The 60948-nt window shown below is 44.0% G+C and overlaps 1 protein-coding gene across 1 annotated transcript; it reads right to left on the bottom strand.

Moving 5' to 3' along the window:
* Positions 1–8217: 8217 nt before the first annotated feature.
* LOC137533562 (Fc receptor-like protein 5) lies at positions 8218–37891 on the bottom strand. The gene is made up of 10 exons (XM_068254928.1): positions 37857–37891; positions 34109–34135; positions 33276–33334; positions 31139–31261; positions 28721–28978; positions 26941–27201; positions 24666–24947; positions 21321–21602; positions 16469–16747; positions 8218–8375 (listed from the first exon to the last, which is right to left on the bottom strand). Exons 1-10 carry the CDS (start codon positions 37889–37891, stop codon positions 8218–8220), a joined length of 1764 nt encoding a protein of 587 aa, XP_068111029.1.
* Positions 37892–60948: the final 23057 nt, after the last annotated feature.

Raw genomic sequence — 60948 nt, 5'->3', positions numbered from 1 at the left:
CCGCCCGTCGCCATGGTGACAGGGGAAGCCCTGCAGGAAATCCCATTCTTTGAACGGGATTTCCTGATCGAAGCAGGTGGGGGGATGCCGCTGCACAGCGGCTATCATGTAGCGAGCCCTAGGCTAGCTACATGATTTAAAAAAAAATAAATAAAAAAAAACTGCTGCGCTGCCCCCTGGCGGATTTTAATAGACCGCCAGGAGGGTTAAGTGTCAATGATTCTTTATACAAACAAGGAGCTCTTTACAGAGATTTTTTTATGAATTCCTTTGTATTTCTGTCAATAAAGATTTTTGATATTTTTGTACCACAAGACCTTGTGAATCACTATTTCTTCTATAGTATGGTCCTTTGTACAAGTATAAAGAGTTTATCGTGGGTGAAGTGGATCACCCCAAAAAGGACTTAAAGGCTTTTTTATCTTTTGCCTGTATAAAAAAAGTACACTCCCAATTTAGTTAGTGTTGCCTTTAGTAGAAAAAATTAACTAGAAAATCCAGTGTGCAAACATTTATTATCATGCAACTCTTGGTGGTCATCCTTTTATTCCTAACACATTAATCACTTAAGAACAATCTTCATGCAAATCAAAAGGAAGGGGAAATGGTAGTAGGCATGTGGGAAGTAGGGGCCAAGGGAATCTGCTGCACCATCAGCTCCATCAGATTCAAGCCATAATAGGGCTTCACATCATGCAACAAAAGGCAACACATTCCTGTTAGTGGTGTTGGTCATATTGTGCAAATGCCGAGCACTGAAGATGTAGTCGAGCGTGTTACTCAGCTAGCGTCCACTCAAACCACTTCCTCCACTTTGTGGTAAATGAAGAACAGACACTCTCTTTCTTCTGTACCAAATCACCCAGACACTCTGAGGCATAAGAAGTCTGTAGCAGGGCCGTTTTTTGCACCGTGCGGGACGGGCGACCGCACTGAGCGCAGCCTGGGAGGTGGAGGAAGGGGGGCGCATGCAGGAGGAGAGATGCTGAGACGGTGATGCGCGTTGCAGGCAAACAAAAGTACGCCAGCGCGATCACCGTCCTTCCAGTTCCCACACTCCTCCTGGGCGTCCTGCGGCTTTCTACCTCCGTTGTGACGTCAAGTACATCACATGATGATGACGCTTGATGTCTGCGTTCAGTCTGAACGCGGCGCCGATGACTCCTCCTAGGTCGCTCCTGGCTCTCTTCCCGCTGCACGCCTGTCAGTCTGTGTTCCCCTGCCAGGCGACCCCTGCGTGTGCTTTCCCCCCTGGATGGGCGCTTCTTCGGCTGGTGGTCACAGTAAGTAGAATGCTCTCTACTTGTGACCTGCCGGCTGTCACCGAGCTCAGGCTGTCCTGACTGGCTCTGTCCTTTGATTCGCCCGGGGGGAGAGGAGAGGGAGGGGGTCAGGTGGCAGGGGGTGTCTAGGGTGGCTGCCACACGTACTTTTTTTTGGGGGTGTGGGGGTCTCTCTGGCTGAGGGGGTGTTGGAGGATCTGTGCCACTTGGGGGGGGGGGGGGGGGCTCTCTAGCTATGGGAGGCATGTTGGCCTATCAGTGCCTTTGTAACCTGCACTACCACCCGAGACCCCTCAGCCAACAACCCCCCTCCCCCCCTATAGCTAGAGAGCCCCCCCCCCCCCCCTTCAAGTGACACTTGCAGGTCCTCCAACACCCCTTCAGCCAGAGAGCCCCACTAGGTGCAGGTCACAATGGCACTGTGACTGGCAGGCCCCCAAGCCAGAGTTGAAATACCATACACCACCTATACTGGGAAGGGGGGGGGGGGGGTGATGGGGTTCTCTGGCTGAGAGGTTTCTGAGGCAATGGAGCAATTTTGTGGTACTTGGATTCAAAATGGGGGGAGGGAGCAATACAAAAGGGTCATTATTTTACAGGAGCTGTAATTTTTGTAAATGGGTGCAAAGGAAACATCAGGCATTTAAAAAAATAGATCTATTTATCTGGTGCTTCCTCCAGCCCCTGGCGGCCTATGTTTCCCTCGCCGCAGCTCTGCTCCCAGCCAGTGTCCTGGGGTTCCCCCCCCCCCTTTCAGCATCGGTGACGCCTGCACAAGTGCGCAGCTCCAAAAGTATGCACTTGCGCAGAATGCTCCCAGCTATGGGAGCATGACCGCGAGCAATGTGGACGCTTGCATGCACTGAAGCCGCCAACATTGTCAGGTCGGTGGCTGCTACGGAGGGGACATCGGGAGTGGAGCTGTGGCGAGGGACACATAGGCTGCCGGGGACTGGAGGAAGCCCCAGCTAAGTAATATTTTTTTATTTTTTATCGCCTGATGTTTACTTTTGAGGATACATGAGGTGAAAAAAAAAATTTAACGTTTTGGCATGGGCACATATAGGGGCAGAGTCATTGTTAACGCGTGAGTTAAATATTCTTACATGCGCCAGTGAAGTTGCGTCACGTGACCTATTCATCCCTCGGGTATTTATATAGCAGTGACATCTTCTGCAGCACTGTACAGAGTACATAGTTATGTCACTGACTGTCCTCAGAGGAGCTCCCACTCTAATCCTACCATAGTCATAGTCTAATGTCCTACCATATTATTATTATGTATTTATATAGCACTGACATCTTCTGCAGCACATTACAGAGTACATAGTCATGTCACTGACTGTCCTCAGAGGAGCTCACACTCTAATCCTACCATAGTCATAGTCTAATGTCCTACCATATTATTATTATGTATTTATATAGCACTGACATCTCCTGCAGCACATTACAGAGTACATAGTCATGCCACTGACTGTCCTCAGAGGAGCTCACAATCTAACCTCTGCCATAGTTTTGTCTATGTATGTATCGTGAACTGTTTGTATTGTAGTATGGGGACAATTTTAGGAGGAAGCCAATTAACTTATCTGTATGTTTTTGAGATATGGGTGGAAACTGTAGTGCCCAGAGGAAACCCACCCAGACACAGGGAGAATATACAAACTCTGTACAAATAAGGCCCTATCTGAGATTTGAACCAGGGACCCAGTGCTGCAAGGCGAGAGAGCTAACCACAATGCCACCGTGATGCCCCCGGTAGTACTCTACTCTGCAAATGCACTCCCCGCAGAATTGATGTGCACATTGATTAATGTCTTTCACCTGTAAACCTGGTTCAGATTGTACATGAAGAATCCTCATTCTCCTGCAGAGTACCTGCACATCACTCTTACATGTACTCACAGTTACATTGCCTAGGGCCTGATCCATGTTCAGATTGTGCATGAAGAATGTGTAATAGCGGAAGAATCTCCTCATTCTCCTGCAGAGTACCTGCACATCATTCTTACATGTACCCACAGTCACATTGCCTAGGGCCTGATCCATGTTCAGATTGTGAATGAAGAATGTATAATAGAGGGGGGGGGGGGGGCGCATTTTTTGAAACTCGCCCTGGGAGAAATTTAACCTAGAAACTGCACTGGTCTGTAGAACTGTTTTTGCACACTGTGTTAGAGAAGGAGGGCAGACCAAGGAAGGAAGTGCTAAGCGGGTCAGTGAGCACGATATGCCCTCCAGACACTGTATGAAAAGAAAGACAGCAGGCATGTAATAGATAGGTTCTACTTCTTGACACTTCCGGTGAGACAGGAGGACTTGGTAGATGAGAAGTGCATGACCCAACATGTGCTGGTGAATGAAGCAGAGCTCTGAGCAGACACATGATGGGAGAAAAGTTTGGTAGAGGGAGCAGGTTCCTAAAATCTACTGGGCCCAGTGCAGGAGCCATAAGTGAACATCTCCACTTTTGGAGGAAGCAGGTCAATACATAGCTAATACAGTCTCCTAAACGGAGACAAGTTTTTGGTAGACTCAGAAATGATGATGATTATTATTTATTGTACAGTAATCATTTTGTGTGATATTATATAAAGTATGAAACAAACATAAGTGCTTAGTACACTGGTGATCAACATATAAATTTGACAGTGATGTATACAGACAATGCCCAACAAGAGATACAGCAATTACAAGATAAAATAGGGCAGATTCATAAAACAGTGGTAACATTTACACGAAAACACATACATTTTAGGAACTTATGCAAACTACTGTAGGGATCTAGCATTGCACAACCGGTGTTACCTGCACAATGTGCATGCTGCTTTGAGTTTAAAGTGTAAGGATTCCTCCTGTGGTGTGTTCTGCCCATTGCGGTGGAGCCGCAAATGGACAGTTCTGGATTGTCAGCCTGCATTCGGTTGTGCATTCGCAATGAGTCACATTGTCATTTGCAATTGCTCTGCAGTTCTGGGCAGCTCAGGATGCTGTCATCATTCCACCACTGGTTTACTACAGCTGAGCTGCGGCCAGATAGCCCTGGATTTCCTGGAGGCATGTTGTTACATAATACTGCATGTTTTTCCTATGAGAGTCCTTTGCATTCACAACCAGCTAGCAAATGGTAATCAAGCCAGCTCAGGATTGAATGATTACCATTCAGCTGTGTGGAGATTTGCATGCTTGCATCCATTGGTCAATGCCGGCATAAAAGTCTGCCTCCCCTTTTAGACCTCGCCCATCATAGCGTTCAGCTCTCTGAGTAGTCGTTGGGTCTATGCTGTGAAGTTATTGTAAATGTATAATGCCTTGCTAGGTATTGTCATGTCTGCTGGATGTATGCTGACCTGCGGGGGCTCAGTGAAATTCTTCTGATCATCATAGTTAGATTCTGCCAGCACCACGTTGGTGACTGGTAGTATTCCTTCTAGTCTTGTTCTTGAGGACGAACTATAGCAGTGGTTGCCATTAGTTCGCTCCTACCTGTTAGTCTTGTCTCAGTGTGAATGTCGCCGTCGCTGAAACAGCGACTAGATTGGCTGAGCATTTCATCTGTCTGTCTGTTGTCCATCTTGTTAATTACCATTACTTGTGCTTAGCTAGTTCTTGATAAATATATATGCAGACTTGCTAATATATATTTATGCATTAGTTGAGTCATTTGTTATTTTCTTTATTCGAGATACAGAGATTTTTCAGTTACTGTGTTAGCTAGTCAGTTTAGCACGTTTTGGTAGGTTGTGCTTATCGTGATCACCCGTGCTTAGCTAGCATAGTTGTGTTGCTATTAGTTACGTTCTTTCCTGTAGTCTTGCCTGTGTGGATGCTTGCTGGTGACTTTTGTTAGCCTGCATGCTCTGCTTCTGTGGACGTGACTGTGAGCTGCGGTTGCTACTTGTTACACTCCAATCTATAGTCCTGTCTTGTATCTGTTTGAATGCTTGCTATCGCAAGAGTAGCGCAACATCGCAATGTGCTGCCATTGCGTCTTATTTGTAGCGATATCGGAAGCCCAGAGCTGCAGTTGCTCTGGGCAGCCTGGGTAGCCTCTTCCATTATCCAGCTCTTAGCCTTGTTGTGCTGGGTGGTCAGAAAGTATGACCCCCCAGCATTACCTAAAGTTATTCTAAGGGAAATCATACAGGCTGTTGCAATTACATGTGTGCCATTACAAGTGCTACATCAATACAAATATCTCTTTAAAGAGTGATTATTTGACTAATAGCATAAATTCAATAAATGAACTATGCATTTACACAAAGCACATTCACCTGTTAAAAGCAGAGAAGGTTAATTTGTGTTTGTTTGTTTTTTAATACTCCTCCAACATGGTGTTCTACTATCTCTTTAAAGAGACTCTGAAGCGTTATTAAAAATTGCTTTTTTACCCTATATTCAACATGGGCATGTTTTCCCCTGCTAAAATGCCGCTACCCTGTGGCAGAGCGAGGGGTCTTTACCCCCCAAATCCCCCGCCTGCAAAATCCACGACCAACCTGGTCGTAGATTTTGCTGCTCATGGAGGCAAAGCTAATGGCTGTAGCTCTGCCTCCATGCGCGTCTATCAGCCGGCGAATCTCCGCCACTCCCCGCCCCTCTCAGTGAAGGAAGAATGAGAGGGGCGGGGAGAGGCGGCAATCAGCGCTGATAGACGCGCTGAGAGGCAGGGCTGAAGCTATTAGCCCTGCCTCAACAGGAAGCGCTCCCCGGGCACTACAAAGGGGATTTGGGGGGTAAAGACCCCTTGTTCTGCCACGGGAGAGCGGTGTTTTAGCCGGGCCAAACATGCCCCTGTTGAATACAAGGTAAAAAGCCATTTTTAAAGTCGCTGCAGAGTTTCTTTAACTTCTTGCAGACCACAGCCTATGGCCCCTTTAAAGAAACACTAAAGTCTCAGAAAATACAGCTTTTTATTGCAAAAACGGGTTCAACATTATTGCCCTAACTAAAACGCTGCATACCTGCGGCTGAAATCTAACTAAATCCCTCCAAACTCCCCTTGCAAAATCCACGACTGTCTTGCTGCCCTGTGCACTTCTGTGGGAGGCAGAGCTTTCAGCTGCAGCTCTGCCTCCATGTGCGTCTATCAGCGCGTATCTCCACCTCTTCCCCGCCCTTCTCAGTGAAGGAAGACTGAGAGGGGCGGGCGGAGGCGGAGATACGCGCTAATAGACGCATGTAGAGTCAAAGTTGCAGCTGAAGGCTCTGCCTCTCATGGAAGCCCTCCCGCAGTGTGCCCCGGGGAGTTTTGGGTGATTTAGTTAGATTTCAGCCATGGGGATGCAGTGTTTTAGTTAGGGCAATGATGTTGAACAGCTTTTTGCAATAAAAAGCTGTATTTTCAGAGACTTAGAGTCTCTTTAAGGACCAGATGTTTTTTGTTTTTTTTTTTCACTTTTTTGGCTTTTTAGTTACACCACTGAACTTCTTAGAATATGTGGGGTTGATAATGCTTTCTAAAATCACTAAAGTACGTGTCCTATTAAAAGTTATATAAATAGTATTGTTTATTCAGTCGATTGCCAGCCAAAACGTTGTCACACAGAAAACTGAGCTGCCAGCGACTAGGGTCTGCCACAAGCTATCAATTTATTACAGTAGAGTTACCAATGATAGCAATTGGTTGCAGCAATTAGTTGCTTTGATTAGAGACTAGTTGCTGGAAACAGCTGATAGTGACTCAGTCACTAGAGCCCTGCAGGGAAACAGCAGGGGTGCTACCAGCTATGGCAGCAGCCCAAATTAAAGTATAAACAGTAGCACTAGCAGTAAAATACTATTAGATTCATCATCCAACAAAAAAAAGATGTAATTATATTTAGCCATTTTTCATTTTAGCTGCTCACCAAAAGAGCTATAATGTGTGGTTCTGTATGACTGTCATGGGGAGTGTAAGCTCTTTTGGTTCATGTGAGGCCAGTTTTACACCTGGCCCTTGCACTTGTGGTGCGATGCTCTGCCCCCATCGCATAGCACTGCAGCGAACAAAACCTACAATCGTATGAACCTGCTGCAGAGTGTGCCGACAGGGTTATATGTATGTCGCTGCCCATACCCCTCCCCCCAGCACGCCCCTTGCACAGCCCCCACACGCCCTTCACCGCATGTTGCTGCCCCTCGCCCAGTGGCGTATTCCCTCCTGGACATAAAGTATGTCACTGGGATTCCTGGTTTCCCCATGGTATTTTTGTTGTTCCGCACATGCACCACACTGCCAGATTATTTACAATTTCTGTGTCAACCATTGACTTACATGCAATCCATGGCCGCAGAAGTCAGACGGCGGGTCAGCGGGCGAATCAGGCACTTTGGCGCAACACAACGGGGTAAGTGTGTTAGGCCCCATAGGACTTTCATTGCTTTTGTGTTACCCTGCATGCAGTGCCACAATGCAAAGTGAAAAAGGGGTTTTAAAGAAAAAATAGATTTCACGGGACCCCTCGTGTTGTAGAAGACATTTCTTCATTCAGCATTTTCTTGGTTCAGAGACCCATGTAAACAACCTTGTAAATGTCCTTTTTGTTATGTTAAATACTGTAAAATGTGCTTTATACGTGAAAAAAATTGTTGCGACAGCCTGTAGAAATTGTTTAGAAGAAAGAAGAAAGTTTTCCAATCGTTACCCACTGATTAAATAAGACATTTGCCACATACAGTTCATGTTAGATTCCTCAAGGTAAAACACAACAGTGATGGTTAAGGAGAGATGGTCCATGAGATGTGAATAGTTCCAGCTCACAGCTCACATAAAAATATAATGCAAATTGCATGCAGCTTGGTTTTGATCCCATCAAATGCACTTCCAGTATGATTAAGATCTTGTTGACTGTCTTCAGCTATTATACTAAAATTCCATTCCAAGGCAATCTGTAATGCTTGTTGGGAAACCGTAACATTGCAGGCACATTCTCAAAATGCAGAGGGGGCAAGCTCAGTCGTGACACAACATCATTGTTGTATGCTGGCGCAGCCGCGGAGTCCTTCCCCTCTTAGTGCCACAGTACAATAAAAGGATAATATTAATTAACACGATTCCAGACACGGAAAGTCGTATAAAATTAAGCAAGGAAAAATCCAAATATTTTGCATCTGAAAAATAAGAAAATTATAAAAAGCATTAGAAAATATTGCGGTTTATCTGTATATTGAAGCATTAAAGCCCAACTCAATCAAAAATATTCTAGGTTGGTATAGTGTGGAATTAGAAGCTCTTTTACATTTTTGCCTGTGCTTCCATTTTGGAAGATGTCCCTTACTTTCTTCCATCACATCATCTATGGACTTTTATGACTTTAAAGCGGTTTAACACCCAGCATTACAACTTTGCTTTAAAAGATTGCTTACAGCTTACAAACTATTATGCCAGATTTTTTTTTTTTGAGAACCCGAGGTGGGTTTGAAGAATATTATCTGCATACAGAGGCTGGATCTGCCTGTACAGCCCAGCCTCTGTTGCTAAAATGTCATGTTTAACCCATTCAGTGAATTTCTGCTTAAAGAGAACCCGAGGTGTGTTTAAAGAATGTTATTTGCATACAGAGGCTGGATCTGCCTATACAGCCCAGCCTCTGTTGCTATCCCAAACCCCCCTAAGGTCCCCCTGCACTCTGCAATCCCTCATAAATCACAGCCACACTGCTGACAAACAGCTTGTCAGAGCTGGCTGTGTTTATCTCTATAGTGTCAGTCTGCTGCTCTCCCCGCCTCCTGCAGAACTCCAGTCCCCGCCTGCATCCCTTCCCTCCCTGCTGATTGGAGGGAAGGGACGGGGGCAGGGACCGGAGCTATGCAGGAGGCGGGAGAGCAGCTGAGACTGACACTACAGATGTAAACACAGCCTCATAACATGGCTGTGATTTATGAGGGATTGCAGAGTGCAGGGGGACCTTAGTGGGGTTTGGGATAGCAACAGAGGCTGGGCTGTATAGGCAGATCCAGCCTCTGTATGCAGATAACATTCTTTAAACACACCTTGGGTTCTCTTTAAGCAGAAATTCACTGAATGGGTTAAACATGACATTTTAGTGTTGGATTTAACTAGGAATCCGCATCCGTTCTTATCTGTAGTTACAAATGTATCTTTATTTGGAATACAAATAGACCTTTGAAAAGCCTGCGGGGGAAGCCCTCTTTGTTCTCTCAGAGCAGTGTTTGTTTGTTACATTGTAGGTAGATACATTTGTAACTAAACAAGCAAGCACGGAGGAGGATTTCTAGCTAAATGCAGCACTAAAATGTCATGTTTAATCCATTCAGTGAATTTCTGCTAAAAAAAAAAATCTGGCATAATAGTTTATAAGCTGTAAGCAATCTTTTAAAGCAAAGTTGAAATGCTGGGTGTTAGACCACTTTAAAAAGAACGCAAGTGAGCATGAAGAGGAGATGAAGGGGTTTACTCACAAAATTCAATTTCAGGAACTTGAAGCAACCGCAGGCAACCATGAAAAATAAAATAGTTAAAAAATGTTTAAAATACTGTATAAGGCAAGTGTTGACTTATCTTCATAAAGTAGATTGATCGATTTTCAGACTGTTGTTTAACCACTTGAGGACCGTAGGCTTTACCCCCCCTTAAGGACCAGACCCTTTTTTTCCATTCAGACCACTGCAGCTTTCACGGTTTATTGCTCGCTTATACAACCTACCACCTAAATGAATTTTGGCTCCTTTTCTTGTCACTAATAAAGTTTTCTTTTGGTGCTATTTGATTGCTGCTGCGATTTTTACTTTTTATTATATTCATCAAAAAAGACATGAATTTTGTCAAAAAATGATTTTTTTAACTTTCTGTGCTGACATTTTTCAAATAAAGTAAAATTTCTGTATACATGCAGCACGAAAAATGTGGACAAACATGTTTTTAATAAAAAAAACCCCATTCAGCCTATATTGATTGGTTTGGGTAAAAGTTATAGCGTTTACAAACTATGGTGCAAAAAGTGATTTTTCCCATTTTGAAGCATCTATGACTTTTCTGACCACCTGTCATGTTTCATGAGGGGCTAGAATTCCAGGATAGTATAAATACCCCCCAAATGACCCCATTTTGGAAAGAAGACATCCCAAAGTATTCACTGAGAGGCATGGTGAGTTCATAGTAGATTTTATTTTTTGTCACAATTTAGCGGAAAATGACACTTGGTGACAAAAAAGAAAAAAAAAAGTTTCCATTTCTGCTAACTTGCGACAAAAAAAAAAAATGAAATCTGCCACGGACTCACTATGCTCCTCTCTGAATACCTTGAAGTGTCTACTTTCCAAAATGGGGTAATTTGTGGGGTGTGTTTACTGTCCTGGCATTTTGGGGGGTGCCTAATTGTAAGCACCCCAGTAAAGCCTAAAGGTGCTCATTGGACTTTGGGCCCCTTAGCGCAGTTAGGCTGCAAAAAAGTGCCACACATGTGGTATTGCCGTACTCGGGAGAAGTAGTATAATGTGTTTTGGGGTGTATTTTTACACATACCCATGCTGGGTGGGAGAAATATCTCTGTAAATGACAATTGTTTGATTTTTTTTTACACACACTTGTCCATTTACAGAGATATTTCTTTCACTCAGCATGGGTATGTGTAAAAATACACCCTAAAACACATTATAATACTTCTCATGAGTACGGCGATACCACATGTGTGAAACTCTTTTGCACCCTAACTGCGGCGTGCAGTTTTGCACCCTAACTTCCGGAAGTGACGTCAGCCGCTAGAGGGAGAAGTCTCCGATGGAACGCACGGAAGCAGGTATGTATCTGCCCGCCGCTCGCTGCCCACCACAGCCCCACAGACACTTACGAGCTGGAGGGGAGCGCAGAGGGGAGAGCCCCGAGGTGAGGGAGAGGGGGGAACTACCCCTCTCCCCACCGACTGTGGGCAAGGCTTTCCCCTCATGCTGCCACCCCTCCAGCACCCACAAAACGGCCGCGAGCGGGCCCGGGGGGGGGGGGGGGAGCGCTCAGAAAATCTGCAGGGGGGCCCGGTGGGGCCTAGTTACGCCCCTGTTCAGGGGTATAAGCATATGCAAATTTTGATGACAGGTGGTCTATGAGGGGGTGAATTTTGTGGAACTGGTCATAAGCAGGGTGGCCTCTTAGATGACAGGTTGTATTGGGCCTGATCTGATGGATAGGAGTGCTAGGGGGGTGACAGGAGGTGATTGATGGGTGTCTCAGGGGGTGGTTAGAGGGGAAAATAGATGCAATCAATGCACTGGGGAGGTGATCGGAAGGGGGTCTGAGGGGGATCTGAGGTTTTGGCCGAGTGATCAGGAGCCCACACGGGGCAAATTAGGGCCTGATCTGATGGGTAGGTGTGCTAGGGGGTGACAGGAGGTGATTGATGGGTGTCTCAAGGTGTGATTAGAGGGGGGAATAGATGCAAGCAATGCACTGGCGAGGTGATCAGGGCTGGGGTCTGAGGGCGTTCTGAGGGTGTGGGCGGGTGATTGAGTGCCCTAGGGGCAGATAGGGGTCTAATCTGATGCGTAGCAGTGACAGGGGTGATTGATGGGTAATTAGTGGGTGTTTAGGGTAGAGAACAGATGTAAACAATGCACTTGGGAGGTGATCTGACGTCGGATCTGCGGGCGATCTATTGGTGTGGGTGGGTGATCAGATTGCCCGCAAGGGGCAGGTTAGGGGCTGATTGATGGGTGGCAGTGACAGGGGGTGATTGATGGGTGGCAGTGACAGGGGGTGATTGATGGGTGATTGACAGGTGATCAGTGGGTTATTACAGGGAAGAACAGATGTAAATAATGCACTGGCGAATTGATAAGGGGGGTCTAAGGGCAATCTGAGCGCGTAGGCGGGTGATTGGGTGCCCGCAAGGGGCAGATTAGGGTCTGATCTGATGGGTAACAGTGACAGGTGGTGATAAGGGGTGATTGATGGGTGATTGATGGGTAATTAGTGGGTGTTTAGGGTAGAGAACAGATGTAAACAATGCACATGGGAGGTGATCTGACGTCGGATCTGCGGGCGATCTATTGGTGTGGGTGGGTGCTCAGATTGCCCGCAAGGGGCAGGTTAGGGGCTAATTGATGGGTGGCAGTGACAGGGGGTGATTGATGGGTGATTGACAGGTGATCAGGGGGATAGATGCATACAGTACACAGGGGGGGGGGGGTCTGGGGAGAATCTGAGGGGTGGGGGGTGATCAGGAGGGAGCAGGGGGCAGTTTAGGGCATAAAGAAAATAGCATTTACAGATAGTGACAGGGAGTGATTGATGGGTGATTAGGGGGGTGATTGGGTGCAAACAGTGGTCTGGGGGGTGGGCAGGGGGGGTCTGAGGGGTGCTGTGGGCGATCAGGGGGCAGGGGGGGGGAAATCAGTGTGCTTGGGTGCAGACTAGGGTGGCTGCAGCCTGCCCTGGTTGTCCCTCGGACACTGGGGCCACCAGGGCAGGAGGCAGCCTGTATAATACACTTTGTATACATTACAAAGTGTATTATACACTTTGTATGCGGCGATCCGGGTGCTAGTAACCCACCGGCGCTTCCGAACGGCTGGCGGGTTACAGCGCGAGGGGGGCGGAGCCAGTCCCCGGCGGAGGATCGCGTCACGTACATGCAGTGGCGGATCTAGAGGGGTGCAGGCATGGCTGGTGCCCTGGGCGCCCATGCTGCATGGGCGCCATGTCTGCCCCAATGCCACCTCGCCACTGTCATCTGCCTCCCCTCCCTGTGGCGCCCCTGCACCCGCCGCCTGTCCCCGATCATCTTCTTGTAATGGTTACATACTTCAGATCGCGGCAACTGCTCAGTTACACGCTACCCGTACTGAACTTTGGCCAAATGCGGAAGTGACGTCATTGACCTATGACGTCATTTCCGCATTTTGAATACATTGAGCACCGGTAGCGTGCGCGGGCTGTAAACTCTGCAGTTTCCGCGATCTGAAGTATGTTACTATTACAAGATGATCGGGGACAGGCGGCGGGGACGGCACCAAGAGGCAGCATTGACGTGGTCGCCGTGATCTGAGGTCTATTTACATGAGAAGAGGCTCCGGGACAGGCTACGGGGCAGGGGGCGGCACCAGGAGGAGAACTAGCACTACCTGGCATGGATCGGTCGCCGCGATCTGAGGTCTGTAAGAGCACCCATCCACCCTCATGCACCCTGTCTCTGCACCCATCCACCCTCATGCACCCTGTCTCTGCACCCAGCCACCCTCATGCACCCTGTCCCTGCACCCAGCCACCCTCATGCACACTGTCCCTTCACCCATCCACCAGCATGCACCCTGTCCCTGCACCCATCCACCCTCATGCACCCTGTCTCTGCACCCAGCCACCCTCATGCACCCTGTCCCTGCACCCATCCACCAGCATGCACCCTGTCCCTGCACCCATCCACCAGCATGCACCCTGTCCCTGCACCCATCCACCAGCATGCACCCTGTCCCTGCACCCATCCACCAGCATGCACCCTGTCCCTGCACCCAGCCACCCTCATGCACCCTGTCCCTGCACCCAGCCACCCTCATGCACCCTGCACCTAGCCACCATCATGCACCCTGTCCCTGCACCCAGCCACCAGCATGCACCCTGTCCCTGCACCCAGCCACCAGCATGCACCCTGTCCCTGCACCCAGCCACCAGCATGCACCCTGTCCCTGCACCCAGCCACCAGCATGCACCCTGTCCCTGCACCCATCCACCAGCATGCACCCTGTCCCTGCACCCAGCCACCCTCATGCACCCTGTCCCTGCACCCAGCCACCCTCATGCACCCTGCACTTAGCCAACATCATGCACCCTGTCCCTGCACCCAGCCACCAGCATGCACCCTGTCCCTGCACCCAGCCACCAGCATGCACCCTGTCCCTGCACCCAGCCACCAGCATGCACCCTGTCCCTGCACCCAGCCACCAGCATGCACCCTGTCCCTGCACCCAGCCACCAGCATGCACCCTGTCCCTGCACCCAGCCACCAGCATGCACCCTGTCCCTGCACCCAGCCACCAGCATGCACCCTGTCCCTGCACCCAGTCACCAGCATGCACCCTGTCCCTGCACCCAGTCACCAGCATGCACCCTGTCCCTGCACCCAGCCACCAGCATGCACCCTCTCCCTGCACCCAGCCACCAGCATGCTCCCTGTCCCTGCACCAATCCACCAGCATGCACTCTGTCCCTGCACCCATCCACCCTCATGCACCCTGTCCCTGCACCCAGCCACCAGCCTGCACCCTGTCCCTGCACCCAGCATGCACCCTGTCTCTGCACCCAGCCTGCTTCCTGTCCTTGCACCCAGCTACCAGCCTGCACACTGCCCTAGCCAGCACCTTTCCCCAGCCACCAGCCTGCACACTACCCTAACCAGCACCCTGACCCAATCTACCTACACCCTGCTCCAAACAGCACCTTGTTGCAATCTGCCACATCCTGCACCCTGCTGCAATCTTCCCCAATCAGCACCCCGCTGCAATATACCCCAACCAGCAATCTGCAGCCTGCCCTAACCTTCACCTACCCTCTGTTGCAGCCTGCCCTTACTTGTACCTTGCTTCACCCTGCTGCAATCTGCATCAACCTGCACCCTGCCCCAGAAAGCACCCTGGCCTGCACCCAGGAAGCAATTGCGGGACCGCTATGGTTACCAAATATCTAGGGGCACATTTTGCTACCTAATACTGATATCTGTGGGCACATAGCTACCTAATTCTTTTATTTGGTGAACATGGCTGTTTAATTTATGTATCCAGGATGAACTTGGCTACTATCTGTCTGTTTAATCTGCTTATTGTGAGGCACCTGGCTACTTAATTATTTTATCTGGTTGACTGTTACAACTTTTTTTATTGGGCAGCATGTGACTACTTGATGAATTATCTGATTGTGTGTGTGTGTTGGGGGGCACAATTTCAGTGTGTGTGTGTGTGTGTGTGTTAGGGGGGGGGGGGCAATTTCAGTGTTTGCCATAGGCGCCATGATACCCAGATACGCCTCTGCGTACATGCGGCGGTCCTTGCGGAATCCACTTTCCGGCCGCCCATGTGCAGTGGGCCGTCATTAAGTGGTTATTTAATTGAACAGCACAACAGACAAGTTTCATGGCTTAAAGCTGTTTCTTTGGGTCAAAAATAATTTGCCATATCAGTAGTTCAGTAAAGCTTTGAGTGGATGTGGGTGGCATGTGAAAAGGTGAATGGCAGGGTAGCTTCTCGAAGCAAGATACAATTACAGATGAAGAAAATACAAAAATGTATTTGGAAAATAGCTGAAGATTATTGTGCTGGATTTCATTTTACAGGGCCAAAATGTTTTTTTTACTTGAACTCTTCATTTTACCTGGGTGGGGGAGGGGGGATAACATTATCTCTATCTCCTTTTTGGGAAGTCTCTTGAGTCTCTTGTCCTAAGTTAGCACTGGGTCATCAGTGCCATTCAAGTGGAAGTGGTACCCTGCTAAGGTTAAAAGCCACTGGAGTTGGTATTAGGGGGCAGAACTCCATGCCTATGGGCTCTATGTTCCTGACCACCCAACCTACATGGTGCAGAACAAGCTAATAAGGTTGGGGGTGGGGGTGAACATGGACACAGGACATCAACCCCTGGTTTTCATTTCCTTAGTACAGGGTTTCTGTACTCAGTCCTGAAGTACCCCAACAGTGCATGTTTTTCAGAAAACCAAACATTCACAGGTGAGGTAATTAGTGTCTCAGTAGAGCTCATTAACTACCTTTCTGGATTTCCACAAAACATGCACTGTTGGGGGCTTTGAGGACTGAGTTGGAAAACCTTAAGTGTACAAAGCCTTTTCCAAAAATGTTGGACATTTTATAAAATGTACTGTAGATAACACCATCTCCAAAATCTTTGCAGTTTTATGTTGATGAATGTTATCTTAAATTCTTGTATTATTTAACTATTCAGTGGTGAAGTGTTGTATCCATTCCCATTCTTACTTCTGACAGACTGAGTCTCTTTGGGATGTTATTTTATGACCAATCATGTTACATACATGTTGGTATTTAAGTTAACTAAGTAAATCTAGCATTTTTTCTAGTATTTTGTTGGCCCAATACAAATGTTTTAATATGTGGTGCTAGCATCAAATTAAAAATGAACAGGTATTTTACAAAGAACAATAATATATGCTGTTATTATGAGCAGGAAACATGCTGACCTTAAAGTCAATCAAGGATTAGTAAAACTAGTCTAACTTGCCAATAGTACTCACCATTTACCTGTATGAAGACCTTTTCACTGGTCTTAACAAGCATGGTTGAAGCTTTTGCTTTACAGGAATATTTCCCAGAATCCTTTAGCTGAGCAAACGGAATGCCATATTTATGAGATAAACTGAATCTCTGGACCTTGTATCTATCTCTGTAGAAAGCAAACTGCAGCTGTGTTGTTTGTCTGTGTGGACTGAATCTTGTGTCACATATCAGAGTGATGTTGTCACCTTCCATTACTGGATATGGGAGTACTATAATGTTTGGCTTGTGAAAGACATCTTGGTTAAAAAGTAGAGAAACATATGTTTTAATTTGAAAGAATATACACATACACAAAATGCCAATATATTAGGTGGGAAACATGAAATTTGCCTCAGCATTCTTCTTTGTTGGCCATTCAAACACAAGTCATAACATAAAAAATCATAACATAGAGCAAGTTTTCTGTAATTTTTTAAAGTCACATTTAAAGGACACTTTAAGTAAGGGGGATATGGAGGCTGACAAATATATTTCCTTTCAAACAATACAAGTTACCTGGCTGTCCTGCTAATCTTCTGTCTCTAATACTTTTAGCCAGAGACCCTGAACAAGCATGCAGATCAGATGTTTGATTTAAGGGGCACTATGGCGAAAAATTGTAAAATGTAAAATATGTGCAAACATATACAAAAAAAGAAATAAGTAAAATGAGCCATAAATTACTTTTCTCCTGTGTTGCTGTCACTTACAGTAGGTGGTAGAAATCTGACAGAAGTGACAGGTTTTGGACTAGTCCATCTCTTCATAGGGGAGTCTCAGGGATTTATTTATTTTAAAAATGACTGAAGCTTAACAAAAACACTGAAGCTTAACACTTTCAGTGCCTTGTGCAAGAGTGAAACCAAGTAAAACTTCAAGTTTTTTGATGCTGGCCAGCTTCCCTGCTCCCTACACAGTTTTTCGGCAGTTGAATGGAGCATTCAACTGCCAAAAAACTGTGTAGGGAGCAGGGAAGCTGGCCAGCATCAAAAAACCTGAAGTTTTACTTGGTTTCACTCTTGCACAAGGCACTGACAGTGTTAAGCTTCAGTGTTTAGAGAGCAGGCAAATATCTCCTGCAGTCTATTCACAGTTGCTGATAAGAACAAATTAGAAAGACTTATCTGCATAAACAAAGAGATGTGAATTTTTTTTATCAACTAAAAGTGGAATAAAGACTTTTCTGTGAGGAAACGCAGAAAAGCCGCCGCAAGTGCTCAGAGTGAGGCGGCTGTTTCCGCGTCCAGCATGGAGGCACAACGCGAAGAAACCGCCGCATGCCACATGGGCAGAGCGGTGGAGTCCGCGTTGGATGCAGCGGATTGCGCGCATAGCAATACTACTGACATTGTGGTTGGACGCGGGGAAGCCGCCGCTTGCTTGGAGAGCGGGGCGGCGGCCCCCGCACCCGAATCAGCGGATACATAGCAAGACATGTCTGGTGTGGCTGGGACTGCTAGTCCACACAGGTTCAGAAGGACGAGCGCGCGCGCTGAGAGGCAGAGCTTATATGACAGCCAGAGAAGAGTCAGCTGACCAAGCGGGTCAGCTGACATTTTCACCACTTTCCATTGGTCCAGCACTTAGGGGTGGTGCTCTAGAGCGCTATAGTATATATACTGGGTGCTGGTCATTTCTCTGGTGTCTGGCGTTGCGATCACTACGTGGTAGCACTCAGACCTTGTCTGTATCTGTGTTCTAGCATAGTTTCCAAAGGTGTTGATGATCAAGGAACTCACACCTTAGCATTAGGAATATTGAACTGTATTATTTGTTATGACCTTCTGCCTGCCTGACTATTCCTCTGAACTCTGATTCTGTACCTTGCTATTTCTGATATCCTGTTGCCAAACTCTGCTCGCTCCTGGACTCTGTATTTGCCTCCTGATTCTGTACCTTGCTATTCTGATACTCCGTTGCCAAACCCTGCCTGTTTATTGGATTCCGTATCTGTCTCCTGAATCTGTACCATATCTGTCTGTGTGTTAACGACCTGGCTTGCCCGACCTCGAGAACTGGCCTTACTGTTAGAGGCAGTTCCTAGACCTGTTAGTGACACCCTCTCACTGGTGTCACTCACGCTCTGTCCTTCCTACTCTCAGCCTAGCTCCTCCCCCGGGAGAGTCTATTCCATCGGAAGGAACATACTTCTGTGCAGTACTCAAAGTATACTGTTGCATCTAACACTCACTTGTTATTTCAGGTGTCCAGAGGTTAGTAGATATATCTGATTATCAGTGATACTGCAGATCACCAATAATCGGGTATATTCTGTATTCTCGGTGATACTGCAGTTCACCGGTAATCAGACCCTCTCTGTGTTACACCGATCGTTACATTTTCATTGTGTGCTGTGCTGTGCCGTGAGTTTGGGCCCACGGAATTTGCTGTATGCTTGTTTCGGGTGTGTGAGTTGGACACTACTGATGCATGAAAGAACAGCATGATTCCAGGCAACTGGTATTTTTTAAAAGGAAATAAATATGGCAGCCTCTATATCCTTCTCACATCAAGTGTTCTTTAAAACTGTGCTTCTTCACGTGGCACGCCTATAATTTTATTGCAGAGCTTTTGGCATGCCATTCATTCTAGATTCTGCACTAAGGTCTACCAGGTTTGTGAGGATTAATGTGAGGCTAGCTGTCATAGCGAACCCTGCATTCAACCAGATAGCTTAGGTGTAAACCATGAATTTGGCAAAAATTTTGTAATAGAGTAATGCTAGCCAAACACAATACACATCTAATGATGCTTCAGGACATACATGATTGTTCAGAAACAAGTGTATGCTTCATCTATCAACCAGTTGGGACCAGTTGTAGTGATAGTTTGTTGTTGGCTAGATAAATCTAGCAGGGCTTAATATTTTTTACATAAGTAGCTGCTATTGAGAAGCAATTTTCCATGTTTGTTGAATGTGACTATGCTGGCAGATGAGATGATCTGGTGGACCTAATAAACCAAAGCAAAGTTGTAATGTGTTTCTGTAATGGATTGTTTGTGATGTGTCAAACTGTACAATGCATTGTATGTGGCTTATGATACAGTTGTTCAACAGACATTTTTATTTCAAGCTGAAATCTATTGGAAATCTGTGCACAGTGTGTAGCAGGTAATAAATCCCTCTCTGATCAGTTTCGATAAGACAGGGATCTATATGATGGTCAACTCTGCTGGCCATCAACAAGTGTATGGACAGCTTATGTCTACCTCACTTAGGGTGAGAATAAAAAGAATATCTAAATGTGTAAAAGGTAATTATGCCTGGAAATACACTTTTAGTTTTCTTTCTGCAAAGTTATCTACACTTCCTGCCTTGGGTGGAAAAATTACAAATACCTCAATAATTATAATTCTATTTGTTCGTTTTTGTTGGTCCCCCCACCCCAAAAAAACGAGGAGGGGTGTTTTGTATAAACATTGGGCACCTCACCAGGATGTATAAAAGCTTAGTAAGCAAGGCATTTAAAGATCCAATTTTAGTTCTAGATATAATGGAAACTTAAAGCAAACTTTTACTGACTAAGGAACAAAAAATTAGATGCTTACCTAGGTAGAGACAAGGCTCTGGAAAATCCAGAGACTTCCTGTGCTCTCATCATCAACACCACTGACCCTGGCCAGGACCCTCTGCCAGTCTGCAGCCATGCTTCTCTTCGTGAACGAACATAGCGGTAGTGATCCTGTGCATGTACATCCACGCCTGTGCAGTAGCACGGAGCCACTCATGGACAACCGGTTTTGGCTTACTGCATACACGGAGCAGTATTTGCGCATGCGGAGTATATGGCTGCAATCATACACAGTGGGAAGCGCAGTCATGGGAGCATCTCTGACAAGATCTTGTTGAATATGTTTGGAGGGTCCAAGTGTGGTAACAGCGAGGTCGAGAAGGACATAGGAAGCCTATGGTAAGTATCTAACTTTTTGTTCCCTGCCCAGTTCAGGTTCCATTTAAAATAATTAATTATATGGCTTCATCTGCTGTGTTATAAATGTTATATAACAGCTTAACAATCACAGTGCACTGATACTACTGTTTCTTTTCAGTTAAATAATACTTTTATAGCTAAAACTCCGTTCTCCAAATTTTGATCACAGGCTTTTAGGGTCTATGATTGTGTGGCTACGGCTGGTATTTTCATTTCAGCATTCTCACTGTTCGCAATGCAAAGGGGAGGTTTCAACCTAAATCTCTATTTATTTTATACCATGTGCAGCGCTAAAGAAGATGTTTCCACTATACAAATACAAAATAATAATAATAATAATAATAATAATAATAATAATAATAATCTGTCTGAGAAAATTGCAGCCTATAGCACAGACAGTCGGTGTTGCAGGAAGTAAACAGTATCTTCGCTTTTGACCAGATATTTTAAAAATTATTTATTTGACAAATTGACATTAGCTGTTAGTACAATTCTAGAAAGAGCTCTGCAGCAGAATGCCTACACAGAAGAACAAGTGCACCTTGAATAGGGGCTTTCAGAAGAAGATAACGAATGGAGGAGGCACTCAATTGGCGATAATTAAACTTGAGTTTAATTGATAAAGCTACTCAACACAACATGTTTCGGGGTTTCCCTCTTCTTCAGGTGTACACCTGAGGAAGGAGGAAACCCCAAAACATGTTGTGTTGAGCAGCTTTATCAATTAAACGCAAGTTTAATTATCGCCAATTGAATGCCTCCTTCATTCCTTTTCTGGTTTCCTGTATGTGGAGGTGGTGACCCACAGGAGGATTGTGCACCGGCGAACCAGGCTATAGCCCTGGGTGAGTGACAGTGCTAGGGTAAATTTACTTTCTGAAGAAGGCAGTTATCCTACCTTTTATAATAACATTTAATTCATCACTCCTCTTCTGTACATTGTTAATTTTCACCTCGCAGGAATAATTTCCAGAATCCTTCAGCTGAGCAGCATAAACTTCATATATACGAAATGAGCTGAAGTACTGAACATTCCCTCCATCTTTGTAGAATGCAAACTGCCATGGTGCTGTGACTGTCTGTGGGACCTGACTCAGATTTGTGCTACATGACAGCGTCATGTGATCACCTTCTGTCACTCCCTCTGGCATCACTGCAATATCTGGTGTGTGGAACAACTCTAGAAACAAAAAGTAATGTTAGTGGAAGGTTCAGTTTCCATAAGTTAATTTTGCTTATAGAGACAGCACCCCCTCCCCTTGATGAATTGAAAGCCAGGTCATGTAAGTGCTTAAAAACTGCAGATGTGTAGAGTGAATTTATATAATATCACACAGCTTTTGCATGAACTGCTGTGAATCCTCTGCTGCTAATTTTAAGTTAGAAAGTGTGGCAGCTGGAGCTTGTGCATGAGCAGGGGAGTCTTAAAGGAAATCTGAGAGGATTAAAATAATTAAAAAAAAACTATATACATACCTGAGCCTTCCTCCAGCCCCCTCCAGGTTGATAGGTCCCTCGCCTTCTTCCCACGCCGCCTGGATCTTCCGTTAGGCAACCTGGTAATTCCACTAGTTGGGGCGTACTGAGTATGCATGGACCATGGTCCACTTGGCTGTCGAGTGCTCAGCGCGCAATCCGCGTTTTCGTATTCGGGTCAGCTTTGCGCTTTAGGCCGTATACGGGAACGCCACGCACACACACACACACAGTACAGTTGTACAGTAACACGGCACAATCAGGCACTGACTTGTAATGCAAGTTACACTGTCGTGCAGCAAAACCACTAAGGCTCGTTACACACCAAAAGCGTGCAGGAGAACGGCTCCTGCACGCGTTGCGGCGTGTCGTCGGGAAACTCCGGTGCGACGCTGAGTAGCGGCGGTGGTAGTTAATTACCCCGAAGGGGAAACGGCGATTCCCGATGACGCGCCGGGACGCGTCGTACCGCAACGTATCGAAACGCAGCGTTGGGTGTGAAAGGTAAAAGGAAAGTCTATGGACTTTCCTTTTACCTTGGTTAATGCAAAGTATAGACTTTGCGTTAAAACGCCAGAAGTGGGCTCTGGTGTGAAAGAGCCCTAACAGTCGTTCCGAGTAATTTTTCTGATATTCTACTAGCTGTTATCTACTTTTTACCAGGGCCCCTCTTTACATGTACTGTATGCGAGCACTTATTTACTAGCTAAAGCCTTGTACGCATGATGAAAGTTGGCTAAGGTTGCCATTCGAGAATCTAGCATTAGTACAGGTGTCCCCCAAGCTTGTTTAAAGATCCGGCATGCCCTTCATGTATGTCAAGAAGTTTTAAATCAGGATGATACCATTTATCATGTATATCAGAGTGACGCATCTGTGCAGCGCTCATCTCCCTCGGTGCTACCCACAGGACCAAGCTTGATCCTGACGAGAAACACCAATGTTGCATGTATAAGCGCTTCAGAGTTCTTTTTACTAGTTCATTGTAACGGTTGGGTGTAGCAACTCAGAATGATGTCTGATTATATGGTGATCTGCAGAATCACCAATAATACTGGTATAGCTACAAGGATGCCAAGTGTGTAGTGCTTGGTGCAACCGTAACTCAATAGTTTAGCTGAACCTTACCAGAGGAGCTGGTAAGGTACTATCAGTACTGGAGACTGTTTAGTTTGGATAGGCCTTTCCAGAGGGACTGGGAAGGCACCAACAGAAAAGCAGGAATGATTACTGGATAGCTATGCCAAGCCTTACCAGGAGCTGGTGAGGCACAATCAGATAAAATGACAATCTAACGTGAGCAGACCTTTCCAGCGGAGATGAAAAGGTATTAGCAGGAGTTGTGACTGTATAGTTTCACTAAACCTTACCAGAGGAGCTGGCAAGGCACTGACAGTCACTAAGGAAGAATAACGATACCACACCAGAGGGCTGGTGGGTAATTAGCACACCTCACCAGTGGCAAGGGCCCACTGGTGAGTAGAATGGTCAGACAGGCTAGGTTCGGCAACAGAGAGACAGTATCAGTACAGAAATCGGAAGGCAGAAGAGTAATCTGTAATCAGGCAAGGGGTTCAGCAACTTTTAGGCAGATAGGCAAAAGTACAGAATCAGTAAGCTAGAGCAAAGTCAGAGTATAGCCAGAGTCAAACACAGGTCATCAGTAATAATACAATCAATGAGCTAACTATAGATAGATGTATATCGCAAACACTGCATATACATCTATCCCAGCAGGAACCTAACTAGGTCTGAGCGCTAACACGTAAGTATTCACGACAGCAGACAGAGAATGAATGGCAAACGAAGGCTTATGAGGAAGAGGGAGACACTCAGCCACTCCCACCTCGGATTTCCTCCAATCCGAGCGGCGAGAGTCATCCCCGACGTCAGCCGACCGGCAGGTCAGCTGACGCGCCTTCTGTTAGCATAAAGGTCCTGTCTCCGCGCGAGACAGACCCCCTGTGAGCCGCAGACAAAACCGTTCCCGGCGTACTAGACGGAACGGAGAACACTTGAGAGCCAGGGAGGGAGGCGGCTGCAGACACCCCCTGCGTGTCAGCAGCCGCCGATTCACAGATTATTACATTCATCAAATGGATGATATTGCCATGCAATGGTTCCTTGACAATATCTACTTACTATGGATTGGCCTTTCTGCAGCTTATTCTGTTTCCAGTGAAAAGGGGTGGCAAATGAGATAGTATTAAAGGAGAACTGTAGTGAGAGGTATATGTAGGCTGCCATATTGATTTCCTTTTAAGTAATACTAGTTGCCTGGCAGCCCTGCTGAGTTATTTGCCTACAGTAGTGTGAATCACACCAGAAACAAGCATGCAGCTAATCTTGTCAGACCTGTCAAAAATGTCAGAAACACCTGATCTGCTTCATGCTGGTTCAAGGTCTAGGGCAAAAAGTATTAGAGGCAGAGGTTCAGCAGGGCAGCCAGGCAACTGGTATTGCTTAAAAGGAAATAAATATGGCACCCTCCATATACCTCTCACTACAGTTCTCCTTTAAACAGATATATGCAACCTGGAAATTGCCTACTCAAATGCATCAGCTCCTGCATTTGATTAACTTCCAAGCTGCATAAAGCTTGCATCAACTTGTAATTATTAGCATCTTATCGACCACTCCCACTGGCCTTCTGGTGAAATATTCTGTTTAGTACTACAATACAGTACACAGGACCAATCAACTATTCAAAATCTGAACGATTTCAAAGGATTATAATACAGTATGTCCCTCCCTATTGGATGCTCACCTTGAATGAAGACTGGTATCTCCTTACTCTGTTTTTTAACACTGTTGTTAAAAGACATCACTTCACAAGAATAATTCCCAGAATCCTTCAGGTGAACAGACTGAACTGCATGCTGATGTGACATGCCAAATCCCTGAACATTCCTTCCATTTCTGTAGAAAGCAAACTGCAGTGCTTTTTCCTCTCTGAGTAAACTTAGATTTGTGGCACATGTCAGGATGACCCGATCTCCTCCTATTGCTGGACTCAAAGTGACTTTTATTTCTGGGTCTGAGAATAACTCTGTAGATCAGTAAAATGCAAGCATTAATAAGTTACAGATTATGTATGATCTGTACACACGCAAATACACATACCATTTTAAAATGATCATATAAAACTTTTTGCCACCAATCCCAAGAGTCTGACTGCCATATGTGCTCCACACATTGAAAACCTTTTTTATTACACTGAAGAAAGGAAGTCCGCACTAATAGAGAAACAATGTGATTTGGCTCCATAAACAATATTTACGAAATAGCACCAAGTAGCTGCACTGAAAGAAGCACCATTGGTAATGCAAAAAGATCACAATGGATGGTCCAGAGACTTTCCAGATCCTCCTTGAACCCACCGCTGCTGCCCACTGTGCCCAGAACCCTTTTTTTCTTCGTAGCCATACTCCCAACCATGTACAATTGCATCCCTACTGCTCATGTGCACGTACTGGCAGCACATGTTCAGAAGAACAAAGCTGCTTACTCATGGAGGAAAAGGCTGTACGTCAGTGGATTTTTTCTATTAGGCATGCTCTGACCGTACTTGCACATGCCCAGTATGAATGCGATTTTACACAGAGTATGGTTGTGAGAGCTTATTCAACAAGCCTGTGATGGATACATTCACAGAAACACAGCACTGGAATAGTGGGCACCAGGAGGCTCTGCAAAGCCTCTGGACTATTCAGAGGCTTCCCACTCCTGAGGCATATACCAAATTTTATTTTTTTAAATCCCTTCAGGTACATTTAAAGTGGAATATAACCCTGCATTTCAACTTTGCTCTAAACCATTATTTACAGTATATTATATGTAACCAGCATTTTTTTTTTACTAGACCAGCATTGGAAGGGTTACACACAGAGCTTTAAAGTTCTGTGTAGAGAAATGCAGATGCATCCGAAGGTTTAGATAGATACATTTAAGTAGACACAATGTAACAAGTGTGGAATGTGACTCACTCTCTCTCTGTGTCCGGGAGCTCCTGCACAGTCAGAGTGTGTCACATTCCACACTTGTTACATTGTGTTTACTTACATGTATCTATCTAAACTTCGGATGCGTCTGCATTTCTCTCCATGGAACTTTAAAGCTGTGTGTGTAAACCTTCCAATGCTGGTCTAGTAAAAAAAAAATGCTGGTTGCATATAATATGCTGTAAATAATGTTTTAGAGCAAAGTTGAAATGCAGGGTTATATTCTGCTTTAAAAAAAGACAGTAGATTAACTAATTAATTGTTTCTAAACAGTATTTATATTGTTTGATTTAATGCGATATACATAATTTGTAATCAGGAGCTACTTTTAAACTTTCAATGAAAGTATTTTGAACATACACTTACAGTGTCATCTTTGAGAGGTAAGTCTCCTCCCCCCCACACACACTCCTCTTTTTTAAACTGTTTTTCATTAATGTTATACTTTTGCCACCTCTGTGTACCTATTTTTCCCTTATTGCTTTTAATAAAATACTTGACTTTTTTATTTTGAATTTATTTTAAATTTAGTTACATGGTTATATATTATTAGATCATAAAAATAACCCCTTTATCCATTTACCTGGGAGGGGATTGATACCTGCGGTTCCCTTATTATGAAGGTGGGCTCTCAAATCCATCATAAGTCCTCCATTCCTGGGCTTACCCTATATGTTTCCTCCCACCACCACCACCACCACCACAAGTGTCGGCTGAGGCATTTATCCTTAACTTTTGAAAAGAGACATGTACAAAAGGCACAGGGGTAGCCCTCCCAATGTTATGAGATGGGTATTATTTGTAAATTGTACTTTTATGACACTTGGTTATTGGTAGTTGTCCTTTAAGCACACTATCAGTTTGTAATTTTATTAGTCAACCAAAGACTTGAATATTGTTGAAATGACCAAGCTAACAACATGCTTCTTAACAATTTTTCTTTGTGGAAAAAAACTGTAGAAAAAAATGACCATCTCTTTACTCTGTCACTGAGGCCCATCTTCCACAGCCATGCATAAATTGTTCCACCAGTTACAGTACCTTGGACAGATATGTACGTTTCATCTGTATGACGGATATACATGCCAAGATGAAACACTTCTTTTGTACACGTATACTTCCCATCCTTCTTCACATCTACATTGTTAATGTGGAACTCATCATCATAGCCCCAGTCTTGGATAATGGCACCATCTTTGTAGAATATGGTTTGTCCTATATCATATCCAGGATAATGACGACATCTTAAGGATAGGTCATCTCCCTCATGAACATAGTGAGGAGCCTGTAGGATAACCCAGCCTGAAAATAAAAACAAATAGTTGGGCATCTTACAAACCTATTTCAGTTGAGGGTACAGGGAGGTAATCAGAGACATTTTATTGAAAGTCAAACAGATGAAAAAGTTAAAGGAATACTATCAATACCTAAGTGCTCTAAAATGACAATGTACAAATAATGTCTTAGTAGATGTGTAAACATTTTCCTACTTTTCATGTTAAATATCTAATCATCTAATAAAAAGATGTAATTTATTGAGTGTAGGATTTAGCTATATTGGGACAAATCAATTGCAGAAGGGGTGTCTGCTTCAATGCACAGCCAGTGTTGCATATCAGAATACAGAGTATTTTTCTCTGAAAGCAAAAACAGTATGAAAAGCTATGACAATTACAAATGTTCATAACAAGTTTCCTCTGCTCTCTTCAGACACTTCAGTCAGAAACACAGGACACAGAAGCTGCAGCTGTTGGGAGCTTTCTTTCTCTCTCACACACACAGAGTTACACACAGGGTTAAGCGATCAAGTGTGAGGGGAAATTCCTCTCCCCTCATGGCTCATTCTGCCTCAGTTTTGGCGTCAGTAAAGTTTGAAAGTATTTTGATAACGGTAAACAAAGAGGTTGCCAGTGAAATGTATACACCAGTACTTAGCAGCACTTCCCAAATAATTCCTATGTCAATTGAAAAAAATATGTAAATCGATAGTGTTCCTTTAACCAACACTGATGTTGGTCTAATTCAATGCCTTATCTTAAAACTATTTTTTTTTTAAATTTACCAAATATTTCCTGTTTACAGTTATCACCATACTCAACCACCATATTTTAAATTTTCACTGGTGTGCTATAACAAACCCAATTTAAAGGCAATACACTGGCTGGACAAAAACAATGAATTTAAAATAAACCTGTAACTTAGAAATAAGACAAAATAAGATTGTTACATTGGGAGAGGAAAGCCTTTGGATCCTTTTGTGGCTTCCCTGTCTCCATCTGCCATCCCAATCCAGCACTGCCAGCCCTGAAAAAGCAGTCAAAATAATATTAACCTTTGCTTGCCTGTGCAAGGGCACTGGCAGCTTTCCACTCGGGCTCCATCAGAAATAGCCGAGCCTGATCTGGTCTGCTCTACAGCGCAGATGCTCGTGCCTGTGATTGGGCTCAGCTATTTCTGACGGGGCCCAAGGGGAAGCTGATACTGTGCCTGCATGACAAGTGCAGATAAAGGGATTTTCGGGAGAGCCAGCGCTGGATTTCCTCTGGTGAGGAGGACGGGGAAGCCTCTTTAGGATCCAGAGCCTTCCCCCTCTTGAGGTAATTCCTCAAGGCTTTCCTTCAGGTACACTTTAAAAAGCTAGTAATATTATTTAGTGTGATTATTGTTTTATAAAGAGAATCTAGTACAGGACAGAATGTAATAGTAAATAAATATGGCAGGGGGGGGGGGGGGATCCCTATCTATGACAGACTAAACAGCTGAAAAAAACAACTGAACAATAGAAATTACATTTCACAATGATGTAAGTTTGCGACCTCACCATCACTAACTTCCAGTCTGAGTGAGTCACTTCTACCGGTAGTTGAGGTCCAACAATGATAATCTCCGCTGTCTCCCTTTTTTGCAGACGGGATTGTAGACATCCTTCTTGTCTGTACCCAGTTACCATCTCTGTACCAGTAATAGGCCAGTGTTTCTTTTGCAATCATCTCCACGTTGCAAGTCATAGTTATAGACTCTTGTTGAAATATTTTGTTGATGTTAGGTGAGAAGGTCACCACAGGTCTTGTTGTAGCTCCTACACAACAGTCACAAATTAGGAAACCCCAAAACCTTTAAAGGGAGTTTCATGGCTTTTGCATAACATAACCATACTAGTCGTGGAATTTGTAACTCATATATTATCAGTGTAATTTCATTAATAGATACGGCATCTGAAAACACCCAAACCAGATGCAAGCGTATAGCTCTACTTTAAATTAGGCCTTGCCCCCTAAAAATCTGTTACATTTAGAGGTGTTTGGACCTCTTGGAATCCCCAGATAACGTTTTTTTTAAACATTAAAAATACTCCTGTAAGGATTAGAACATAAGACATTTTTTTAAAATGTTATATACATAACAATAACCTAGCATGAATCCCAATCCATATTTGATTTTTTTTGTGAAGCACTTTTTTGAGTCATAGGATAAAAATGACAGCCAGGGCACTTTGGTACAGTGAGGTCTCATTACAGATAAGTTTAAAGTAGACCTCCAAGCAGACCACAATCATATCAGGTTGTTCAACCAGCACTTCCTTGACTCTATTCACTACCAACTCCCTGTGGTCGTTAACTCACCAAAGACAATTGGATCGCTATGGCAATGGTCAGTTTTGCTCATGGGGTCCCATAATCGAAACTGACCATTGTCATAATGGTCCAACATTTTTGGTAGGTTAGTAATAGGTTCAAGGATGCACTGTACGTACAGCCTGACACTAAATAGAAGACACTCATTCTACGTGATTCAAGTGCATCTGATATCTGATATTCATGAACTTTTAGTTTTTATAAGGGATGGTCGGAAATGCCCATTTCCAATTTTCCGATTTCTTTTTCTCTGCTTTTCTGTTTTCTGATTTCTGTTTTTTTCAGTTATTTTGATTTCTTATTTTCGAGGAGTAATTTATTAGTAATTTTTTGCTCCAGAGCAGCCTTTTTCAACCTTTTTACCCTGGAGGAACCCTGAAAATATCTTTTAGATCTCAAGGAACCCCTGCAAACTATTTTTTGAACTTGAGGAACCCCTGCATTTATTTTGCAGGAGGCATGGTCTTAAAAATAGATAAGGTCGTTTATTTCACTACTCCCTATAACGTGTAACTTATTATACTGTCTCCTAGTGCTTTTTTTTATTTAATGTACTCATTATTATTCTGCCCCCCAATTTAGTGTTTTTTTTTACAGTACCCGCATTACAATGTGCTCTGTTATACTTCCCCCACGATGGGAGAAAATGGCAAGGAACTCCTCCAGAGTACTCAAGTACTGGTTGAGAAAGCCAGCTCCAGAGAATACATAAAATGGAAAAAACATTTTAGAAAAATGGAAATTGGAGAAAATGGAAATTAGAAAAACAGACTTGTGATTGGTCTTCAATTAAAATTTTACAGAAAAATTCTGCATCCTCTGATTATTCCAATACTTACTGTGTTGCGGTAAATTGGATTTTCGCAGAATTCCGATTTCTGTTTTCTGATTGCCGATTTTCTGTTTTCCAATGTTCCAATTTCCAATTTTCCAGTATTCAAGGAGTATTTTATTAGTAATTGTTTGCATCAGAGAATGCAAAAAATGAAAAAAAAATGAAAATGGTAATCGGAAAAATGGAGATCGGGAAAACAGATGGGAGAAAATGGCAAGGAACTCCTCCAGAGTACTCAAGTACTGGTTGAGAAAGCCAGCTCCAGAGAATACATAAAATGGAAAAAAAATATCAGAAAAATGGAAATTGGAGAAAATGGAAATTAGAAAAACAGACTTGTGATTGGTCTACAATTAAAATTTTGCAGAAAAATTCTGCATCCTCTGATTATTCCAATACTTCAGAGTTCTGTGATTAGGCTAAAATTACTGAGATGTGGTAAAAAGGATTTCCACGGAATTCCGATTTATGATTTCCGTTTTCCAAATACCGATCAAAAAATGCGGATTTCTGATCTGAAATGAGAAAAATTTAAATTCTGCAGAATCTGAATAAGTATCCCTAGTTTGTATCGTAAAGGATACATCCGAGCAAAGAAAACAAAAGGAGCTGCTTACCTGGAGCTTCCTACAGCCCCTGGCAGCTTATCTGTCCCTCGCCACGGCTTTGGTGTCCCCAGATCGCCTCTGTTTCAGATGCCGACCTCGCCAGATTGGCATCTACTGCGCCTGCGCGAGCACCCGCCCATGCTGATTGCAATCATGCTCACGTAGCCGGGAGCGTTCTGTGCAGGCGTAGAAGTACTGTGTCCAGGCTACGTGAGCGTGATTGTAAGTGGCGTGGGCGTGCACTTGTGCAGGCTCAGTAGATGTCGACCTGGCGAGGTCAGCATCTGCAACGGAAGGGATCAGGGGACACTGGACCTGTGGCAAGGACAGATAGGCTGGAGGAAGCCCCGGGTAAGTAGATTTTTTTTATTTATTTTTTTGCTCTGATGTATTCCTTAGGAGACTTTATGTTTGGGCATTCTCATATTGAGAGTTTGTGTTGTACATGATTTGTGGGAAGTGCATAAGCCACGGTAATAAATCTGAGTAGTTTGTACACTTGTTTGATAATTGCTTTTGATGACAGGCAAATACAGATTGTATACAGCTTTTCCTCTCTTAAGAAAGCTTTTGGGGTTTTGCTTTGTGGAATAGTTGTATAGACACCACAATAACATACCTGTGGTAGAAAAGGTAATTTCTCAGCAGTAAGACTCCCTTGCAGGGTCTGTTTTTCCCCAGCATTGCTGTCTCGGTGACAGCAATGCTGGGGAAAAACAAAGTGCGAAGTACCACGTGCAAACACATGCAAAGTGCCATGTGCAAAGTGCCATGTGCAACGTGCCAAGTGCAAAGTGCCATGTGCAAACACGTGCAAAGTGCCACGTGCAAAGTTGCTTTGCACGTGGCACTTTGCACATGTTTGCACGTGGCACTTTGCACTTTGCATGTTTTTGCACGTGTTTGCACTTTGCACATGTTTGCACGTGTTTGCACTTTGCACGTGTTTGCACTTTGCACGTGTTTGCACTTTGCACGTGTTTTCACTTTGTACGTGGCACTTTGAACGTGTTTGCACGTGTTTGCACTTTGCAAGTGTTTGCACTTTGCACGTGGCACTTTGCACATGTTTGCACGTGTTTTCACTTTGCACGTGTTTGCACTTTGCACGTGACACTTTGCCCTTTGCAATTGTTTACACGTGTTTGCACTTTGCACGTGTTTGTACTTTGCACATGGCACTTTGCACTTTGCATGTGTTTGCACGTGTTTGCATGTGTTTGCACTTTGCATGAGTTTGCACGTGTTTGCACTTTGCATGTGTTTGCACTTTGCATGTGGCACTTTGCACGTGTTTGCAGTTTACACGTGTTTGCACTTTGCACATGTTTGCACTTTGCATGTGTTTGCACGTGTTTGCACTTTGCATGTGTTTGCACTTTGCACGTGGCACTTTGCACATGTTTGCACTTTGCATGTGGCACTTTGCACGTGTTTGCACTTTGCACGTGTTTGCACTTTGCATGTGTTTGCATGTGTTTGCACTTTGCACGTGGCCCTTCGCATGTGTTTGCACTTTGCAGGTGGCACTTTGCGCGTGTTTGCACGTGGCACTTTGCACGTGTTTGCACGTGGCACTTTGCACGTGGCAGGCAAAGTACACACACACAAACACATAGCAGCTGCAGCAGCACTGCAGCACACACTCTAAATCTCACATTATGACACCAATAAAGCTAATGAATGATTTAACTATAGTGTAGTGATAGTGAAGGGGTTAATCATTGAACAGCTTATCACTGTGTACAACCCTTGGCCCAGCAGTACTGCAGCACACACTCTGTCACACTATGAGACATCAATCAAGCTAATTAACGATTTAACTATAGAGTAGTGATAGTAGTGAAGGGGTTAATCAATGAACAGCTTTAGGTTTATAACTGTGTACAACCCTTTGTAGGGCACCAGCACTTGAGCATGTCTCTCAGTGTGCATTCAGCAAGCCAGGACGATCTGTCTCATCATGGCAGCCCTCCTTATTATACAGGGGGGCTGTCCAGTGTTCCTTTTTGAGATTGGGTGCCAGGGCTTAGGCTGGGAGGCCTCTGATTGTCTCAATGAGGTCAGGTGGTGCCGGCCAGGGTTCCCCTCTGTGATTGGTTGCTAGGGCTTCTGCTGAGAGCCCTCTGATTGGCTCCAGGACGTCATCACTTTAGTTACAGTATTTCGGATCCGGATATCCGCGGATATCCGGATTATTCGCCCAACTATCTGCAGATAGCTATCCGGATTTGGGCCCAACTATCTGGAATACGGATTCGGTCGGATAGGCCTAAAAAGTTCGGATATCGGGGTTACCTAGATATCCGGAATACGGATGAGCACCACTGATATTGACATAGATCTGTACATGAGTCCTGAAAGAGGGACAAATGAGGAAGAAAGAGGGACAGAGGGATTGGGTTCCCAAAGAAAGACTGTCCCTCCAAAAGAGGGACACTTGGGAGCTATGACCAGTCCTGCACTTCATGGTAAGTTTTCCAGGACAGGTTTGATTGACAGGGCCACCACCCACTTAAGAGAGCTTTACCAGAAGGGCCAAGACCGACAGGCAGACATTGTTGGATAGAGACAATTGCTGCTGACCTCACTGCAGAGCTGGAAGCAAGTGATCTGGATCAAGAAGAGAAGCAGCTGAGATTAGAAGGAGCCTTATGGAGCTGGTGATGAAAATAAACCTTTTTCCCCTACAGGTGAATTGTGCCTAAAGATGAATGTACGTTTACATTACAGATGCTTGGCAATCCTGTCTACCAGTGATGTTTTAGCTTACGTTACGTTTGATGCTTTGCATCCCTGACTACCAGTGATATTTTAGCTTAGGATATGATGTAATGCAGCCTTCTCCCCAAGAGCACTCTGGGAGATCATGTAATAGTCAAAAGGAATATTTTTTTCTAAGTCACAGGAAACTGCTGTTCATTAGGGCTATAAAAAATTAAGCCCTTCCTATACTGTATTTGCTCTTCTAATGTGGCTGTTACTGCGAGAATGTAGAATATGTTAGGTTAATTTGGTTAAAGAAAACATGACTGATATGGTACATCGTGTACCTAGCATAACACAACTAGGAAAACATTTACAGGTATGTCTGGAATTAAGCATTTACAATACACACAATTGATCCTTACCTGAGACTGAGAGTCCCAATATAGATGCTGAAAAAAATACAAAGAAAAAAATATGAATGTCACATCTGCTCATTAATCTAAAAGTAGATAGAGACAGGAGGAAATATCCTGAATTTTGATCCATGTGCTATTACCTGCCTCAATGTTCTCTGTGATTTGATTAACAAAAGCTTGGGTGCACATGACATATAATGTTTATTCCCTTCTCTCCGCAGAAAGCAATTAGTGAATGTTTGCTCATTTCCAACACTGTGTGCAACCACAATTGCATTTGGTACTCAGGAGTTCTTCTATGCTTGATTGATGATCCTCTAAAGGTGCCAATACATTCCTTGATATTACAGCCCGATCGTCCATCCGTTTCAATGATTTTATTGAATTGGAAGACATTTAATACTGCAACATGGCCACCCGATCGATCTTTTGATTGATTCCTGCACAAAATCGGGTGGATTGTGGTATCAGCGTTCAATATGGTGACGACCGACGGAGTTCGGGCTGTGTCCCCCCAACTGCCTATGTCCCCCTGTGCCTGTGTGCAGTGTTAAAGTCTCACCTCTCTCTGCTGGCGCATCTTGCCATGAGAGCCTGTTACGCATGACACTGGCACATGCTGTGACATCACTATGGGCCGAGTCACGTGGTACAGGTGCTCACTGTGGCACTGAACTCTGGAGGAGGCCAGTAGATGCGCGGGCAGAGAGGTGAGACTTTTCATTAAGCACAGCATGGGGGGAGCATTCATACTTAAATCTATTGGAAATTGGTGTGCAGTGCATGGCCAAGCAATAGATCCGGTTCTGATCAGATTCGATCACAGGAGGATCTATCTAATAGCTGATCTACTCATACATTGAGTGATGTATAGCCAGCTTAACCACTTGAGAACCGCAGTCTTAAATCCTCCTAAAACCACGCCATTTTTAACAAAATAGGCCACTGCAGCTTTAAGGGTTCGGTGCAGGGCCGCACAACTCGGCACACAAGTTATTCCCCCCCCCCCCCCTTTTCTCCCCACCAACATAGCTCTCTGTTGGTGGGGTCTGATCAGTCCCCCAATGTTTATTTTTAAATAAATATTTAAATGTTTATTTTTAAATAAATGTAGTCATTTTATTTATTTTTTTATAGCTCCCCCTGCCAGAATCAGCGTGATCAGCTGTCATAGGCTTTGGCCTATGACAGTGGATCACTTTCGTGCCTGCCAGGGGGACAGCCGTGTCACACGCTGCTGTAGATCACAGCACTATACACTGTTAACCTCCTTGGCGGTTATCCCGAGCTAGAGTCGGGGCAGAAAACCGCAGCTAAGAGCGGTGATCCCTCCCTCTGCTCGGGGCAGCCGCCGGAGGCTGAATGCAGAGCAATGCGCACAGTGGGAGCGTTTCTACATACCTCCCGGGGATCCCGACGTCAGCTGGCATTCTTCTTCCTCTCCTCCGGGGCTCTGCTTCCTGCGGGTGAGATCGCCAGCTGTCATCATGACGACAGCCGGCAATTACACTTTAGAGTTGCAGTGCCACCCGGAGGATGGAGGCCTAACTGCAGCGCTGGAGCCAGGGAGGTGAGTGATTGCTGGGCTGCTGTAGATCTCCCTGGCAGCATGATTTTTTCCAGGCTTTAGGGTCTGAAAGGGTGCAAAAAAATTGCACCGTTTTTAGACCCTAAAATCCTGAAAGAATCAGAACGCCAAGGGAGTTAATAGACGGCAGCTTCGCCGTCTAACAGTCTCCGAGTGGGAGGCTGAAGGCTGAGCGGAGCTCCATCATTCAAGCAGGGATGCTTGCGCGATCCCCTGCAATCTCCATTCCAGGTCATTCACACCAATCAGCGTGGAGTGGTCCTGGGGCTGCCGCGCTGGTGAAACTCCTCCCACAAATTATGTCAGGACCATGGTTCTGACATCACACTGTGGGAACTATGTTGCATTGTGGGAAATACAGTGGTGTGAAAAACTATTTGCCCCCTTCCTGATTTCTTATTCTTTTGCATGTTTGTCACACTTAAATGTTTCTGCTCATCAAAAACCGTTAACTATTAGTCAAAGATAACATAATTGAACACAAAATGCAGTTTTAAATGATGGTTTTTATTATTTAGTGAGAAAAAAAAACTCAAAACCTACATGGCCCTGTGTGAAAAAGAAATTGCCCCCTGAACCTAATAACTGGTTGGGCCACCCTTAGCAGCAATAACTGCAATCAAGCGTTTGCGATAACTTGCAACAAGTCTTTTACAGCGCTCTGGAGGAATTTTGGCCCACTCATCTTTGCAGAATTGTTGTAATTCAGCTTTATTTGAGGGTTTTGTAGCATGAACCGCCTTTTTAAGGTCATGCCACAACATCTCAATAGGATTCAGGTCAGGACTTTCACTATGCCACTCCAAAGTCTTCATTTTATTTTTCTTCAGCCATTCAGAGGTGGATTTGCTGGTGTGTTTTGGGTCATTGTCCTGCTGCAGCACCCAAGATCGCTTCAGCTTGAGTTGACGAACGAATGGCCGGACAGTCTCCTTCAGGATTTTTTGGTAGACAGTAGAATTTATGGTTCCATCTATCACAGCAAGCCTTCCAGGTCCTGAAGCAGCAAAACAACCCCAGACCATCACACTACCACCACCATATTTTACTGTTGGTATGATGTTCTTTTGCTGAAATGCTGTGTTACTTTTACGCCATATGTAATGGGACACTCACCTTCCAAAAAGTTCAACTTTTGTCTCGTCGGTCCACAAGGTATTTTCCAAAAAGTCTTGGCAATCATTGAGATGTTTTTTAGCAAAATTGAGATGAGTCTTAATGTTCTTTTTGCTTAAAAGTGGTTTGCGCCTTGGATATCTGCCATGCAGACCGTTTTTGCCCAGTCTCTTTCTTATGGTGGAGTCGTGAACACTGACCTTAATTGAGGCAAGTGAGGCCTGCAGCTCTTTAGATGTTGTCCTGGGGTCTTTTGCGGCCTCTCGGATGAGTTTTCTCCGCGCTCTTGGGGTAATTTTGGTCGGCTGGCCACTCCTGGGAAGGTTCTTCACTGTTCCATGTTTTTGCCATTTGTGGATAATGGCTCTCACTGTGGTTCGCTGGAGTCCCAAAGCTTTAGAAATGGCTTTATAACCTTTACCAGACTGATAGATCTCAATTACAGTACTTTTGTTCTCATTTGTTCCTGAATTTCTTTGGATCTTGGCATGATGTCTAGCTTTTGAGGTGCTTTTGGTCTACTTCTCTGTGTCAGATATCTCCTATTTAAGTGATTTCTTGATTGAAAAAGGTGTGGCAGTAATCAGGCCTGGGGCTGACTAAAGAAACTGAACTCAGGTGTGAAAAACCACAGTTAAGTTATTTTTTAACAAGGGGGGCAATCACTTTTTCACACAGGGCCATGTAGGTTTTGAGGTTTTTTTTCACTAAATAATAAAAACCATCATTTAAAACTGCATTTTGTGTTCAATTATGTTATCTTTCTTTTTATGAGGGGTGGAGCGCGACGTGATGACGTAGGGGGCGTGTCTTGGAGCCCCTCCCGGTCTATGAGTCTCGCTGGAAGAAAGTATGCTCGCTAAGGAAGGGAGACTTCTGACCCTCTGCTAATACGAGGGATGACGGGCCGAAGCAAGCGAAAGGTGACTCAGGACAACATATCGGAGAAACAAAGGACCCCACAGCGATCTGTAAAAGACTTGCTGATTAAACCCTCAGTGGGTGCTACAACTGGGGATATGGCGGAGAAACACGTGCAAGCAGCGGTACCAGCGGTATCGGCGGTACCAGCAACGCCACCGCATACTTCGCACACTTCAACTAAGAAGCAGGGGAGCCTGGACGAGATATGGAGGCATCTAAAGAATCTGCCAACTAAGCAAGATATGGCGGAACAGACGGAAAAAGATACTCCAGGCGACAAAAGCAGAGATAGAAATGCTCCGGGTGAACCTGCAGGAGGCGAATGATGAGATTGGACGGTTGAAAGCTGATATGAATGGGATGTGGATAAAAATAAAGGAGTTGGCTAAAGGTAAAGAACAGCAGGCGGCCTACAATAGCGCGCTGCAATATCAATTGGAGGATATTCAAAACAGAGCCAGGCGCAACAATATAAGAGTTCGGGGCCTGCCAGAAACTGTGAAGCCTGAGGACCTGACGCAGACGGTGATTAATCTCTTCAATAAAGTGCTGGGCAGACCGGCCGATCAACTGATTAAGTTGGAAAGATGTCACAGGGCGCTCAGACAGCAACCAAAATCGTCAGAGCCACCGAGAGATGTTATATGCCACATACATCATTACCAAGAAAAAGAGGCTATAATGGAGACGGCAAGAAAACAGGGAAAGATTGATTATGAAGACAATGAGATCCAATTATACCAGGACTTGACGATGAGTACATTACAGCAGAGAAGGGCCTTACGACCGATCTTGCAAGTTATGAGGGCAGAGGGGACCCCATATAGATGGGGATTCCCTTTCAGCCTGATCATCAGGAAGAATGAACAGACTTTTGCCCTAAGATTTCCATCTGATCTACCTGATTTGTTTTGCTTCCTGGGAATTGACCCGATTTTTTTTTTCTCTCTTCCTCTCTTCATGCGGATTTATGAAGTAGGAACCCCTTCGTCCCTTAGGATAGGAAAGAGGAGAGGATTGGACCGGGGGGTGGGCTAGGCCCCCCTAGTTAGGACGGAACTTCACCTTACAGGGTAGTGTTACCAACATATAGGGGACATAAATTGTGGACCCCAGAAGGGAATTTTGACCCAACAAGCCCTTTGTAAGGCCTGTGTGGATTTGATCCACAAAAAATAAAGATGAAAGGATTAGAGAGCGTGGAGAGTGAGAGGGATGGTGAGAGGGAAGTGAAAGGGATGAATGAACAAAAAAATTGGATGTTGTGGATGGGTTTGGAAGTTGTGTGGGGAGGTCCGTGCGTTGGGGGGTGGAGGGGGAGGGAGGGAGACGGATGAATCATCTTAAGTGTATGTCCCTGAACGCTCGTGGCCTTAATATCCCGGAGAAAAGGATAAGTCTTATGAGAGACTTACATGAACAGCGAATACAGGTTGCATTTATCCAGGAAACCCATTTTAGGGGACCATCACACCCCAAATTAACAAATTGGAGATTTCCCCAGGCCTTTTATAGCAGTGTGGGGGATGCAAAGAGAAAAGGGGTGGCAATTATCATTTCAAAAGAGGTAGTTTCTGAAAATCTTAACATATATCAAGACCCTAATGGTAGATTTCTATTAGTGAAAGGAACATTTAACGCACATAAACTCACATTGGGAGCTGTGTATGCACCTAATAGTAAACAAATTGGATTTTTAGAGCAGCTCATACGTGAGCTGGAGGGATTTGCAGAAGGGTCGGTGATACTGGGGGGGGGGGATTTTAATCTTAAGCTTGACCCTCAGATAGATAGTTCCACTGGAAAGGCGTTCCTCCCATATAAGGCGATTAAGAAGGGAGAGGGTCTCCTACAGAGGAACCAACTCCTCGACATATGGCGTGTACAACATCCCACTGTTAGGGATTACACTTATTACTCTCCCCCTCATGGGTCCTACTCCCGGATAGATATGTTTTTGGTGTCACACAATCTGCTGTCAATACCGATTAATACAAAAATTGGAGTGATAGCGAATTCGGATCATGCACCAATTTATATGGAGGTAGGATTAAGAGATATCGGCCTTAAACCTTGCAATTGGAGATTAAATACTTCCATTATTCAAAGAGAGGAAGTAAAGAAAAGGATAGAGGAGAATGTTAAGAGTTATTTCGAACTTAACGACATGGGAGAAGTCCCCCATGTGACAGTATGGGAGGCGCATAAATGTGTCATTAGGGGGATACTTATACAGGAAGGGAGTAGGTTGAAGAAAGAAAGGGAAAGAGAGAAAGCTGAATTATTAAGCAATATTGCCCGCTTAGAAAGACAACATAAGATTTCACTGGATAGAGACGTGTTGGGGGAACTGACAGCGGAGAGGGAGAAATTAAGAAATCTCTTGATCACAAGAGCAAAATACATAGGGCAAAGGTGCAGAAGAATGTTTTATGAACATGGGAATAAAGGAGGGAAGTTATTGGCAAGAGCATTAAGAACCCAGCAAACTGCTAACTATGTTACTTATATATTGGATGCTGCATCTAGGAAGCATATGAGAAGAAGCGAATCTATAGCTCGAGTCTTTAAGGAATATTATGGTTCCCTATATGGACTTCCAGAAATTGAGACGCAAAAAGGAAGGGAACATAGGATCGAGAAAATTAAGAAATATATAGCCTCTTCAGGCTTACCAAGTATGTCAGTGGAAGATAGGGAAGGGCTAGATAGACCGATCACAATGGAAGAAATAAAACAGGCAATAGCACAAACGCCTTTGGGAAAATCTCCTGGACCGGATGGCTTTGGGATTGAGTACTATAGGCAGTTTAGTTATACTCTGGGACCATATTTGGTGAAGGCACTGTGTACTTTGGCGGAGAGAGGGGACAATAGGGGAAGACTGGGTAGAGATAGCTTGGAGTCTCATATTACAGTGATTCATAAAAAAAATAAAGATCCAGAAAATTGCACAAGCTATAGACCGATATCGTTATTAAATGTTGATCTGAAGCTGTTTGCAAGAATTCTTGCTAGACGTCTATCTCAGGTTGTCCCAGGCCTGATATATTACGATCAGACAGGATTTGTACCTGGAAGAGAGGCAAGGGACAACACTATTAGGACTTTGATCCTGATGAGATATGCAAGAGCCCGGCCCATCCCTGTCATGTGCCTCTCGACGGATGCCGAGAAGGCGTTTGACAGGGTGGACTGGGATTTCATCAAACAGACTTTAAAGCAAATTGGGCTGGGAGATAGGATGAGAGCATATTCGAGAACAACACAAAAAGGGCAAGCACCATCTACCAATCAATGTAGTTATACTATTAAGTTCTATAGAGTGTGCAGAAAGGAACTAATATATGATTAGACAAGAGAACAAGAACAGTAGTTCCCTAAATCACCGCACCACTCCAAACCAATAATCAATGATAATGATCTTTATTCACAAAAACAATAAAAACACCTAAAAACACACATATTGGCAGCCATGTACATATAAGTAATAAATAGTTAATGTGTAATACAAAAACAATAACAACCTCTAATAGATAACTCCACAATAAAATAAATAAAGATCAATGGGAGAAAACCATAAATTACGCCTCCCCAGTCTCATAGAAATAGCAACTATGACATATCACATCCTAATAGGTAGAGGTATCAGCCAACAATAAATGGTGCAGAAAGTGCTATAGTGCAAACAATACAAAGAAACTGCAAGAATCTGAACAGTGAATGAAAATAGAAGAAAAAATATATATAAAGTGCGATGTGCAAGTCAGACTGGCGTGCAAACGTCAGAAGGGTGCAAGATAAGGTGTGTCGTGCAAAGGGATAAACGCATCCCACCATGAAGTAGAGCTGAGACCTACCGCAAAGATCTTAGTGGAGAAAGAGGGTCATGGCGTCCAAAACCGCCGTCGCGATTCGCCGCTATCCAAATACAGCAGCTTCCACTGGGCTTAAAATTCAAATGGCGTCCTCGGCAAATTAAATAGGTGAACCTGAGCGGGCAGGGGGGCGTGCCTATCGATACGTCATGTGCGCGGCCGCGCACAACAGGGAAGCGTCAGCGGCGCTTGACAGCGCCACCTCACTTCCCTTCCCTGCCTCTAAGGGTTCTGGGAAATGTAGTTTGCCGGGGTGAAAATGTGAACCTAGATCAGGTAAACACGGCTAAAGAAGCCGAAGTAAATATAGAATGAGGAAAGACTCAGAGATAGATAAAGGCACAATCTATATATAAACATTCAAACATGTTAGTAATGTTAAATATGTACTTTCCCATTTTCAATCAGATACATCAACAAATTAGAACAATGTCGCCACCATGTGGTCAACTATTAAAGTTAACAAAAGGGGAAGCTAATTAAAGCAAGAACCATAGTAGACATTTTCCCACAATCTTGTGGGCAATTACAAAAAGCCAATAAAATCAGGAAGGGGTCACAAGGGTCAGGAACAGTCCATTTATAGGAGAAGACGGTATGTTGTACATTCTGATGCTTGTCACTGCGCTGTGTATTCAGCAAAGTCCCATATAGACAACTGAAAATAAATATCAAAAAGTTATCATCAAAAAATTACAATCATCTCTGGAACCACATATGTATAACCATCAAGTTGACACAAAATCACGTCAAGCCACACCAAACGATTGGAAACAGATCACAGCAGATGTAACAAAATATGCTATTGAGGAATACTCACCAATCCTTTGATAAAACAATATTATTAAAGACATCAAATTACATCAAGACCACAGGGGCCTGAATCAAAAGAAACCGCCACAAATGTGGTAACACACATTAGGAGGACTACTCACAAATCCTCTACTCAGACAACAATACAGAGGCCATGAGTGAGATATCAAACACATGTACTCCCCATGCACAAGCAGGTGACACAAACAACATAAGGGACAAGGGGAAGGAAGAGGGCCCCCCCACCATGGGTCCCCCTCCCCCCACACAAAAACATCAATTGGCACTCAGTGTAAAAATCCCACAAAAGAGAAGTCCTCATTTAGACCCACCGGTGATCTGGACCCCAGGTCATAAATCCATTTGGTTTCCTGTCTCAGTAGGGAGGCCACCACATTACCGCCCCTAGAAGACAAAATGACACGTTTTAGGCCACAAACAGTCCATCCCACAGTAGAGCCCGCATGGACTCTTAATGCATGGTCCGCAACCGATGTCAACATTTTCCCCTCTGCAGCATCTCTCTCAGCCAAACGAATGGTCGAGAGGTGCTTTTGTATCCTAGTCTTAAGTTTGTTCTTGGTTTGTCCAACATAAAACAAATTACAGGGACACCTAAGCAAATACACCACTGCCTCCGTTTGGCAGTTTATAAATTCTCTAACTTGGTGCATTTTGTTGGTCCTCGGGCTGCAAACCTCTCTTGTAGGTATCATGAGCGGGCAGATGCTACAGCGGCCACAGGGATAACTGCCTGTTACTCCATGACCTCTGTTGGGAGACCTCTGAAAGTGGCTCCTACACAAACGGTCTTTTAAATTAGGAGCCCTCTTAGCTGTTAAAGACGGCCTGTCTGTGATATAGTTCTTTAAAACTGGGTCTGTATGCAGGATGGGCCAATGTTTTGATAACACTGCCCGCAGATCACTCCAGTGGGTGTTAAATGGAGTACATATTCTCACCACATTGTCAGTTTTTCTTTTTTTACCATACAATAAGGACTCCCTTGTGGAATGCAATGCTCTCTGATAGGCCTTCTTAACTATACCTTTGGGATATCCCCGCTGCAAAAATCTCGTCTCCAATTCAGTAGCCTGCCGTCTGAACTCCTGATCGTCTGAACAATTCCTTCGCAGTCGTAAAAATTGACCCGTCGGGATGTTGTTTTTAAGTTGTGAGGTATGAAAGGAACCATAATGGAGTAAACTATTTACAGCAGTTGATTTTCGAAATAAAGTGCTCCCAATCTGTCCGGTTTCTGTAAAATAAAGATGTAAATCTAAAAAATCAACTGAATCTTTTGAGTAGTGTGAAGTCAACACAATGTTCTTATCATTGTTTCCCAATCTAGAAACAAATTCTCTCGCCAGGACTTCAGGGCCCTCCCACAAAATCAGTATGTCATCTATAAAACGGTACCACCCCAACAAATGGGGGTGGTACCGTTCCAGGGTAGGACCCCAGACCATCTCTCTCTCCCACCACCCCAAAAATAAATTGGCTATGGCAGGAGCACACTTGGCGCCCATAGACACACCATGCGTCTGTAAGTAAAATTGACCATCAAATGTAAAAAAGTTGTGGGACAATATGAAACCCAAAAGGTCAATCAAGAACATATTGAACTCCACCCTACCTGTAGTTGTCATAGATAGAAAATATTGCACAGCCCGACAAGCGTCCTCATGCTGGATGTTTGTGTAGAGCGATTCTACGTCCAATGTAATGAACAAGGTACCTGAGGGAACAGAGACGTGATTCAATTTTGTAATCAGATCTAGAGAGTCACGTATATATGAGTCCAATGTTATTACATGTTCCTGGAGAAAAAAGTCAATGAAGCTACAACTTTTTTCAATGAGACTTCCAATACCCGAGACTATTGGACGGCCCGGGGGATGGTTCAAATCTTTATGCACCTTAGGTAGCAAATAAAAAGTTGGTATCACCGGTTCATTTGTAGTCAAAAACAATCTCTCTTTTTGGGAGATGATCCCCTTCTCCTTTGCCTCATCTAAAAGTAGGTTCAACATATTTTTATAAACGCCTGTTGGATTGCCAGGTAAGCGTCTATAGTATTTTTTATTATTGAGCTGTCTCATAACCTCCTCAATATAATCCTGTATTGGCCATAAAACAACATTACCCCCCTTGTCCGCCTCCCTGATAATGAAATCATCCCTCTGGGTAAGCTCCTTAATAGCTTGATTTTCCTCCTTACTCAGGTTATATACCTGTGGTAGCTGTAAATTCATATGTTCAATATCCTGTACAACCAAATCAAAAAATATTTTTATAGGAGGGAAGAGCGACAAATTAGGCAAAAAGGTTGAGCGTGGTCTGAACCTACCTCTTGATGTACTAGTATTATCACTCGATGATGCACCACTTTCATTTTCATTTAGTAGGTCCATTAGATCTATAAGGACCTGTCTATCATTGGAATCAAGCAGGTCAATGGCCTGTTGTGTTCTTGTATCGACTTCCCCCACCTCACGATGATACATTCGTTTAAGTGCCAATCTCCGACAAAACAGATAAAGATCTTTCACCACCTCAAAAATGTCCATATTTCTCGTAGGCGAAAAATTGAGGCCTTTTTGTAACACACCTATTTGTGCAGAAGTCAGTTGGTATTGGGTTAAGTTGATAATCTGTAGCTTATTAGTCTCCTCCCCTATTCTGGACTCACATGTAACTTCCTCCTCTTGTTGGTGATGTCCCCGGGGCTGTTTATCCCTCTTTCTCTTAAAAGCGAGGCCGCCCCTTCTGCCTCGCTTTCTGTGTCCAAAAAATCTGTACTAGACTCCGAGATGGGCGTATATTGTGGGATATCTGGTGTAATGATCCCACTCGGATTTCCTTTCCTGGGTTGCTTGGGTTTTCTCGGTCGTCTAGGGTAATCATATCCCTGACCCCTCCTGTTTCCACGGTGTTTCCACCGGAAAGCCTTGCCAGAAGTATAGTCATTTCTATCACGCAATAGTTTATTCTTCTTGCCCTCAATAGTATTTTTTTCCACCTGTTGAACATCCTTACTCAATTGGTTGAGGAAGGGCTGAACAAACCTGACACTGTCAAATCTATTCAGTTGGGTTAATAATCTATTAATCTTTTCTTTCAATTTGGGCAGTAATTCTTTATCATGTTTAAGTAACATGTCTATAATAATAATAGAACATTTTCCAAGACCCAATTCCCAGTCTTGTTTTTCCTGTTCATTAACCTCCCAAGAGGGGAATATCTGAACTCTTAGACCTCTGGGAAAGATACCTTCCCTTTTATAATTCTCAAGACTATGTGCATTCCACCAAAGTCTCACATACTCGGCATGGGCACTCTTGATGTCACTACAAAGTTTCCTGAAATCCGGAGGATATCTCAAATCCTCCCTACCACTATTACCACCGAAAATTTCCTCCAGTTGGGAATTCCAACCCCTCTCCAAGCGGTTCAATGCTTCCATAGTTGATTCAGGGCGACAACAAAGGCCACTTCATTAATGAATGAAAGAACAGAAACAAAAAGATGAGCCAATCATGGGATGTGCTGTAGCCCTGAAAAAGACCAAAAGACGGTCACAATGCAAATTCGAGAACAACACAAAAAGGGCAAGCACCATCTACCAATCAATGTAGTTATACTATTAAGTTCTATAGAGTGTGCAGAAAGGAACTAATATATGATTAGACAAGAGAACAAGAACAGTAGTTCCCTAAATCACCGCACCACTCCAAACCAATAATCAATGATAATGATCTTTATTCACAAAAACAATAAAAACACCTAAAAACACACATATTGGCAGCCATGTACATATAAGTAATAAATAGTTAATGTGTAATACAAAAACAATAACAACCTCTAATAGATAACTCCACAATAAAATAAATAAAGATCAATGGGAGAAAACCATAAATTACGCCTCCCCAGTCTCATAGAAATAGCAACTATGACATATCACATCCTAATAGGTAGAGGTATCAGCCAACAATAAATGGTGCAGAAAGTGCTATAGTGCAAACAATACAAAGAAACTGCAAGAATCTGAACAGTGAATGAAAATAGAAGAAAAAAAAAAAAAAAAGAAGAAAAAAAAAAAAAAAAAAAAAAAAAATTGGGTCTTGGAAAATGTTCTATTATTATTATAGACATGTTACTTAAACATGATAAAGAATTACTGCCCAAATTGAAAGAAAAGATTAATAGATTATTAACCCAACTGAATAGATTTGACAGTGTCAGGTTTGTTCAGCCCTTCCTCAACCAATTGAGTAAGGATGTTCAACAGGTGGAAAAAAATACTATTGAGGGCAAGAAGAATAAACTATTGCGTGATAGAAATGACTATACTTCTGGCAAGGCTTTCCGGTGGAAACACCGTGGAAACAGGAGGGGTCAGGGATATGATTACCCTAGACGACCGAGAAAACCCAAGCAACCCAGGAAAGGAAATCCGAGTGGGATCATTACACCAGATATCCCACAATATACGCCCATCTCGGAGTCTAGTACAGATTTTTTGGACACAGAAAGCGAGGCAGAAGGGGCGGCCTCGCTTTTAAGAGAAAGAGGGATAAACAGCCCCGGGGACATCACCAACAAGAGGAGGAAGTTACATGTGAGTCCAGAATAGGGGAGGAGACTAATAAGCTACAGATTATCAACTTAACCCAATACCAACTGACTTCTGCACAAATAGGTGTGTTACAAAAAGGCCTCAATTTTTCGCCTACGAGAAATATGGACATTTTTGAGGTGGTGAAAGATCTTTATCTGTTTTGTCGGAGATTGGCACTTAAACGAATGTATCATCGTGAGGTGGGGGAAGTCGATACAAGAACACAACAGGCCATTGACCTGCTTGATTCCAATGATAGACAGGTCCTTATAGATCTAATGGACCTACTAAATGAAAATGAAAGTGGTGCATCATCGAGTGATAATACTAGTACATCAAGAGGTAGGTTCAGACCACGCTCAACCTTTTTGCCTAATTTGTCGCTCTTCCCTCCTATAAAAATATTTTTTGATTTGGTTGTACAGGATATTGAACATATGAATTTACAGCTACCACAGGTATATAACCTGAGTAAGGAGGAAAATCAAGCTATTAAGGAGCTTACCCAGAGGGATGATTTCATTATCAGGGAGGCGGACAAGGGGGGTAATGTTGTTTTATGGCCAATACAGGATTATATTGAGGAGGTTATGAGACAGCTCAATAATAAAAAATACTATAGACGCTTACCTGGCAATCCAACAGGCGTTTATAAAAATATGTTGAACCTACTTTTAGATGAGGCAAAGGAGAAGGGGATCATCTCCCAAAAAGAGAGATTGTTTTTGACTACAAATGAACCGGTGATACCAACTTTTTATTTGCTACCTAAGGTGCATAAAGATTTGAACCATCCCCCGGGCCGTCCAATAGTCTCGGGTATTGGAAGTCTCATTGAAAAAAGTTGTAGCTTCATTGACTTTTTTCTCCAGGAACATGTAATAACATTGGACTCATATATACGTGACTCTCTAGATCTGATTACAAAATTGAATCACGTCTCTGTTCCCTCAGGTACCTTGTTCATTACATTGGACGTAGAATCGCTCTACACAAACATCCAGCATGAGGACGCTTGTCGGGCTGTGCAATATTTTCTATCTATGACAACTACAGGTAGGGTGGAGTTCAATATGTTCTTGATTGACCTTTTGGGTTTCATATTGTCCCACAACTTTTTTACATTTGATGGTCAATTTTACTTACAGACGCATGGTGTGTCTATGGGCGCCAAGTGTGCTCCTGCCATAGCCAATTTATTTTTGGGGTGGTGGGAGAGAGAGATGGTCTGGGGTCCTACCCTGGAACGGTACCACCCCCATTTGTTGGGGTGGTACCGTTTTATAGATGACATACTGATTTTGTGGGAGGGCCCTGAAGTCCTGGCGAGAGAATTTGTTTCTAGATTGGGAAACAATGATAAGAACATTGTGTTGACTTCACACTACTCAAAAGATTCAGTTGATTTTTTAGATTTACATCTTTATTTTACAGAAACCGGACAGATTGGGAGCACTTTATTTCGAAAATCAACTGCTGTAAATAGTTTACTCCATTATGGTTCCTTTCATACCTCACAACTTAAAAACAACATCCCGACGGGTCAATTTTTACGACTGCGAAGGAATTGTTCAGACGATCAGGAGTTCAGACGGCAGGCTACTGAATTGGAGACGAGATTTTTGCAGCGGGGATATCCCAAAGGTATAGTTAAGAAGGCCTATCAGAGAGCATTGCATTCCACAAGGGAGTCCTTATTGTATGGTAAAAAAAGAAAAACTGACAATGTGGTGAGAATATGTACTCCATTTAACACCCACTGGAGTGATCTGCGGGCAGTGTTATCAAAACATTGGCCCATCCTGCATACAGACCCAGTTTTAAAGAACTATATCACAGACAGGCCGTCTTTAACAGCTAAGAGGGCTCCTAATTTAAAAGACCATTTGTGTAGGAGCCACTTTCAGAGGTCTCCCAACAGAGGTCATGGAGTAACAGGCAGTTATCCCTGTGGCCGCTGTAGCATCTGCCCGCTCATGATACCTACAAGAGAGGTTTGCAGCCCGAGGACCAACAAAATGCACCAAGTTAGAGAATTTATAAACTGCCAAACGGAGGCAGTGGTGTATTTGCTTAGGTGTCCCTGTAATTTGTTTTATGTTGGACAAACCAAGAACAAACTTAAGACTAGGATACAAAAGCACCTCTCGACCATTCGTTTGGCTGAGAGAGATGCTGCAGAGGGGAAAATGTTGACATCGGTTGCGGACCATGCATTAAGAGTCCATGCGGGCTCTACTGTGGGATGGACTGTTTGTGGCCTAAAACGTGTCATTTTGTCTTCTAGGGGCGGTAATGTGGTGGCCTCCCTACTGAGACAGGAAACCAAATGGATTTATGACCTGGGGTCCAGATCACCGGTGGGTATAAATGAGGACTTCTCTTTTGTGGGATTTTTACACTGAGTGCCAATTGATGTTTTTGTGTGGGGGGAGGGGGACCCATGGTGGGGGGGCCCTCTTCCTTCCCCTTGTCCCTTATGTTGTTTGTGTCACCTGCTTGTGCATGGGGAGTACATGTGTTTGATATCTCACTCATGGCCTCTGTATTGTTGTCTGAGTAGAGGATTTGTGAGTAGTCCTCCTAATGTGTGTTACCACATTTGTGGCGGTTTCTTTTGATTCAGGCCCCTGTGGTCTTGATGTAATTTGATGTCTTTAATAATATTGTTTTATCAAAGGATTGGTGAGTATTCCTCAATAGCATATTTTGTTACATCTGCTGTGATCTGTTTCCAATCGTTTGGTGTGGCTTGACGTGATTTTGTGTCAACTTGATGGTTATACATATGTGGTTCCAGAGATGATTGTAATTTTTTGATGATAACTTTTTGATATTTATTTTCAGTTGTCTATATGGGACTTTGCTGAATACACAGCGCAGTGACAAGCATCAGAATGTACAACATACCGTCTTCTCCTATAAATGGACTGTTCCTGACCCTTGTGACCCCTTCCTGATTTTATTGGCTTTTTGTAATTGCCCACAAGATTGTGGGAAAATGTCTACTATGGTTCTTGCTTTAATTAGCTTCCCCTTTTGTTAACTTTAATAGTTGACCACATGGTGGCGACATTGTTCTAATTTGTTGATGTATCTGATTGAAAATGGGAAAGTACATATTTAACATTACTAACATGTTTGAATGTTTATATATAGATTGTGCCTTTATCTATCTCTGAGTCTTTCCTCATTCTATATTTACTTCGGCTTCTTTAGCCGTGTTTACCTGATCTAGGTTCACATTTTCACCCCGGCAAACTACATTTCCCAGAACCCTTAGAGGCAGGGAAGGGAAGTGAGGTGGCGCTGTCAAGCGCCGCTGACGCTTCCCTGTTGTGCGCGGCCGCGCACATGACGTATCGATAGGCACGCCCCCCTGCCCGCTCAGGTTCACCTATTTAATTTGCCGAGGACGCCATTTGAATTTTAAGCCCAGTGGAAGCTGCTGTATTTGGATAGCGGCGAATCGCGACGGCGGTTTTGGACGCCATGACCCTCTTTCTCCACTAAGATCTTTGCGGTAGGTCTCAGCTCTACTTCATGGTGGGATGCGTTTATCCCTTTGCACGACACACCTTATCTTGCACCCTTCTGACGTTTGCACGCCAGTCTGACTTGCACATCGCACTTTATATATATTTTTTCTTCTATTTTCATTCACTGTTCAGATTCTTGCAGTTTCTTTGTATTGTTTGCACTATAGCACTTTCTGCACCATTTATTGTTGGCTGATACCTCTACCTATTAGGATGTGATATGTCATAGTTGCTATTTCTATGAGACTGGGGAGGCGTAATTTATGGTTTTCTCCCATTGATCTTTATTTATTTTATTGTGGAGTTATCTATTAGAGGTTGTTATTGTTTTTGTATTACACATTAACTATTTATTACTTATATGTACATGGCTGCCAATATGTGTGTTTTTAGGTGTTTTTATTGTTTTTGTGAATAAAGATCATTATCATTGATTATTGGTTTGGAGTGGTGCGGTGATTTAGGGAACTACTGTTCTTGTTCTCTTGTCTAAGGATGAGAGCATATGTTATGGCTCTCTATTCATCTCCTGGGGCTAGGATTAAGATAAATGGAATACTATCAGAACCCCTAGAAATTAGGAATAGGACAAGGCAGGGATGTCCCCTCTCTCCGCTAATTTTTGCACTGACCCTGGAGCCTTTACTGAGATATATTAGGGGAAATGAAGACATAACAGGGATAAAGATAGGAAGGGGGGTCCATAAAATCGCCGCTTATGCGGATGACCTCCTGTTTTTTCTTACCCAACCTAGAATTGCGTTACCCTGTCTACTTATAGAATTTAAGAAATATGGGCTTTTATCCAACTTTAAAGTAAACTGGGATAAATGTGAGGCCTTAGGAGTAGGGATGAGACTAGAAGACATAAACTCCATGAAAGAGAGCTTCCTAATAAGATGGGTCTCACGGACCCTAACTTATTTGGGGGTAAAAGTGGCACCCAACTCAAGGGATATCATACAGTCCAACTACAAAGAGATGGAGAAGGAAATAGACAAAGATCTAAAGAGATGGAATAAGCCTGAATTTTCTTGGCTGGGGAGGGTGAGCATATTAAAAATGAATGTCTTGCCGAGACTTCTATATCTGTTTCAGACCCTCCCAATTGCAATACCATCATCCTTCTTCCAAAACATCAGAAGACATTTTTTAAGGTTTATATGGAGAGCAAAACCCCCTAGAATAAGCTTTAAGTTATGACACAACCTAGACAAAGTGGAGGGTTAGCAGTACCAGACCCCCAATTATACTATGTGGCCTCCATTCTCAGCAGGATTGTAGACTGGCATAGTTCCATACAAAGTAAGAGGTGGGTCAATCTGGAACAAGAACTGGAAAGTATACCGCTAAGAAACATACCTTGGATAGGGTCAAAATATAATCCCACCCACCCGGCAAATGAACTGCTGGGACATGCATTAAACATTTTCTATAAATACTATAATAAAATGGAGCCCGAGGCTTACCCCTCACCATTACTACCGGTTCTCGATAACCCGGAGTTTGTTCCTGAGATGCAAAAAAATGCATACCATAACTGGAGAGGCCCAAAGGGGCTGCAAGCACGCATGTTAATGGAGGGGGTAAGGTGGAAGACATTGACTGAAATAGAAAGATCCTTGCAGAAAGAAAGACTGGATTTTTGGAGTCTGGTACAATTTAGATCATTTCTGAGTACGAGAGGCACGAGAGAGGAACTATCCAGGAGAAATACTAGATTTGAGGATATCTGTGAAGGAGAGGGGAGACGGAAAGGAGTGATGTCTCAGATATACGCAATGTTAAATGGACAGGAGGACCATACTCAAGCTGTTAGAAATAAATGGCAGGTGGATTTACAAAGGGATTTAACAGACTTACAATGGAGGAGAGTAATGATATGGGCACATAAGACATCTATCTCAGCAAGAATACAGGAAATGGGCTTTAAAATATTAACATGATGGTATTATACACCGGAGAAGCTGGGTAAGATGTTTCAGGGAGCCGACAGAAAGTGTTGGAGATGTAGGAAAGAGATTGGCACCCTGAAACATATATTTTGGGGCTGTAGTAATATCAGACCTTACTGGGAAGGAGTCAGGGAAGTGATGAGTAAAGTGGTGGGGAGTGACGTACCGGACGATCCAGGCTTCTGCCTTCTTCACCTGAATAGTTGGAGCATTGGAAGATATAAGAGGTCCTTAATACGACATCTAATAGATGGTGCTAGAGCACTCATTGGGAGACACTGTGAGTCCCCCATCTGTTGTGGAATGGCTTGGGGAGGTCTCGCATATATTTAGAATGGAGCAATTAACTCATTGTTTACATGGAACAGAGGATTATGGAGCGGAGATATGGGAAAAGTGGGTTGAATTCATGGAAACAGAGAGATATAGGAAGATCTTGGGTGGTGGAAACTAAAAATGAATAGGCCTGGGCTGGACGGGACGATTTGAATGAGGGGCCCTGTTGGGTCCTGTCTCTGACCTACCGACCCCTCCCCCCCCCTCCTGCGGACTCCCTATGACCTATGATTGAGAAGGATGGAAGACGTAAGTGAGGTATGAGAGATATGGACTGTATTAAAATAAGATGGAATGTAGTATGAATGATTAGGGTAAATTTAGAAGGTAGTTGGTACTCTTGGAATTCATTGTGCTGCTGAGGGGGGAGGGGGGTGGGATAATTGAGATCTGTATATTTGGTTATGTATTTAAATGTTTGTGATAAATGAATTTATTTGTTAAATTGTAATATATATTTGTAGAATTAGAATTTTGGTGAGTAATTGGAAATAATAAATAAAGTATATTTAAAAAAAACAATTATGTTATCTTTGACTAATAGTTAACGGTTTTTGATGAGCAGAAACATTTAAGTGTGACAAACATGCAAAAGAATAAGAAATCAGGAAGGGGGCAAATAGTTTTTCACACCACTGTAACAGCTGTTTCCAACTGCCAGAAAACCAAGCAGCATCTCCTTCCACTGACATCACCTGCCAGCAGTAAAAATGTCACCATGTGATAAATATCAGAATGTAAATCAGGGAGAGGAAAGATTTTACAATGGGCAAAGACTGACTAAATAATTTATACATAATTATTGTAAAAATGAAGCACTTTTTCGTTACATTTTTTTCACTGGAGTTCCTCTTTAACCTTCGACTTCCAGCTCATCATGACTGTAGGTGCTAAACTGATTTAGTAGCAAAATAATGTTGCTGAAACACAGATCAGAACTTTATCTCTTTTCACATTACTAGCAAGGTGTCAAAGCTACTGGGGCAGGTATAAAGACATTTGGATTTCGAGTGGAGTAGTTGCCCAATGCAACCAATGAGAAATCTTGTTTTTTTTAAACAACTGAAACCTGATTGGTGGCTCTGCACATCTGCTACACATTTGCTCCAGTTCTTGCATCTGCCGTGATAAACCTTTCCTACATAACTTCACATGGCAGGGAGGTACTGCCAGGGGTCTGGAGGAGCAATCAGAGTAGTATAGTGTGTCAGTTGGTGCTGCTCTCTTAATCCATGCTGGATGGCTGGGAGATATAGAAACAAGTCAAAAGAGAGAGCACATTCAGCGTGTGTATTCATGTGTGGCTGTCTGTAGAATAATCTCACCTTATAGTCATGCTGGCTAACCCATATGGGAGTACCAGTTAGCAGGCTCGTGTCCCTGTCTGCTGGGGACCGGGCTTGTGACAAAGTACTAATCCTGTTTGTAGCTTCACTTGCTGCCCTTCGTCTTGCAGGTGGAAGCATAGCTTGCCTGTCACAGTCATGAGCGATCTTCACAATGCAGGCACTCATTGCCCGGGGCAGACGCTGATGAGATGGCACTCACCCCTGTAAGAAGGGCTGGTTTGGATCCCTATGAAACCCTGCAGCCATGAGCGGTACCTACTAGTGTTGGGCGAACACCTGGATGTTCGGGTTCGCGAACGTTCGCCGAACATGGCCGCGATGTTCGGGTGTTCGCGCCGAACTCCGAACATAATGGAAGTCAATGGGGACCCGAACTTTCGTGCTTTGTAAAGCTTCCTTACATGCTACATACCCCAAATTTGCAGGGTATGTGCACCTTGGGAGTGGGTACAAGAGGAAAAAAAATTTTGAAAAAGAGCTTCAAGTTTTTGAGAAAATTGATTGTACAGTGGTGGGTGAGCGGTGTACTACTATTCCCAGCAGCGACACAGAGCACAATGCTATACAGTGGTGGGTGAGCGGTGTACTACTATTCCCAGCAGCGACACAGAGCACAATGCTATACAGTGGCGGGTGAGCGGTGTACTACTGTTCCCAGCAGAGACACAGAGTGGCAGTAAACACAATGCTATACAGTGGTGGGTGAGCGGTGTACACAGAGTGGCAGTAAACACAATGCTATATAGTGTGGGTGAGCGATGTACTACTGTTCCCAGCAGCGACACAATGACTGGGGGGACCCTGGCTAGCCTGGCTGGAGAGAGAACTACCCTGCCTGCCTACCCAAAGCTAAACCCACAGACAAATGGCGGAGAAATGACGTGGATCGGGTATTTATTTACCCGAACCACGTGACCCGTTCGGCCAATCACAGCGCTAGCCGAACGTTCGGGGAACGTTCGGCCATGCGCTCTTAGTTCAGCCATATGGCCGAACTCGAACATCACCAGAACAGTGGCGAACACTGTTCGCCCAACACTAGTGCCTACACTCTGTGGGTGCTCGTTGACTCATGCTGTATAGTGGCTTGAGCAGTGAGGGTATGTGGAGTTAATATAAAGAAACACCATGAGCTCTTAGATTTGTTTATTGGTTGTTACAATGGCAACACGTTTCAAATGGTAAAATGCCACCCCATCTTCTTCAGGCAAATAGTTTAACATACAATGAGACTTTGCTTAAACACAGGACCAATAGTGTGCTGAGTTCAGGTGGGCTATCAGATCATAGTATGTAAGTGAGATGAGCACCATGATCCTCTGTTCTATATTACAATTTATTTTGCCAATATTAAAAGGGCTAGAGTATTGAACATAACAAAAATTATGTGAAGATTAATTGCAAGATAGATAAGGTGCATTATTAGGGTTGATTTAAGTACTAGAAAGGGTAAGAGGTGCCCAATAAAGTATAAAATAATTAACCTCCCTAGCGTTCTGGACGAGCTGAGCTCGTCCAGAGACGCTAGAGGGCACCGCTCAGGCCCTGCTGGGCCGATTTTGCTATTTTTTTTTTCCAAACACGCGTGTTTGCCCTGATCGCCGCCGCTACCTGACGCGAAAGAGGGCCCCCGCAGACCCCGTGCGCAGCCTGGCCAATCACCGTCAGGCTGCACTTTGGGGTGGATCAGGAGTCCCAGTGACGTCACGACGTCGATGACGTCACTCCAGTCGTCGCCAAGGCGATGGGGGAAGCCCTAAAGGAAATCCCGTTCAGAACGGGATTTCCTTAATGGGCGTGATCGCCGGCGGCGATCAGAAGGGTGGTAGGGAGAGAGGAGGAAGGGGAGAATCATGTAGCTAGCGCTAGGCTAGCTACATGATAAGAAAAAAAAAATCGGGCGAAACAAACCCTCCCGCGCCCAGCAGGTTAAAGACAGTTTAAAAGAAAGGTACTCCCGCCGCTGCCCGTGCTCCCGCTCGTAAACACGCCGCACGCCGCTAGTAAACGCGCCGCCGCCCGCTCGCCCGGAGATCAATGAATGGGAAAATCCATTCCCGTTCGTTGATCTAAGCCCCGCAATGATCCGCTGCTCTCCGATGAGCAGCGCGATCATTGTGAAAAGATACACACTTACCCAGCCTCCAAGTACTTCCTCCAAGCTTCCGGAAGGACGCTTGGAGGTCGCATTAAAACAAAAAGTTACTGTGGCCATCTTGTGGCCAAATAGTAAAACTACACCCTACACATTTTTCACATACAAATAAATTACTTTTACACAAAAAATTAACTCATTACCTCCCACACTCCCAATTTTTTTTTTTTTTGTAATTAAAAAAAATTAAAAAATGTACAATAAAAAAAAATACATAAATAGTTACCTTAGGGACTGAACTTTTTAAATATTTATGTCCAGAGGGTATAACACTGTTACTTTATAAACTATGGGCTTGTAATTAGGGATGGACGCAAAACTGAAAAAAATGCACCTTTATTTCCAAATAAAATATTGGCGCCAAACATTATGATAGGGACATATTTTATAACCGGGACAAAAGGGCAAATACATTTCATGGGTTTTAATTACAGTAGCATGCATTATTTAAAAACTATAAAGGCCGAAAACTGAAAAATAATTAATTTTTTTCCCACATTTTTCCTATTTTCCCATTAAAACACATTTAGAATAAAATAATTCTTGGCATAATGTCCCACCTAAAGAAAGCCTAATTGGTGGCGGAAAAAACAAGATATAGTTCATTTCATTGCGATAAGTAATAATAAAGTTATAGACGAATGAGTGGAAGGAGCGCTGAAAGGTGAAAATTGCTCTGGTGGTCAGGGGTAGTGTTGGGCGAACAGTGCTCGCCACTGTTCGGGTTCTGCAGAACATCACCCTGTTCGGGTGATGTTTGAGTTCGGCCGAACACCTGGTGGTGTTCGGCCAAACTGTTCGGGTTCGCCCGAACGGCTCAATGCCTGGCCGAACAGGGCCCCTGTTCGGCCGAACAGGGCCCTGTTTGGCCGAATACGGCTCCCCTATGGGGTCGCAGGCATAAGGGGGGAGCATGCCCCGATCGCGGTGGGGGTCGGAAATTCCCCCCACCCCCTCCACTAGCGCTCCCCCCTCTGCCCGCTTCCCCATACAAAAGTTTAAGGAAAGTAAAATAATACCGGTGGTAGTGGCTGGCAGTGGCACTGTGAAGTTAGTCAGGAGGAGGAGTCCGGAGAGTGACGCGTTGAGGGAGGCCGGGCAGCGGGCGGTTCAGCGGTAGTACCCTTGTGGTACTTCCGCCCTTTCTCTGACCTCACGTCCTCTGCGTGATGATGCATACGAGGGTACGCGTGACGCGGGCAGAGGGGGGAGCGCTAGCGGAGGGGGTGGGGGGAATTTCCGACCCCCCCCCCCGCGATCGGGGCATGCTCCCCCTTATGCCTGCAACCCCATAGGGCCCCCAAAAGCGGGGAGTTCGGGGTTCGGCCCGAACATGCCGAACATCGCGGCCATGTTCGGCGAACGTTCCCGAACCCGAACATCCAGGTGTTCGCCCAACACTAGTCAGGGGGTAAAACCCCTCAGTGGTGAAGTGGTTAAACATCAAGAAAAACAAATTTCAAAAATTAGGTGAAAAAGTGCTATTACTAATATTTTGAGTATTGCACTGCCTGTGATATTTATTATTTGCTTATCACTGGAATTTGATAGTTGTTGGTGATATCTGCATGTCATTGTTATCTGCCTGTTGCTGCTATCTGTGTGTCATAGTATTATCTGAATATCTTCAGAATATGCCTGCAGGTAAAAGTAAAGGCGCGTACACACGCTGTACTCTTTCAAACGGCGGATCAGTCTTATCAGTCTGCCGACAGCTTGTACTCACGTGCAACTGTCGTCAGAATGACCACCCCGCGGGAGGGTCTGATGGAGTTTGAAAAAGTACGGCGTGTGTACGCGCCTTAAACTGACTAAACTATAGAATTTTACTAAACAATGCTTGCATAATAAGTTACTATGTATTACTAATGTAATATGCTTGTATGTAAAAATAGAAGCTTCCGATCATTAGACCAAATAATGTGAGGCGCAGAAGGGATTACAAGTATGTACAGTATATTTGCTGTGTACTGTGTTCTCCCCGTGTATGTGTGTTTCCTCCGAGCACTACAGTTTCCTCCAACATCCCAGAAACATACAAATAAGTTAAATGGCTTCCTTCTGAATTGGCACTAGACTATTATATATATACTGCTCAATACTTACCGGTACATAGATTAATTACTATGGCAGGGATTAGATTGTGAGCTCTTGTGATGGACAGTTAAGTGACAAGAAAATGTACTCTGTGCAGCGCAGCAGAAGATGTCGGCGCTATAAATAAATGTGTTATAACCATGCTATAAAGCCAGTTTAAAAACAGTTAACTCCTGACATACATTTGCGCCTTGAGAAGTGGAAGGCTCTCGGTCCTATAGAGCCTTCCCATTCCTCTTACGGTCCCCTCATTCTACCGCTCCCCCATTCGAATTTCCTGCCACAGGAGGCTTCACAAGTCTTCAGGAGCCCGAGTGCTCCCGAAGATGGGCAGCTCAGTACTGCGCATGTGCGCGAGAGAGTGCACTTGTGCATGCCCGCTACAGAGCTGCCCTTTTCGAGAGCACTCCCGCAGCAGAAAAGAGCAGTTTTTGACTCATCGGTCAGAGATTGCTAACAGGGGAGACAGCGCTGGGATGATGGGACCGTGAGAGGAACGCAAAGGCTATATAGGACCCAGAGCCTTCCCCCTCCTTAGGTAAGTATTTTTTTTTTTTTAAATTGGCTTCAGTTTCACTTTAAAAAAATACCAGTAAAAAAGGATTACCCATAATTCCTTTTAGTAATGCCTGTGGTTTTGCCGAGCACTGTGTATGAATGTATTGCCGCCTGTCCCTCTGTAGTGGAGGCCTTCAGCTTTGGTGCAGGGTAGCATGGCTAATGGCCCAATCCTGGCATTGTGAAGTTTGGTGCTAGTAAAAAAGGGTGCACAGGGATAGTGGACAAAAAGGACGCCGCCATAGACTGCAATGCAAAATATCGGCTATTCGGCGCCCGACAGGAAAAAAGGGCGCCCAAGAAATAGCGGTTACAGGGATCGTGTTAACAAAAGTTTTCGTTTACAGAATAAGGTTTATAACAAATATCGTTTACAAGTTCGTTTTGAGCTTGTGTTATACTTATTTTTTTGTTTTTAAATTTCTCTTATATCAGTTTTTACTTATTATTTAGTTTAAAAATTTCGCTTACAAAAGTACAACAACTAAATTTTTGTTTACACTTCTTTGATCATTTAAACATTTGTTTTCATATGTATAATGCGTAAATACCATTTTCAACCTTATTGTATTAGAAATACATCGATTTTGGTATTAACTTTGTTTTTACACTTATAATGCGTTGATTATAGTTACTAAAATATCGCTTTTAATATTACTGTTATTTTAAGGTTGTTTTTACACTTATAATGCGTTGATTATAGTTACTAAAATATCGCTTTTAATGTTACTGTTATTTTAAGATTTCTAATGCTTGTAAGGCTGTCTATTGTATTGTATATATTTATATATACTTTTCTCTATTTATAATATTAATGTATACGTGATTTTAAGGCTATTTTAAAGCTATTTATTCTATTACAAATATATGAATTCTTTTATTCATGTTATTTGTAGAGAAGTATTTTAAGGATTAAATATATTATTGTTTATATGTGTTTAGGGTGTTTGTGCGGTGGGGATGGTTAAGTTTAGGCATTACCAGGGGGGTCTAGGGGTTAGGGATAGGTACAGGGAGGGTTAGGTATAGTTACAGTATAATATACGCAATCAGGGGGTGGTTAGGGTTAGGCACCACCAGGGGGGTCTTAGGGTTAGGCACCACCAGGGGGGTCTTAGGGTTAGGCACCACCAGGAGGGTCTTAGGGTTAGGCACCATCAGGGGGGTCTTAGGGTTAGGCACCAACCGGGGGGGTCTTAGGGTTAGGCACTGACAGGGGGGTCTTAGGGTTAGGCACCACCAGGGGGGTCTTAGGGTTAGGCACCACCAGGGGGGTCTTAGGGTTAGGCACCACCAGGGGGGTCTTAGGGTTAGGCACCACCAGGGGGGTCTAGGGGTTAGGGATAGGCACAGGGAGGGCTCTGTGTGAGAGTAAGGTTAGGTATAGTGGTGCTCATCAGAGCTAGGATATCCGAGTTACTCGGATATCCTAGCTCTTTTTTCACTATTCGAGCTCGAGTACCGAACTCGAATAGTATTAGCTATCCGGGCTGTGCTATCCAAGCGCACCCGGATAGCAATCAGATATCCGGAGATATCCTAGCTATCCGAGCTCGGATGGCGTCACAAGCTCGGATAGCGTCACGCCAGACGTCACCTCGAGTTCTCACAAGCAAATCAGAGGGCTCCCAGCCCTCTGACTGCAGCCAATCACAGAGGGGGAGCCTGGCCAAGCCCCCCTCTATAAATAGCGGGCGCCATCTTGCCTCACTCGTCCTGCTTGCGACTTACTGACTGATAGTACTGAGAGAACTGCTCCAGTGCTTTTTGTCTGTGTGCAAGTGCATTTACATTGCTCTAAACCTATCGTTTTTACACTCCAACACTTGATATTCAACTGTATTGCTTTGTATTGTAGATAGATTGTATTTTAGGCAGTTTAGTTAGTGTGATTAGGGACTAGGGAGGGAGACTGTC

This window comes from Hyperolius riggenbachi, chromosome 9 (genome assembly GCF_040937935.1).
Source record: "Hyperolius riggenbachi isolate aHypRig1 chromosome 9, aHypRig1.pri, whole genome shotgun sequence".
Taxonomy (NCBI): domain Eukaryota; kingdom Metazoa; phylum Chordata; class Amphibia; order Anura; family Hyperoliidae; genus Hyperolius; species Hyperolius riggenbachi.
This window is presented reverse-complemented; position numbering and strand designations above follow the sequence as displayed.

Bases quoted from the DNA above. Each gene is read 5' to 3' on its own strand.
- LOC137533562 (XM_068254928.1), bottom strand. From the start codon at position 37,891: ATGCGGTGGCGTTGCTGGTACCGCCGATACCGCTG. The intron at 31,262-33,275 runs GTAACCCCGATA...CTTCCGTTGCAG, and splicing joins TCCGTATTCCGGATATCTAG to ATGCTGACCTCGCCAGGTCG. The intron at 24,948-26,940 runs GTACTGTAACTG...ACTGATCTACAG, and splicing joins AACGTACATATCTGTCCAAG to AGTTATTCTCAGACCCAGAA.